At 44.7% G+C, this 72089-nt stretch overlaps 2 protein-coding genes across 3 annotated transcripts in view; both read left to right on the top strand.

The window, feature by feature from the left end:
• Positions 1-22327: 22327 nt before the first annotated feature.
• LOC139551907 (C-type mannose receptor 2-like) lies at positions 22328-29242 on the top strand. The gene is made up of 3 exons (XM_071363245.1): positions 22328-22658; positions 22789-23145; positions 28559-29242. Exons 1-3 carry the CDS (start codon positions 22328-22330, stop codon positions 28564-28566), a joined length of 696 nt encoding a protein of 231 aa, XP_071219346.1. The 3' UTR covers positions 28567-29242.
• Positions 29243-49682: 20440 nt separating this feature from the next.
• The window catches only part of LOC139552846 (C-type mannose receptor 2-like), a 28809-nt gene continuing 6402 nt past the window's right edge, over positions 49683-72089 (top strand). For both annotated transcript variants that reach the window (XM_071364932.1, XM_071364931.1), the window contains exons 1-5: positions 49683-49826; positions 55745-55783; positions 68500-68853; positions 69012-69377; positions 69554-69910. In XM_071364932.1, the coding sequence (XP_071221033.1) occupies positions 55747-55783; positions 68500-68853; positions 69012-69377; positions 69554-69910 (1114 nt within the window). In that variant the 5' untranslated portion in view covers positions 49683-49826; positions 55745-55746. The remainder of the gene's footprint in view (positions 49827-55744; positions 55784-68499; positions 68854-69011; positions 69378-69553; positions 69911-72089) is intronic.

Genomic DNA, 72089 nt, shown 5'->3' with positions numbered 1-72089 from the left:
TACAGACAACATCTTGCTGTCATCAGGGGCGAAAGTAGATATAATTTCTTCCCGATATGGGAACTCCTATATATGTGCATGCGCTAGATTCTGAAATACTATTTTTCACATGAATTTATTCATCATAAAAAATATGATTGTTGCCTTACAACCTGGAATTAAAATAGATTTTTGAACGGGTTTGTATCATTTGATTTAAACAACATGCCTACCATTTTGAAGATGCAAAATATTTTTTTTTGTAAAACAAACAAGAAATAACTATTCACCCCCCCAAAGTCAATACTTTGTAGAGCCACCTTTTGCAGCAATTACAGGTGGATTGAGGTCTGGGCTTTGACTAGGCCATTCCAAGACATTTAAATGTTTTCCCTTAAACCACTCAAGTGTTGCTTTAGCAGTATGCTTAGGGTCATTGTCCTGCTGCAAGGTTAACCTTCGTCCCAGTGTCAAATCTCTGAAACAGGTTTCCCTCAAGAATATCTCTGTATTTAGCGCCATCCATCATTCCTTCAATTCTGACCAGTTTCCCAGTCCCTGCCGATGAAAAACATCCCCACAGCATGATGCTGCCACCAACATGCTTCACTGTGGTGTGGATGGTGTTCTCGGGGTAATGAGAGGTGTTGGGTTTGCGCCAGACGTAGCGTTTTCCTTGATGGCCAAAAAGCTACATTTTAGTCTCATCTGACCAGAATACCTTCTTTCATATGTTCGGGGAGTCTCCCACATGCCTTTTGGCGAACACCAAATGTGTTTGCTTATTTTTTTCTTTAAGCAATGGCTTTTTTCTGGCCACTCTTCCGTAAAGCCCATCTCTGTGGAGTGTATGGCTTAAAGTGGTCCAATGGACAGATATTCCAATCTCCGCTGTGGAGCTTTGCAGCTCCTTCAGGGTTATCTTTGGTCTCTTTGTTGCCTCTCTGATTAATGCCCTCCATTCTGGTGGGCGACCCTCTCTTGACAAGTTTGTTGTGGTGCCATATTCTTTCCATTTTTTAATAATGGATTTATTGGTGCTCTGTGGGATGTTCTTTTATAGCCCAACCCTGATCTGTACTTCTCCACAACTTTGTCCCTGACCTGTTTGGAGAGCTCCTTGGTCTTCATGTTACCACTTGCTTAGTGGTGTTGCAGACTCTGGGGGCCTTTCAGAACAGGTGTATATATACTGAGATCATGTGACAGATCATGTGATACTTAGATTGCACACAGGTGGACTTTATTTAACTAATTATGTGACTTCTGAAGGTAATTGGTTGCACCAGATCTTATGTAGGGGCTTCATAGCAAAGCGGGTGAATTCATATGCACCCACCACATTTCTGTAATTTTTTTAATTTAAATTTTTTTGTACTTTATCCATTTTTCTTCACCAATTTGGACTATTTTGTGTAGGTCCATTAAATGAAATCCAAATAAAAAATTCAATTTAAATTACAGGTTGTAATGCAACAAAATAGGAAAAATGCCAAAGGAGTGAATCCTTTCACAAGGCACTGTACGCACAAAAAGCTTATTTCTCTTAAATGTTGTGCACACATTTGTTTACATCCCTGTTAGTGAGCATTTCTCCTTTGCCAAGATAATCCACCCACCTGACAGGTGTGGTATAGCAAGAAGCTGATTAAACAGCATCATCATTACACAGGTGCACCTTGTGCTGGGGACAATGAAAGGCCACTCTAAAATGTGCAGTTTTGTCACACAGCACAATGCCACAGATGTCTCAAGTTTTGAGGGAGCGGTGCATTTGGCATCCTGACTGAAAGAATGTCCACCAGAGCTGTTGCCAGAGAATTTAATGTTAATTTCTCTACCGTAAGCCACCTCCAACATCATTTTCGAGAATCTGGCAGTACTTGCAACCGGCCTCACAACCACAGACCACGTGTAACCATGCCAACCCAGGACCACCACATCCGGCTTCTTCACCTGCAGCATCATCTGAGACCAGCCACCTGGAAAACTGATGAAACTGCGCCCCTGCCCAGTCATGTGAAATCCATAGATTAGGGCCTAATGAATGCATTTCAATGGACTGATTACCTCATATGAACTGTAAACTCAGTAAAATCATTTAAATTGCTGCATGTTGCGTTTATATTTTTCTTCAGTATGTCTCGCTGTAAGAAAATACATTTGGTAAATTGCCAATACAGAAAATGAAACAACACTTTTTTGAATGGATATTTTCAAATAATCACCACCTCAATTGCGATAGGGGTTGTTGGCTTTCATTTGAATGATACCTTAACCCTCAAATCCATAAATGGCAAAAGACGTTTATGAGAGGCGCGCCGGGTTTGATTTCTAGCCACCGTGGTCTGAAAACGACAAGCTGACTGTAGCACGTTCTGTCCATCATAGGGAAATTAGCGTAATATAAATAAAATATTATTTGACATATGCGCTGAATACAACAGGTGTAAACTTTACCGTCAAATGCTTACTTACACTTAACAAACAATGCAGTTTTAAGAAAGTAGAGATATATAAACTAAAGTAAAAAAAGTTACAATAAAATAACAATAACGAAGCTATATACAGGGGGTACCGGTACAGAGTCAATATGAGGGGGTACAGGTTAGTCAAGGTAATTGAGGTAATATTTACATGTACAGTTGAAGTGGGAAGTTTACATACACCTTAGCGAAATATATTTAACCTCAGTTTTTCACAATTCCTGACATTTAATCAGAGTAAAAATTCCCTGTCTTAGGTCAGCTAGGATCACCACTTTATTTTAAGAATGTGAAATGTCAGAGAATGATGTATTTCAGCTTTTATTTCTTCCATCACATTCCCAGTGGGTCAGAAATTTACATACACTCAATTAGTATTTGGTAACATTGCCTTTAAATTGTTTAACTTGGGTCAAATGTTTTGGGTAGCCTTCCACAAGCTTCCCACAATAAGTTTCGGCCCATTCCTCCTGACCGAGCTGGTATAACTGAGTCAGGTTTGAAGGCTTCCTTGCCCGCACACGCTTTTTTTGTTTTGCCCACAAATTTTCTATAGGATTGAGGTCAGGGCTTTGTGATGGCCACTCCAATACCTTGACTTTGTTGCCATTTTACCACAACTTTGGAAGTATGCTTGGGGTCATTGTCCATTTGAAAGACCCATTTGCGACCAAGCTTTAACTTCCTGACTGATGTCTTGAGATGTTGCTTCAATATATCCACATAATTTTCCATCCTCATGATGCCATCTATTTTGTGAAGTGCACCAGCCCCTCCTGCAGCAAAGCACCCCCACAACATGATGCTACCACCCGCGTGCTTCATGGTTGGGATGGTGTTCTTCGACTTGCAAGCCTCCCCCTTTCTCTTTAAAACATAACGATGGTCATTATGGCCAAACAGTTCTATTTTTGGTTCATCAGACCAGAGGACATTTCTCCAAAAAGTGCAATCTTCATCCCCATGTGCAGTTGCAAACCGTAGTCTGGATTTTTTATGGAGCAGTGGCTTCTTCCTTGCTGAGCGGCCTTTCAGGTTATGTCAATATAGGACTCGTTTTACTGTGGATATAGATACTTTTGTACCTGTTTCCTCCAGCATCTTCACAAGGTCCTTTGCTGTTGTTCTGGGATTGATTTGCACTCTTCGCACCAAAGTATGTTCATCTCTAGGAGACAGAACGCATCTCCTTCCTGAGTGGTATGACGGCTGCGTGGTCCCATGGTGTTTATACTTGCGTACTATTGTTTGTATAGATGAACGTGGTACCTTCAGGCATTTGGAAATTGCTCCCAAGGATGAACTAGACTTGTGGAGGTCTACAATTTTTGTCTGAGGTCTTGGCTGATTTCTTTTGATTTTCCCATTATGCCAAGCAAAGAGGCACTGAGTTTGAAAGTAGGCCTTGGAATACATCCACAGTTTGTCCTCCAATTGACTCAAATGATGTCAATTAGCCTATCAGAAGCTTCTAAAGCCATGACATATTTTTCTGGAATTTTCCAAGCTGTTTAAAGGCACAGTTGGTATATGTAAACTTCTAACACACTGGAATTGTTATACAGTGAATTCTAAGTGAAATAATCTGTATACAATTGTTGGAAAAATTACTTGTGTCATGCACAAAGTAGATGTCCAAACCGACTTGCCAAAACTATAGTTTGTTAACAAGAAATTTGTGGAGTGGTTGAAAAACAAGTTTTAATGACTCCAACCTAAGTGTCTGTAAACTTCCGACTTCAACTGTAGGAAGGGGTGAAGTGACTACGCATAGATAATAAACAGCGAGTAGCAGCAGTGTAAAACAATGAGGGGGGGAGGGGGTGCAATGCAAATTCAGCAGTCTTATGGCTTAGGGGGTAGACTCTGTTATTAAGAAGCCTTTTGGACCTGTACTAGTCTATGACTAGGGTGGCTAAAATAGTTCAAAATATTTCTACATTTCCATTTAGGATGATAGTAAATGAAGCACAATCCCAGATGAAGTTCCTATGTGAGAATTACCAGAACAATCTGAGATTCTAAAAATATTTTCCTCCTACGCAGGTATGGAATCGCCCATAGGGATTGTGATTGGTATGGCGATCTATTTGAGAGTATGTGTGAGGTAGACCTAGAGAATGAGATTGTTGGAGACAGTACAGAGAGAGGTGAGAGAGCGAGAGAGAGAGAGAGAGAGAGGTGAGAGAGAGGTGAGAGAGAGAGAGAGAGAGAGAGAGAGAGAGAGAGAGAGAGAGAGAGAGAGAGAGAGAGAGAGAGAGAGAGAGAGAGAGAGAGAGAGAGGAGAGAGAGAGGGGAGAGAGAGAGAGAGAGAGAGAGAGAGAGAGAGAGAGAGAGAGAGAGAGAGAGAGAGAGAGAGGAGCGAGAGAGAGAGGTGAGAGAGAGAGGTGCGAGGAGAGAGAGAGAGAGAGAGAGAGAGAGAGAGAGAGAGAGAGAGAGAGAGAGAGAGAGAGAGCCATGCAGGGAGTGGGAGCAGACTCATGATAATGATTCAGCACTGGAGGGCAAGCCCTGCCCCCCACACACGCACGCACAGTATGCAGGGAGGAGATGAGAGGACCATCACTTTGGAGAAAGAGAGAGAGAGAGAGAGAGAGAGAGAGAGAGAGAGAGAGAGAGAGAGAGAGAGAGAGAGAGAGAGAGAGAGAGAGAGAGAGAGAGAGAGAGAGAGAGAGAGAGAGAGAGAGAGAGAGAGAGAGAGAGAGAGAGAGAGAGAGAGAGAGAGAGAGCCATGCAGGGAGTGGGAGCAGACTCATGATAATGATTCAGCACTGGAGGGCAAGCCCTGCCCCCCACACACGCACGCACAGTATGCAGGGAGGAGATGAGAGGACCATCACTTTGGAGAAAGAGAGAGAGAGAGAGAGAGAGAGAGAGAGAGAGAGAGAGAGAGAGAGAGAGAGAGAGAGAGAGAGAGAGAGAGAGAGAGAGAGAGAGAGAGAGAGAGAGAGAGAGAGAGAGAGAGAGAGAGAGAGAGAGAGAGAGAGAGAGAGAGAGAGAGAGAGAGAGGGTGGGTGGTGAGAAACAGCCTTGTCACAGCCTCAGAGTTACCATGCCATTGGAGAGACACATTCTAGAACACACAGAATCAGCACTCCAGTTCCATTCGGGTCACAGAGTTCTATGAATCTCCATATTAGGATGTGCGACACTCTTCCATTCCTTTGAAACACACATGCTATAAATTATTGAAAATAGTGACCGTATTACAGTATGTTATTGTTTTCTAGAAACAGTTCTGCACGAGGAGCTAAAGTTATCTAACAACACACGCAAATACATTCTGTTGTTTACCTGTAGCTTTTCCTAGAGTACGGCAGGTTTACATAGCCTCATATTCAAATATCATCTATAGCCCTGTTGAACACACATCAAACAAGCAGGCAGTGGAAATTATGCAAAGATAGGAGAGAGAGTGTGTTCTGTGTAACATCAAAAGGTGATTGTTGTGTCGTCGGGACTATCAAGGTTTTTTTTTCTTCAGCACGCGGTCAGTTGAAACGTGTTATCATCTGTATCTCAAGACCGCCATCAAATACCCTCCAGCTGCAACGGTCTGGACCTGCATTCACAAAGGGTATCAGAGTAGGAGTGCTATATCTAGGATCAGGCCCCCCCCCCCCCCCTTTCTCTCCATGTAATCTTATTCATTATAATCTGAAATGCAAAACTGATCAGCATTCCTACTCTGAGGCGATACGTCTACATATGGGCCTTAATGTTCCTGTTAACCCCATACCGTGTATGTGATTGGTTGACATGCGTTCTAATGTTCCTGTTAACCCCATACCGTGTATGTGATTGGTTGACATGCGTTCTAATGTTCCTGTTAACCCCATACCCGTGTATGTGATTGATTGTGTTGTAAGGGCTAAGGCATGTGTTCCCTCCATTCCAGAAGAGGCTGGTGGGGAGGACGACTCATAGGAAAGGCTGAAATGGAGTTAAGTGGTTACATGGAAACTTTGTGTGTTTGGTGTGTTTTGATGTCATTCCATTGACTCTGTTCCAGACATTACAATCAGCCCGTCCTCTGATTTACAGTTGCACTCCATTCCACTTCAAAGTCACAACCCAAGTGAAAGGGGTTGGGTCCAATATTGGATGTTTCATTCCGTTGTGTTTTTCCCACAAGGGTTCGTCAGACACAAATCAAAGGAATTACGTCTAATATCCGCTGTGATGTTTCATTCATTATTGATTCAGTTCACGACGACATGTTATTCATTCAGTTCATAATGACTTGTTATTGATTCAGTTCACGACGACATGTTATTGATTCAGTTCACGACGACATGTTATTGATTCAGTCCGTGACGACATGTTATTGATTCAGTTCATAATGACATGTTATTGATTCAGTTCACGACGACATGTTATTGATTCAGTTCATGATGACATGTTATTGATTCAGTTCACGATGACATGTTATTGATTCAGTTCATAATGACATGTTATTGATTCAGTTCACGATGACATGTTATTGATTCAGTTCACGACGACATGTTATTGATTCAGTTCACGATGACATGTTATTGATTCAGTCCGTGACGACATGTTATTGATTCAGTTCATAATGACATGTTATTGATTCAGTTCACGATGACATGTTATTGATTCAGTTCATAATGACATGTTATTGATTCAGTTCACGATGACATGTTATTGATTCAGTTCACGATGACATGTTATTGATTCAGTTCACGACGACATGTTATTGATTCAGTTCACGACGACATGTTATTGATTCAGTTCACGACGACATGTTATTGATTCAGTTCATAATGACATGTTATTGATTCAGTTCACGACGACATGTTATTGATTCAGTTCATGATGACATGTTATTGATTCAGTTCACGATGACATGTTATTGATTCAGTTCATAATGACATGTTATTGATTCAGTTCACGATGACATGTTATTGATTCAGTTCACGACGACATGTTATTGATTCAGTTCACGATGACATGTTATTGATTCAGTCCGTGACGACATGTTATTGATTCAGTTCATAATGACATGTTATTGATTCAGTTCACGATGACATGTTATTGATTCAGTTCATAATGACATGTTATTGATTCAGTTCACGATGACATGTTATTGATTCAGTTCACCATGACATGTTATTGATTCAGTTCACGACGACATGTTATTGATTCAGTTCATAATGACATGTTATTGATTCAGTTCACGATGACATGTTATTGATTCAGTTCACGACGACATGTTATTGATTCAGTTCACGATGACATGTTATTGATTCAGTCCGTGACGACATGTTATTGATTCAGTTCATAATGACATGTTATTGATTCAGTTCACGATGACATGTTATTGATTCAGTTCATAATGACATGTTATTGATTCAGTTCACGATGACATGTTATTGATTCAGTTCACGATGACATGTTATTGATTCAGTTCACGACGACATGTTATTGATTCAGTTCACGACGACATGTTATTGATTCAGTTCACGATGACTTGTTATTGATTCAATTCATAATGACATGTTATTGATTCAGTTCACGACGACATGTTTCAATAAAACAATGTTACGCTGTGATTATTATTATTTGAGAGTTTTTCCTAGCCACCGTGCTTCTAGCCACCTTACACCTGCATTGCTTGCTGTTTGGGGGTTTTAGGCTGGGTTTCTGTACAGCACTTAGAGATATCAGCTGATGTACGGAGGGCTTTATAAATACATTTGATTTGATTTACATACACGAGTGTTCAGAAGCAGCCTTCCCGTTGTCAGTCATCAGTTAGGAGTGGTTCCTACACAGCAAATTCTCCAGTGGTGTATCAACACTGACAGTGTTATATTTAACACTGGGCCAGTGTGTAACATGGGTCCACTCTTTTCAGTGTTAAAATAACACCTGTTCTTAGTGCTTGATCTGCACTGTTGGTTCAGGGCTTGCAAGTAAGCATTTCACGCTAAGGTCTACACTTGTTGTATTCGGCGCATGTGACTAATAAAGTTTGATTTGATTTGACGAGGTACTTTGTCAGTGTTAAGGAAATGAACACTTTCAGTGTTACGCAATAAGAGCTTATATGGTATTTTTAATACTAGGAGGTCTATACAGTTTGAGTCAATGGTATTATGCAATAACATCTCATGTAGCATTTTTAACTCTTATATTATAATAACCATCATGGTTTACAGGCCACATAAGGTCTTGAAGCAAGGTTGCAAAATTCCGGTTACTTTCTCCAAATTCCCAGATATCCCAGTTGAAGGATTCCAGATTTCCTGCTTATTCCCTCCCATTTCCAAGAATCTTCCAACCCGGACTTCTTGAAAACCCTGGGAATTATGGCATAGTTGCCAACATTTTGCAACCCTATCTGCAAGTCACCTTATACGGGCTTGCAAAGTGTAATTCCTATTGGAATCAAGCCTGCATTTAGAATGACTGCCAGGGCTGGGAACCTTGTGAGTACCTAATCCATTTCAACTGGAACAACCATTTCAGCTACTTTTGCAAAATAAAATCCAACTAACTGATTGATATAGTTTACAAAAAATGTATGTTATTTATCTTTGAATAGAATAAGATTAACAATTAAATCAACGTACATGCAAAAACACAGATATTTAAAACAATCCTAGAAGATCTACCTGCAGTAGATTTAATTTAACAATCACAGAGTTACAATAGAAACAATATAAATAGAAATGTGATACCCTGACCTTAGATATCTCTGTTTTTCTTTATTTTTTGGTTAGGTCAGGGTGTGACTAGGATGGATACGCTAGTTTTGTATGTCTAGGGGTTTTGTATGTCTAGGGGTTTTGTATGTGACAAGTTTAAAATCATGACTTAGTAACACTGGCCAGTTTGCTGTGTAGTAACACTAGCCAGTTTGCTGTGTAGTAACACTGGCCAGTTTGCTGTGTAGTAACACTGGCCAGTTTGCTGTGTAGTAACACTGGCCAGTTTGCTGTGGAATAACACTGGCCAGTTTGCTGTGTAGGCGACTGAGGGCTCAGTATACAAAGTGCCAGTAGCAGTTAGGATTCGCAACAATGCCTCACAACGTTACATTTCAATATGATAGCCCAGTGTTTGTTCCTCTTCTGTGGAAAACAGGCCTTCATTATAATACTGATTACAACCTGGAAAAATACACATACGCACGAGTGTGAACGCTCACACACACAGGAACTGCACTGCACTGTTGGTTAAGGGCTTGTCAGTAAGCATTTCACGGTAAAGTCTACACTTGTTGTATTCGGCGCATGTGGCAAATAAAGTTTGATTTGACACACACACACACACACACACACACACACACACACACACACACACACACACACACACACACACACACACACACACACACACACACACACACACACACACATACACCACACATACACACACACACACACACACACACACACACACACACACACACACACACACACACACACACACACACACACACACACACACCACACACGTGCTGTTTTAGGTGACTGAAAAACAGTATATTATCAGATAGACAAGTTGTTTCTATAAATACTCAGCTTATACCTCTCTCCACTTCCAATTGGTTTCTCCGTTTATTTTATCCCTGATATCTGTGCTCTCTAACACCCACACACCGAACACACAACTACACACACACACACACACACACACGCACGCACGCACGCACGCACGCACGCACGCACGCACGCACGCACGCACGCACGCACGCACGCACGCACACACACACACACACACACACACACACACACACACACACACACACACACACACACACACACACACACACACACACACACACACACACACACACACACACACACACACACCAGCAGCACGAATAACAAGCCAAGTATAACTTTTAAAAGGCTTTGACTGAAATTCTTTGTCCCAAATAGCATCCTATTCTCTATTCCCTGGTCTAAAATAGTGCACTATATAGGGAATAGGGTGCCATAGGGCTCTGGTCTAAAGTAGTGCACTATAAATAGGGAATAGGGTGCCATAGGGCTCTGGTCTAAAGTAGTGCACTATATATATAGGGAATAGGGTGCCATAGGGCTCTGGTCTAAAGTAGTGCACTATATAGGGAATAGGGTGCTACTTTTGGGATGCGTCTACTGTATATTCAGGTTTCTTTGTGTTATTACATAAAGCCAGAAATAACTTCTTTTTTTTTACAAGCATTTCGCTACACCTGCAAAAACATCTGCTAAATATGTGAATGTGACCAATACAATTTGATTTGATTTGATTTGACTTGACTTTTTATTTTATACAAACACAGAGATGAGCACAGAACACTGACACAGCCATCTTAATGCCCCTCTTTCAGGACTCTGTCTTTCAAAGATAATTCGTAAAAATCCAAATAACTTCACAGATCTTTATTGTAGAGGGTTTAAATACTGTTTCTCATGCTTGTTCAATGAACCAGAAACAATTATTGAACATGCACCTGTGGAACGGTCATTAAGACACTAACAGCTTACAGACGGTAGGCAATTAAGGTCACAGTTATGAAAACTTAGGACACTAAAGAGGCCTTTCTACTGACTCTGAAAAACACCAAAAGAAAGATCCCCAGGGTCCTTGCTCATCTGCGTGAACGTGCCTTAGACAAGCTGCAAGGAGGCATGAGGACTGCAGATGTGGCCAGGGCAATAAATTACAATGTCCACACTGTGAGAGGCCTAACACAGTGCTACAGGGAGACAAGACGGACAGCTGATCATCCTCGCAGTGGCAGACCACGTGTAACAACACCTGCACAGGATCGGTACATCCAAACATCACACCTGCGGGACAGTTACAGGATGGCAACAACAACTGCCTGAGTTACACCAGGAACGCACAATCCCTCCATCAGTGCTCAGACTGTCCGCAATAGGCTGAGAGAGGCTGGACTGAGGGCTTGTAGGCCTGTTGTAAGGCAGGTCCTCACCAGACATCACCGGCAACAACGACGCCTATGGGCACAAACCTACCGTTGCTGGACCAGACAGGACTGGCAAAAAGGGCTCTTCACAGACATGTCGCGGTTTTGTCTCACCAGGGGTGATGGTCGGATTCGCGTTTATCGTCGAAGGAATGAGCGTTACACCGAGGCCTGAACTCTGGAGCGGGATCGATTTGGAGGGTCTGTCGTGGTCTGGGGCGGTGTGTCACAGCGTCATTGGACTGAGCTTGTTGTCATTGCAGGCAATCTTTTGTAAGTCTAGGGGTTTTTGTAGGTCTAGATATTTGTATGTCTATGGTGGCCTGATATAGTTCCCAATCAGAGGCAGCTATTTATCGTTGTCTCTGATTGGTGATCATATTTAGGTAGACATTTCCCTTTGGTGTTCGTGGGTTCTTGTTCTATGTTTAGTTGCCTGTATGCACTACTCATATTAGCTTCACGGTTCGTTTTGTTATTTTGTTCGTTTGTTCATTCTTTAATAAATATAGAATGTACGCATACAACGCTGCGCCTTGGTCCGATTCATCGAACGAACGTGACAACAACCCATGTAAAGCGGATTAATGTGCTTCATTTTAAGAAGTTATTTGGCCAGATACAAATCTTATTAAAACATATAGGCTTATAGAGCTAGGCTATATGAGGTGTGAGACTAGGATTAGAAAAAGTCACTTAAAAAAGGATTTGTTTCTTGAAGCTGGGCATCATTCACAAGTGATAATATATCATTCACAGGTGATAGGCTAATATTGTCACCCATTAGACTATTCTTGATTTAATCTTTACATATACTAAATAATATTTGTGTGAATTTAGTTTTGACTGCACCATTATCATGCACCTGTATTGAAACATGTGTATTGATGTCAGAGTGATTAGAGGGACAATACAGAGTAAGAGGAAGAGCTGAGTAACCAGGTAGTTAGCAACTTTGGTAGGCTACTAATGACCATCAGCAGCATCAGAGCTTAGAGAAGCTTAATTACCGTGACTAAATGCCTTCATGACTCATGACCGCTGGCGTGGCGGTAATACGTTCACCACAACAGCCCAAGTCGAGCCGCAGAGTCACATTCACTAAGCTTGTTTGGTTGCTGGGGCTCATGGCCGTGTTTGCCTCTTCACTTCCTATACATTTTCATAGTCTGTCTCCCTCTGTGATTTCTCTGCGTTTTCTCTCTCTCTCTCTCTCTCTCTCTCTCTCTCTCTCTCTCTCTCTCTCTCTCTCTCTCTCTCTCTCTCTCTCTCTCTCTCTCTCTCTCTCTCTCTCTCTCTCTCTCTGTGTGCGTGTGTGGCTCAGTATAATCTCTCATTAGACACTGAGAGTGCTCCCTACTGGCACTACAACATCAGGGGACTGACCAGGCCCAACCCTGATTCGCTTCAGAGGCAGGCCAGCAATGGGATGCAGAATGGTAGTCTAATGATTAGATTAGATCAGAGAGTCTAACAGTCACATGTACAAGCTTGCAGATGTAGTTACAGGGTACTGTGGAATTCTTGAGCTCCAACAATGTAGAACACAGTGAAATAAAACAATACAAATCCCGTAACAATAGATAGTAGCTAGGAGGAGGGCATGGGGATCAGGTAGCTGGCTGGTTGTGGCTATTCAGCAGACTGATGGTCCGAGGGTAGAAGCTATTGGCCAGTCTACCAGTTGTTGCCATGATGCTCCTGTAGTTCCCGCGTCTGAGTGATGGAAATGTGGAAAGCAGGCTTATGTGGCTCGGGTCCCTGACGATCTTCTTGGCCTTCCTGCGACACCTGGTGTTGTAGCTGTCCTGGAGGGCAGGCGGTGTGCGTACCATGGTTCGGCTAAGCGTACCACCCTCTGTCGCACCTTGAGATCCGCGGCGGTGGAGTTGCCGTACCAAGCAGTGATGCCGCAGTATGTTATCGATGATGCTCCTGCAGAACACTGAGGTTGAAGAGTCGTTGTCATTCCTTTTCTCACCATGGTGTCCGCGTGGTTTGAACATTTAAACTTCTCGTATTTGTGTACACCGAGGGACTTGACAGTTTTGATCTGTCTCCACGGTGGCCACGTTGATGAGGGTGGGGGCGTGCCCATCCTGGTTCCTCCTGATGTCCACAATCGCTCCCTTTATTTTTCTGACATTGAGGGAGAGGTTGTTTACCTGGCACCACACCGTCAGAGTGCCTACCTGTCTCGTCGCTGTTGGTAATCAGGCCTACTACTGTCGTGTCGTCAGAGAACTTGGAGTTGGAACTGTGTGAGGCCACGCAGTCATGGGTATACAGAGAACACAGTAGGGGACTGGGGACGCACCCTTGTGGGGTCCCCGTGTTGAGAATGAGTGTGGAGGAGGTAATGTTGCCTACCTTCACCACCTGGGGCTGGCCTGTCAGGAAGTCAAGGACCCAGTTGCATATGGAGGGGTTCACTTCCAGGGCAGTGAGCTTTGTGGTGAGCTTAGAAGGCACTATGGTGAGCTGTAGTCGATGAACATTATCCTCACGTATGCATTCCTTTTGTCCAGGTGGGTGAAGGCAGTGTGCAGTGCAATGGCGATTGGGTCATCCGTGGATCTGTCAGGGCGGTAGGTGAATTGGAGAGGGTTGAGTGTGTCGGGAAGGGAGGAGGTAATGTGGTCTTTGACTAGCCTCTCATGGCCCTGGGTTGGTAGTCATTCAGTTCAGTTACTTCCCCCTTTCTTGGGCATTGGGATGATAGTGTGGATAGCAGCCTGAGCTAGAGAGAGATTGAGGGTTCTGAGGGCACGGCTAGGGATGCCCTCAGCCTTGCGAGGGTTAACACGTTTGAATGACTTACACACGCCCTCCGTGGAGACTGTAAGTACGTAGCCCAGGTTGTACTCAGGGGCTGCTCAGAGTTGTCGTTGTGCTCGAAGCTCGAGAAAAAGGTGTTCAGCACGTCCGGTACGGCAGCGTTGGTGTGGTGGCTTTCTTTTTGTAATCTGTGATCGTTAGGAGTTCCTGCCACATACGCCTCGTGTCCGACCCGCTGAATTGCTCCTCCACTTTGTCCCTATACTTGTGTTTCGTCATCTTGATTGATCTGAATAGGTTTTATTTGTAATGTTTAACCAAACTATTTTTCCTTGTCACCATGCCGTATTTATAAACAACATCTCTCTCATTCCGTTTACCCACAATGCAATCCACAGTTTTTGATTCCGTGAATTTTGAAAGACACTATCGGTATCTCTTGTCCACATTTGATACTTTTAAACTAGATACTATTTTACTACTTTTAAACTAGATACTATACTATTGTATATTAGGTCAACTGTGTTGTGTAATTGTAACCAGGTTATATTGGTTAAACTGACACCTCAGCTTGATGTATCACAATACATATCGCAGAATTGCTAGTTTTTCAGTCCTACAGCTGCTAAAGGTGATTCAAGAGGACATTCTCGTGTGTTTGTGAATAAATAGTACGTAAGATCAAAGACCTGGTAAGGAAGAAGAGGTACTGTAAAACACAACGAGTAACGTTTGCACTGAGTACAAGTGGCTCTGGGTGACAGCCTCAGCAAAATGACCAGAATCTATGGAAATATGATTGGAAACGTGACATCAACTCAAAGTCTATTTGGTGTGAAAGTTCAGCTTTGTGTCTGTCTCCCATTTGCCTGCCAGTCATTACAGGATCTTATATGGTTCTGTTAGCGTCACCATGTCCTAGCGGTGCCATAGTTAATTTGATTACTTGATATGAGTGTGTGTGTGTGTGTGTACACAGTGTATGTACAACAAGATAATAAACCTCGCATTCTTTTTTGCATGTTCCTCTGACACGAAACCTACATTAAACACAGTGACATCATGAAGATAAGGAGTAAGTGAAGGAGGAGGGGATTAGTGACATGTATAACACACCTGTCTCAGAGAAGACAGAGCCACTCAGAGGGAGAGGGACAGCTGACAACAACCACGACAAACAACATCCACAAAAGCAGGTAACTGAGTCATTCAACAACACCATCAACATCAGGTAACTGAGTCATTCAACAACACCATCAACATCAGGTAACTGAGTCATTCAACAACACCATCAACATCAGGTAACTGAGTCATTCAACAACACCATCAACATCAGGTAACTGAGTCATTCAACAACACCATCAACATCAGGTAACTGAGTCATTCAACAACACCATCAACATCAGGTACCTGAGTCATTCAACAACACCCACAACATCAGGTAACGGAGTCATTCAACAACACCATCAACATCAGGTAACTGAGTCATTCAACAACACCATCAACATCAGGTAACTGAGTCATTCAACAACACCATCAACATCAGGTAACTGAGTCATTCAACAACACCATCAACATCAGGTAACTGAGTCATTCAACAACACCATCAACATCAGGTAACTGAGTCATTCAACAACACCATCAACATCAGGTAACTGAGTCATTCAACAACACCCACAACATCAGGTAACTGAGTCATTCAACAACACCATCAACATCAGGTAACTGAGTCATTCAACAACACCATCAACATCAGGTAACTGAGTCATTCAACAACACCCACAACATCAGTTAACTGAGTCATTCAACAACACCATCAACATCAGGTAACTGAGTCATTCAACAACACCATCAACATCAGGTAACTGAGTCATTCAACAACACCATCAACATCAGGTAACTGAGTCATTCAACAACACCATCAACATCAGGTAACTGAGTCATTCAACAACACCCACAACATCAGGTAACTGAGTCATTCAACAACACCCACAACATCAGTTAACTGAGTCATTCAACAACACCATCAACATCAGGTAACAGAGTCATTCAACAACACCATCAACATCAGGTAACTGAGTCATTCAACAACACCATCAACATCAGTTAACTGAGTCATTCAACAACACCATCAACATCAGGTAACTGAGTCATTCAACAACACCATCAACATCAGGTAACTGAGTCATTCAACAACACCATCAACATCAGGTAACTGAGTCATTCAACAACACCATCAACATCAGGTAACTGAGTCATTCAACAACACCCACAACATCAGGTAATAGAGTCATTCAACAACACCATCAACAGCAGGTAACAGAGTCATTCAACAACACCATCAACAGCAGGTAACAGAGTCATTCAACAACACCATCAACATCAGGTAACAGAGTCATCTGTGTTTACTTCAACAGAGTGAGATTACATATCGTAGATATATATATATTATATATTATATTTATATATTTTTAAGAAATGTTTACTGTAAACGTGTATAACGCAATTATTCAGGAGAACAATTATGTTTTAAGTGCAACAGAAACACACAATGTAATTTTAAACGATGGTGAATTCCCCCTCAAATGGTTATTTCAGCTATGCATACTGAGTATCTTTGATCTCTCTAAATAGCAGATGTGGCCAACTTTTAGTTAATAGCAGTGTTGTGGATTGTGTGAATCCAATAGGTTTTCCTCTCCAATCTCCAGGGATGGACCAATCTCTGTTCCTCATCCTGTTGTTCTCAGGTTAGTGTTTATTTCCTTGTCTGATTCCATGTGTGTGTGTGTGTGTGTGTGTGTGTGTGTGTGTGTGTGTGTGTGTGTGTGTGTGTGTGTGTGTGTGTGTGTGTGTGTGTGTGTGTGTGTGTGTGTGTGTGTGTGTGTGTGTGTGTGTGTGTGTGTGTGTGTGTGTGTGTGTGTGTGTGTGCTGAACCGTAATTTGAGATGCGTGCAGAATTGACAGCAATATGATGTACATACCAGTGGGAGCCTTTCATATAAACTCAGTGGACAGTTTATCAGGTATACCAGTGGGAACCTTTCATATACACACAGTGGCCAGTTTATTAGGTATACCAGTGGGAGCCTTTCATATAAACTCAGTGGACAGTTTATTAGGTATACCAGTGGGAACCGTTCATATACACACAGTGGCCAGTTTATTAGGTATACCAGTGGGAGCCTTTCATATAAACTCAGTGGACAGTTTATTAGGTATACCAGTGGGAACCTTTCATTGGCCAGTTTGTTAGACATACCAGTGAGAGCCTTTCATATACACACAGTGGCCAGTTTATTAGGTATACCAGTGGGAGCCTTTCATATACACACAGTGGCCAGTTTATTAGGTATACCAGTGGGAGCCTTTCATATACACACAGTGGCCAGTTTATTAGGTATACCAGTGGGAGCCTTTCATATAAACTCAGTGGACAGTTTATTAGGTATACCAGTGGAAGCCTTTCATATACACACAGAGGCCAGTTTATTAGGTATACCAACGGGAGCCTTTCATACACACAGTGGCCAGTATATTAGGTATATCAGTGGAAGCCTTTCATATACACACAGTGGACAGTTTATTAGGTATACCAGTGGGAGCCATGCTGGTTTGTTCTCCACAAGGCTGTCCATCCTCCCCTCATAATGTTGGTTTGTTCTCCACAGGGCTGTCCATCCTCCCCTCATAATGTTGGTTTGTTCTCCACAGGGCTGTCCATCCTCCACTCATAATGTTGGTTTGTTCTCCACAGGGCTGTCCATCCTCCACTCCTAATGTTGGTTTGTTCTCCACAGGGCTGTCCATCCTCCCCTCATAATGTTGGTTTGTTCTCCACAGGGCTGTCCATCCTCCCCTCATAATGTTGGTTTGTTCTCCACAGGGCTGTCCATCCTCCGCTCATAATGTTGGTTTGTTCTCCACAGGGCTGTCCATCCTCCTCTCATAATGTTGGTTTGTTCTCCACAGGGCTGTCCATCCTCCCCTCATAATGTTGGTTTGTTCTCCACAGGGCTGTCCATCCTCCCCTCATAATGTTGGTTTGTTCTCCACAGGGCTGTCCATCCTCCCCTCATAATGTTGGTTTGTTCTCCACAGGGCTGTCCATCCTCCCCTCATAATGTTGGTTTGTTCTCCACAGGGCTGTCCATCCTCCCCTCATAATGTTGGTTTGTTCTCCACAGGGCTGTCCATCCTCCCCTCATAATGTTGGTTTGTTCTCCACAGGGCTGTCCATCCTCCCCTCATAATGTTGGTTTGTTCTCCACAGGGCTGTCCATCCTCCTCTCATAATGTTGGTTTGTTCTCCACAGGGCTGTCCATCCTCCTCTCATAATGTTGGTTTGTTCTCCACAGGGCTGTCTATCCTCCCCTCATAATGTTGGTTTGTTCTCCACAGGGCTGTCCATCCTCCCCTCATAATGTTGGTTTGTTCTCCACAGGGCTGTCCATCCTCCCCTCATAATGTTGGTTTGTTCTCCACAGGGCTGTCCATCCTCCCCTCATAATGTTGGTTTGTTCTCCACAGGGCTGTCCATCCTCCCCTCATAATGTTGGTTTGTTCTCCACAGGGCTGTCCATCCTCCCCTCATAATGTTGGTTTGTTCTCCACAGGGCTGTCCATCCTCCCCTCATAATGTTGGTTTGTTCTCCACAGGGCTGTCCGTCCTCCCCTCATAATGTTGGTTTGTTCTCCACAGGGCTGTCCATCCTCCCCTCATAATGTTGGTTTGTTCTCCACAGGGCTGTCCATCCTCCCCTCATAATGTTGGTTTGTTCTCCACAGGGCTGTCCATCCTCCCCTCATAATGTTGGTTTGTTCTCCACAGGGCTGTCCATCCTCCCCTCATAATGTTGGTTTGTTCTCCACAGGGCTGTCCATCCTCCCCTCATAATGTTGGTTTGTTCTCCACAGGGCTGTCCATCCTCCCCTCATAATGTTGGTTTGTTCTCCACAGGGCTGTCCATCCTCCTCTCATAATGTTGGTTTGTTCTCCACAGGGCTGTCCATCCTCCCCTCATAATGTTGGTTTGTTCTCCACAGGGCTGTCCATCCTCCCCTCATAATGTTGGTTTGTTCTCCACAGGGCTGTCCATCCTCCTCTCATAATGTTGGTTTGTTCTCCACAGGGCTGTCCATCCTCCTCTCATAATGTTGGTTTGTTCTCCACAGGGCTGTCCATCCTCTTCTCATAATGTTGGTTTGTTCTCCACAGGGCTGTCCATCCTCCCCTCATAATGTTGGTTTGTTCTCCACAGGGCTGTCCATCCTCCCCTCATAATGTTGGTTTGTTCTCCACAGGGCTGTCCATCCTCCCCTCATAATGTTGGTTTGTTCTCCACAGGGCTGTCCGTCCTCCCCTCATAATGTTGGTTTGTTCTCCACAGGGCTGTCCATCCTCCCCTCATAATGTTGGTTTGTTCTCCACAGGGCTGTCCATCCTCCCCTCATAATGTTGGTTTGTTCTCCACAGGGCTGTCCATCCTCCCCTCATCCTTCTCTCATCAGTTCCACTTCGTGAACTTGAAAAAGAACTGGATTGAATCTCAGAGTATCTGCAGACAGAACTACACTGACCTGGCCACCATAGATGATGACATGGCAGATATGAAGAAGCTCAATAACACAGTAGCAGCTGATTGGAGAGGATCAGCATGGATAGGGCTGTACATCATTAGCTGGAGGTGGTCTCTGGGAGACAGAGAGTTAGAGGGGGAGGGGTTTTGGGCCCCAGGACAGCCAAATAAAGAAAATACCAATGAGGTCTGTGTAATAATGTCGCAAGATGGGTTTTGGCGTGATGACCCATGTGACAAGGACTGGTACTTTGTCTGCTATGATGGTGAGTTCCCCTGTCCATTTACTTGTTCAGCTATGTTGTGTTACACCAAACAATGGTATTGAGTGAAGACATTCATATTTTATTTTAAGGACCCCATCAGTGGGCAATGCTGCTCCTATTTTACATAATTCCTGTTCTAGAGCGGAAATGCTCATTTCTTTTCCACATCTGAGAAATGAAGCAGGCTACTTATACATATTCACGAATTAGGGGTGGGAAGGAACGTCAAGGTGATTTCCACGTGGAGTGGAGAAACATCAACAAATAGTGCTGACAGCCGTCAGTGTAGTTAGCTAGCATGCTAACCTTACCTAGCATGCTAATTTTATCTGTAGTTGCAAAACAAATGTTTTACCTACGCTATATTAAAAAGATTAACAGCTGGCTAGGCTATGGCTGGACCTGGAGCTGGATTTGTCAGAAGTTGATTTTTTTATGGAAAACCACAGATGGAAACCAGTATCTTCCACCATCTATTGTTATCTCAAAAGATGGTGGAAGATACTGTCATTGTAGTTAGCTAGCATGCTAACCTTACCTAGCATGCTAATTTTATCTGTAGTTGCAAAACAAAAATTCGGCCACCAATCCGCCATAGAAATAGTCAAATGGATAACTATTAAAAGGTTTAGAGACATGTGGTGCAACCGTTGGTACATAGGCTGCAGTACAGCAAAGCCAAATCAGCCCCTGTTCATGGCTCTAAACAGAGGAAGTGAAATGATAGGCTACAATGACTTTGCTCATGATGCACATCGCAAATGACACGTAACAAAATGTAACAACACCCTGAACACCACCAATACATATATAACAACACCCTGAACACCACCAATACATATATAACAACACCCTGAACACCACCAATACATATATAACAACACCCTGAACACCACCAATACACATATAACAACACCCTGAACACCACCAATACATATATAACAACACCCTGAACACCACCAATACACATATAACAACACCCTGAACACCACCAATACATATATAACAACACCCTGAACACCACCAATACACATATAACAACACCCTGAACACCACCAATACACATATAACAACACCCTGAACACCACCAATACATATATAACAACACCCTGAACACCACCAATACACATATAACAACACCCTGAACACCACCAATACATATATAACAACACCCTGAACACCACCAATACATATATAACAACACCCTGAACACCACCAATACATATATAACAACACCCTGAACACCACCAATACATATATAACAACACCCTGAACACCACCAATACATATATAACAACACCCTGAACACCACCAATATATATATAACAACACCCTGAACACCACCAATACATATATAACAACACCCTGAACACCACCAATACATATATAACAACACCCTGAACACCACCAATACACATATAACAACACCCTGAACACCACCAATACACATATAACAACACCCTGAACACCACCAATATATATATAACAACACCCTGAACACCACCAATACACATATAACAACACCCTGAACACAACCAATATATATATAACAACACCCTGAACACCACCAATACATATATAACAACACCCTGAACACCACCAATACATATATAACAACACCCTGAACACCACCAATACATATATAACAACACCCTGAACACCACCAATACATATATAACAACACCCTGAACACCACCAATACATATATAACAACACCCTGAACACCACCAATACATATATAACAACACCCTGAACACCACCAATACATATATAACAACACCCTGAACACCACCAATACATATATAACAACACCCTGAACACCACCAATATATATATAACAACACCCTGAACACCACCAATACATATATAACAACACCCTGAACACCACCAATACATATATAACAACACCCTGAACACCACCAATACATATATAACAACACCCTGAACACCACCAATACATATATAACAACACCCTGAACACCACCAATACATATATAACAACACCCTGAACACCTTATAAGTACTTTTCCTTATAGAAACTTGTGGTTTCTAGCTGCACCAATCAATAAATCAATATTTTCCTATTTTGCAACATCATGGGCATCGTCTTACGGTTGAATTTTTGTTTTCTTTGTTTTAGCTGTTGTGGTACTTTGTTTATATGTTTTTCACAAACAGTTTATTTACAAACATTTGTCTGTAACTATATTGTTTATATGCCATATCTTTTTTTTTCTTTTTTAATAGACCGAAATACGACCAATAATTACATTCTCATTGAAAAATTTATGAATTGGAGTAATGCTGAGAGCTACTGTCAGAAAACATACCAGATAGACCTGGTCAGTGTGAGGAGCGTAACAGAGAAGAAGGCAATACTGAAGACGGTGGAAGAAAACATAAAGAAAACTGGAGAGACAATTACATATAGCGTGTGGATCGGCCTGCATAAATTTCCTGGAGTCTGGAGGAAGTCTGACCAGAGTGTTTCCCCCTTCCAGAACTGGAAGAAAGGAGAACCACAGCTTCACGGAGAGTTCTGTGGTGAAGTTAATTTCCCCTCTGGAGAGTGGAATAGTCAGGGTTGTACCACCGAACTTCCTTTTATCTGCTATGACGGTGAGACACTGACCAAAACAAGATCATTGAGTAGTGATGAAAAGTACTAAACATTGTATTTTAGAATCAAAGTGAACTTAATATATTAACAATCATCATGAGTCTCTGTGTCCCCCTCTTCTTCCTCCAGATGAACTGGTCCTGGTCTCAGAGAACAAGACGTGGTCAGAAGCCCTGTGGCACTGCAGAGACCTGGACATGGAGCTGGTGTCTGCCCACAACCAGAGCATCCAGCACTGGGTCCAACAGAGAGCCAAGAAGGCCTCCACCCCCTTCGTCTGGCTGGGCCTGAGGTACACCTGCACCCTGGACTTCTGGTTCTGGGTCAATGGAGAAGAGTCCTGCTACCACAACTGGGCCGGCGGGGAGGGCTACAACACCATTGAGGAGCAGTGTGGGAACACGGGGGCCATACAGAGAGACGGGGGTCAGTGGGTCGGCAAGTCTGAGACTGAGAGATTCAACTTCATCTGCAGCAACAGTACTGGTGAGATTTGATCTCTTTCTTTCGATGTGTTAAACCTCTCTCTCTACCTACCCCTCTCTACACCTCTACCCCTCTCTACACCTCTACCCCTCTCTAAACCTCTACCCCTCTCTACACCTCTACACCTCTACCGCTCTCTACACCTCTACCCCTCTCTACACCTCTACCCCTCTCTACACCTCTACCCTCTCTCTACCCCTTTACCTCTCTCTCTCTCTCTCTCTCTCTCTCTCTCTCTCTCTCTCTCTCTCTCTCTCTCTCTCTCTCTCTCTCTCTCTCTCTCTCTCTCTCTCTCTCTCTCTCTCTCTCTCTCTCTCTCTCTCTCTCTCTCTCTCTCTCTCTCTCTCTCTCTCTCTCTCTCTCTCTCTCTTCTCTCTCTCTCTCTCTCTCTCTCTCTCTCTCTCTCTCTCTCTCTCTCTCACTAAACATTACACTCACAAAAGTTTCAGAGGAATAGAGACATTTCAGATGTCATATTATGGCTATGTACAGTGTTATAACAATGTGCAAATAGTACAAAAGGGAAAATAAAAACATAAATATGGGTTGTATTTACAATGGTGTTTGTTCTTCATTGGTTGCCCTTTTCTTTTGGCAACAGGTCACAAATCTTGCTGATGTGATTGCACACTGTGGTATTTCACCCAGTAGACATGAGAGTTTAGTAAATGTAATTTGTTTTCAAATTCTTTGTTGGTCTGTGTAATCTGAGGGAAACGTGTCTCTGACGTGGTCATACATTTGGCAGGAAGTTAGGAAGTGCAGCTCAGTTTCCACTTCATTTTGTGGGCAGTGTGCACATAGCCTGTCTTCTCTTGAGAGCCAGGTCTGCCTTTCTCAATAGCAAGGCTATGCTCACTGAGTCTGTACATAATCAAAGCTTTCCTTTCCTTAATAATGGGTCAGTCATCGTGGTCAGGTATTCTGCCACCGTGTACTCTCTGTTTAGGGCCAAATAGCATTCTTGTTTGCTCTGTTTTTTGTTAAATTCTTTCCAATGTGTGTCACGTTCCTGACCTGTTTTCTGTTGTTTTGTATGTGTTTAGTCGGTCAGGGCGTGAGTTAGGGTGGGCATTCTATGTTATGTGTATCTATGTTAGGTTACCTGATATGGTTCTCAATTAGAGGCAGGTGTTTTACGTTTCCTCTGATTGAGAACCATATTAAGGTAGGTTGTTTCACATTGTTTGTTGTGGGTGGTTGTCTCCTGTGTCTGTGTTTGTCGCGCCACACGGGACTGTTTCGGTTTGTTTGTAGTCTGTACCTGTTCGTGCGTTCTTCGTTGTATGTAAGTTCTCATGTCCAGGTCTGTCAACATCGTTTATTTGTTTTGTAGTTTGTTGAAGTGTTTTCATGTTTCGACTTTACTTTATTAAACTTCTTTATGTCTTCACAACACGCTGCGCTTTGGTCCAATCCCTACTCCTCCTCTTCAAGCGAAGAGGAGGAGAACGATCGTTACAATGTGTCAAGTAATTATCTTTTTGTTTTCTCATCATTTCGTTGGGTCAAATTGTGTCCTGGGGCTCTGTGAGTTATTTTTGTGCTTGTGAACAGAGCCCAAAGACCATCGTGCTTAGGGGACTCTTACCATCTGTAGGTGATGGCTTTGTTTTACGTTGTACACATAATTCTACATGCAGAGTCTCAATTTGGTGGTTGTCCCATTTTGTGAATTCCTGGTTGGTGAGCAGACCCCAGACCTCACAACCATAAAGGGCAATGGGTTCTATAACTGATTCTAAAATTTTTAGCCAGATCCTAATTGGGATGTCGAAGTTTATGTTCCTTTTGATGACGTAGAAGGCCCTACTTGCCTCTCATATCGTTCACAGCTTTGTGGATGTTACCTGTGGTGATGATGTTCAGGCCGAGGTATGTATCGTTTTTTTGTGTGCTCTAGAGCAGCGGTGTCTAGATGGAATTTGTATTTGTGGGCCTTTTTTGGAATACTATTATTTTTGTCTTACTGAGATTTACTGTCAGGGCCCAGTTCTGTCAGGTCACAGGTCTGTCAGCTCACAGGTCTGTCAGGGCCCAGGTCTGTCAGGGCCCAGGTCTGTCAGGTCACAGGTCTGTCAGGTCACAGGTCTGTCAGGGCCCAGGTCTGTCAGGTCACAGGTCTGTCAGGTCACAGGTCTGTCAGGGCTCAGGTCTGTCAGGTCACAGGTCTGTCAGGGCCCAGGTCTGTCAGGGCCCAGGTCTGTCAGGTCACAGGTCTGTCAGGTCACAGGTCTGTCAGGGCCCAGGTCTGTCAGGTCACAGGTCTGTCAGGTCACAGGTCTGTCAGGTCACAGGTCTGTCAGGGCCCAGGTCTGTCAGGGCCCAGGTCTGTCAGGTCATAGGTCTGTCAGGTCACAGGTCTGTCAGGTCACAGGTCTTTCAGGGCCTAGGTCTGTCAGGTCACAGGTCTGTCAGGGCCCAGGTCTGTCAGGGCCCAGGTCTGTCAGGTCATAGGTCTGTCAGGTCACAGGTCTGTCAGGTCACAGGTCTTTTAGGGCCTAGGTCTGTCAGGTCACAGGTCTGTCAGAAGCTGTGCAGAAGATCTACAGTACCAGTCAGAAATTTGGACACACCTACTCATTCAAGGGTTTTTCTTTATTTTTACTACTTTCTACATTGTAGAATAATAGTGAAGACATCACAACTATGAAATAAAACATATGGAATTAAAAAAAAAATCTAGTAGTGCGACACAAACAACACAGAGTTACACATGGAATAAACAAACACACAGTCAATAATACAGTAGAACAAGTGTGTAAATGAGGTAGGATAAGGGAGGTAAGGCATTAAATAGGCAATAGTGGCGAAATAATTACAATATAGCAATTAAACACTGGAGTGATAGATGTGCAGAAGATGAGTGTGCAAGTAAAGATACTGATGTGTGAAGGGGCAAAATAAATAACAGTATGGGGATGAGGTAGTTGGATGGGCTATTTACAGATGGGCTGTGTACAGGTGCAGTGATCTGTGAGCTGCTCTGACATGTGGTGCTTAATTTGGGATAGGTGGGGTGCTAGCGCCCCATCTCGACAACATCCGGTGAAATAACATCCGGTGAAATACAAAAATCATACATCATTTAAAATCTTAACTTCTTGTTAATCCAGCCACTTTGTCAGATTTCAAAAAGGCTTCACGGCAAAAGCATATTATGCAATTAACTGAGGACAGCGCCCTGCGTACAAAAGCATTAAATACATTTTCCAAACCAGCACAGGCATCACAAAAGTCAGAAATAGAGATAAAAAAAATCACTTACCTTTGAAGATATTCCTCTGTTCGTAATCCCAAGGGTCCCAGGTACACAACAAATGGTTGTTTTGTTCGATAAAGTCCTTCTTGATATCCCAAAAAAGTCAGTTTAGTTGTCGCGTTTGATTCAGTAATCCCGTTCCACTCGTTCACTCGTTCAACATGCAGACAAAGGAATCCCAAAAGTTACCAATAAACTTCGTCCAAACAAGTCAAACAACATTTCTAATCAATCCTCAGGTACCCTAATATGTCAATAAATTATACAATTTAAGACGGAGAATAGTATGTTCAATAGCGGAGATAAATTACAAAGTGCGCGCCCTCATCCACGCACGCCATGAGAGCCACCTTGAAAAACTACAAATTTGAGCTAATTCTTCAAAAAACAAGCCTAAAACCCTTTCTAAAGAATGTTGACATCTAGTGGAAGCCCTAGGAACTGCAATCTGGGAGGATTAACTTTGAATATCCCATAGACAAGCATTTCAATGGGTGGTGACCTCAACAACAACAAAAAATTCCGGATGGATTCTACTCGGGTTTTCGCCTGCCATATCAGTTCTCTCTCACACACACACACACACACACACACACACACACACACACACACACACACACACACACACACACACACACACACACACACACACACACACACACACACACACACACACACATTATTTTAAGAGTTTTAGAAACTTCAGAGTGTTTTCCATCCAATACTACCGATTATATGCATATCCTAGCTTCTGGCCTGAGTAACAGAATTTACTTTGGGCACGTCAGTCATCCGAACTTCCGAATACTGCCCCCTAGCCTTAAGAAGCTAAAGTTAGTGAGGGAGAGGGAGATATGAGTCTCCAGTTTCATAGATGTTTGCAGTTCGTTCCAGTCATTGGCATCAGAGAACTGGAAGAAAAGGCATCCAAAGGAGGAATTGGCTTTGGAGGTGACCTGTGAAATATACCTGCTGGAGTGTGTGCTACGGGTGGGTTTTGCTATGGTGACCAGTGAGTTGAGATAAGGCGGGGCTTTACCTAGCAAAGACGTATAGATGACCTGGAGCCAGTGGGTTTGGCGACAAATATGAAGCAAGGGCCAGCCAACGAGAGCATACAGGTCGCAGTGATGGGTAGTATATGGGGCTTTGGTGACAAAACGGATGACACTGTGATAGACTGCATCCAATTTGTTGAGTAAAGTGTTGGAGGCTATTTTGTAAATGACATCGCGAAGTCATGGATCGGTAGGATAGTCAGTTTTACGAGGGTATGTTTGGCAGCATGAGTGAAGGATGCTTTGTTGCAAAATTGGAAGCTGATTCTAGATTTAATTTTGGATTGGAGATGCTTAATGTGAGTCTGTAAAGAAAGTTTACAATCTAACCAGACACCTAGGTATTTGTAGTTGTCCACATATTCTAAGTCAGAACCGTCCAGAGTAGTGAAGCTGGACGGGCGTGCAGGTGTGGGCAGCGATCGGTTGAAGAGCATACATTTAGTTTTACTTGGATTTAATAGCAGTTGGAGGCCACGGAAGGAGAGTTGTATGGCAATGAAGCTCGTCGAGGTTTGTTAGCACAGTGTCCAAAGAAGGGCCAGATGTATACATGGTGTCGTCTGCGTAGAGGTGGATCAAGGAATCACCAGCAGCAAAAGCAACATCATTGAGGAATACAGAGAAAAGAGTCGGCCCGAGAATTGAACCCTGTGGCACCCCCATAGAGACTGCCAGAGGTCCGGACTACAGGCCCTCCGATTTGACACACTGAACTCTGTCTGAGAAGTAGTTGGTGAACCAGGCGAGGCAATCATTTGAGAAACCAAGGAATCATGTTTCTCTATTGAGATAATTTCCTTTTAGAACTGCTGGACAAATGTAAAAGGTTCCTGTTTTAATTCATGTAATAAAGTGAGTAAAGTCTGCTCGATATCAAATTAGCAAACCCCCTGAGCCTCTTCCCTGTTTCACACCTGGTAGTTTGGTGGATGGTACATCCAGCTCTCTTTAACCTAGATAGCAACCATCTCCTCTATTCCATCTTTCTGTCTTTCTCCCTCTTGAAATGTATTTCCTGATATTCTCTCTCATGTGAAATGTTTTTCATGATATTCTCTTACAGTATTATATCCTTTGTTCTCTAATCCAGATTACTAGAACCAGACCCTGTTCTCTGGACCAGCTGAACTCTACAGCCCAACACATTGTTCCAGACCCTGTTCTGTAGACCAGCTGAACACTACAGTCCAACACATTGTTCCAGACCCTGTTCTGTAGACCAGCTGAACACTACAGTCCAACACATTGTTCCAGACCCTGTTCTGTAGACCATCTGAACACTACAGTCCAACACATTGTTCCAGACCCTGCTCTGTAGACCATCTGAACACTACAGCCCAGAATGTTCCAGATATATGTCACGTTCCTGACCTGTTTTCTGTTGTTTTTGTATGTGTATGATGGTCAGGGCGTGAGTTTTGGGTGGGCAGTCTATGTTTTCTGTTTCTATGTTGGTTTTGGGTTGCCTGGTATGGCTCTTAATTAGAGGCAGGTGTTTTGCGTTTTCCTCTAATTGAGAGTCATATTTAGGTAGGGTGTTCTCACTGTTTGTTTGTGGGTGATTGTCTCCTGTTTCGTCCATGTCTGTACCATACGGGACTGTTTGGCTGTTCGTTCGTTTTGATGTAGTCTGTTCCTGTCCGTGAGTTCTACGTTTAGTTATGTAAGTTCATGTTCAGGTTTCGTCTACGTCGTTTTCTTGTTTTGTAATTTTGTAAGTGTTTTGTTTTCGTGTTGCCGTCGTATTCAAATAAAGAGATGGCTTATTTCCCTACTGCTGCGTATTGGTCCACTGATCCTTCTCTCCTCTCCTCATCTGAGGAGGAGGAGGACAACAGCCCTTACAGAATCACCCACCAAACTAGGACCAAGCGGCAAGGGAAAGCTCAACAGAGCAACCAGGACTCCTGGACTTGGGAGGAGATCCTGGACGGTAAAGGACCCTGGGCTCAGCCAGGGGAATATCGCCGTCCCAAGGCGGAGTTGGAAGCAGCGAAGGCAGAGAGGCGCTGGTATGAGGAGGCAGCGCGGCGACGCGGTTGGGAGCCCGTGAGTCAGACCCAAAAATTTCTTGGGGGGGGGCACACGAGGAGTGTGGCAAAGCCGGGTAGGATACCTGAGCCAACTCCCCGTGCTTACCGTGGAGGTAGAAGGCGTCGTACTGGTAAGACACCGTGTTATGCGGTAAAGCGCACGGTGTCCCCAGTACGCGTGCTTAGCCCAGTGCGGGCTATTCCACCTTGCCGCACTGGGAGGGCTAAGTTGGGCATCGAGCTGGATGTCATGAAGCCGGCCCAACGCATCTGGCCACCAGTGCGTCTCCTCGGGCCGGCATACATGGCACCAGCCTTACGAATGGTGTCCCCGGTTTGCCAGTATAGCCCAGTGCGGGCTATTCCACCTCGCCGCACTGGCAGGGCTACGGGCACCATTCAACCTGGTAAGGTTGGGCAGGCTCGGTGCTCAAGAGCACGTGTCCTCCTTCACGGCCCGGTATACCCGGTGCCACCTCCATGTACCAGTCCTCCGGTGGCAGCCCCCCGTACCAGGCTGTCTCTCCGGGTTCTCTCTCCAGCTGTTTCCTCCTCTCCAGCGCAGCCAGTGCCTATACCACGCACCAGGCTGTCTCTCCGTCTCCTCCCTACAGAGCCGTCCAGCCAGGACCTGCCAGAGCCGTCCAGCCAGGACCTGCCAGAGCCGTCCAGCCAGGACCTGCCAGAGCCGTCCAGCCAGGACCTGCCAGAGCCGTCCAGCCAGGACCTGCCAGAGTCCCTCAGCCAGGACCTGCCAGAGTCCCTCAGCCAGGACCTGCCAGAGTCCCTCAGCCAGGACCTGCCAGAGTCCCTCAGCCAGGACCTGCCAGAGTCCCTCAGCCAGGACCTGCCAGAGTCCCTCAGCCAGGACCTGCCAGAGTCCCTCAGCCAGGACCTGCCAGAGTCCCTCAGCCAGGACCTGCCAGAGTCCCTCAGCCAGGACCTGCCAGAGTCCCTCAGCCAGGACCTGCCAGAGTCCCTCAGCCAGGATCTGCCAGAGTATCTCAGCCGGGACCTGCCGGCCCTTATCCCGGTGCTGCCCCTTGTCCCGGTGCTGCCCCTTATCCCGGTGCTGCCCCTTATCCCGGTGCTGCCCTTTATCCCGGTGCTGGTCTTTATCCCGGTGCTGCCCCTTATCCTGGTGCTGCCCCTTATCCCGGTGCTGCCCCTTATCCCGGTGCTGCCCCTTGTCCCGGTGCTGCCCCTTGTCCCGGTGCTGCCCCTTGTCCCGGTGCTGCCCCTTGTCCCGGTGCTGCCCCTTGTCCCGGTGCTGCCCCTTGTCCCGGTGCTGCCCCTTGTCCCGGTGCTGCCCCTTGTCCCGGTGCTGCCCCTTATCCCGGTGCTGCCCCTTATCCCGGTGCTGCCCCTTATCCCGGTGCTGCCCTTTATCCCGGTGCTGGTCTTTATCCCGGTGCTGGTCTTTATCCCGGTGCTGCCCCTTATCCCGGTGCTGCCCCTTGTCCCGGTGCTGCCCCTTGTCCCGGTGCTGCCCCTTGTCCCGGTGCTGCCCCTTGTCCCGGTGCTGCCCCTTGTCCCGGTGCTGCCCCTTGTCCCGGTGCTGCCCCTTGTCCCGGTGCTGCCCCTTGTCCCGGTGCTGCCCCTTGTCCCGGTGCTGCCCCTTCTCCCGGTGCTGGCCGTTCATTTAGGGGGTTTTAGTTGGAGGGTGGTCATTGGGAGGGGTATACAGAAGCGGGGAGTGACTATGGTGGTGTGGGGACAGCGTCCGGAGCCTGAGCCACCACCGTGGTCAACTGCCCACCCAAACCCTCCCCTGGACTTTGTGCTGGTGCGCCCGGCGTTCGCACCTTGAGGGGGGGGTTCTGTCACGTTCCTGACCTGTTTTCTGTTGTTTTTGTATGTGTATGATGGTCAGGGCGTGAGTTTTGGGTGGGCAGTCTATGTTTTCTGTTTCTATGTTGGTTTTGGGTTGCCTGGTATGGCTCTTAATTAGAGGCAGGTGTTTTGCGTTTTCCTCTAATTGAGAGTCATATTTAGGTAGGGTGTTCTCACTGTTTGTTTGTGGGTGATTGTCTCCTGTTTCGTCCATGTCTGTACCATACGGGACTGTTTGGCTGTTCGTTCGTTTTGATGTAGTCTGTTCCTGTCCGTGAGTTCTACGTTTAGTTATGTAAGTTCATGTTCAGGTTTCGTCTACGTCGTTTTCTTGTTTTGTAATTTTGTAAGTGTTTTGTTTTCGTGTTGCCGTCGTATTCAAATAAAGAGATGGCTTATTTCCCTACTGCTGCGTATTGGTCCACTGATCCTTCTCTCCTCTCCTCATCTGAGGAGGAGGAGGACAACAGCCCTTACAATATACTCAGATTTACATCATACAAGGTGACGGATACATATTATTTTAAATATATATTTGTATTTGTTTACAGTGAGCTCCAACAGTATTAGGACAGTGACAAATGTTTAGTTGTTTTGGCTCTATACTACTTTAGTACATATTGAGGTGAATTTGTCCCAATACTTTTGGTCCACTAAAATGGGGGGACTATGTTCAAAAAGTGTTGTCATTTCTAAACGGTTATCCAGATATGGATGAAAATACTGACTGTCTACACTTTAACCTCATAGTCATTGTATTATTTAAGATCCAAAGTGCTGGAGTACAGAGCCAGAAGAACACACATAGTCTCACTGTCCCGATACTGTTGGAGCTCACTGGAAATACAACATAGAGATACATAGAGCGCTCTAAATAAAACATAGAGCTAGATAGAGCTCACTGGAAATATAACATAGAGCTACATAGAGCTCACTGGAAAAGAATGTTGAGCTACATAGAGCTCACTGGATATTAAACATAGAGCTACATAGAGCTCACCGGAAATAAAACATAGAGCTACATAGAGCTCACCGGAAATAAATCATAGAGCTACATAGAGCTCTCTGGAAATACAACATAGAGTTACATAGAGCTCACTGGATATTAAACATAGAGCTACATAGAGCTCACTGGATATTAAACATAGAGCTACATAGAGCTCACTGGAAATAAAACATAGAGCTACATAGAGCTCACTGGATATTAAACATAGAGCTACATAGAGCTCACTGGATATTAAACATAGAGCTACATAGAGCTCACTGGAAATAAAACATAGAGCTACATAGAGCTCACTGGATATTAAACATAGAGCTACATAGAGCTCACTGGATAATTGTGACATGTGTTCAATATTTCTATATTATAACATGCTTTTTGATTATTATTATATTGTGCTGTTGTTTTATTACTGGTTGATATCATTTCATTTTAAAGGTTAACTCTTAGTTGTTCTCTACTCATGTTATAATTATTTTTGTTAGATTTTATACTTGGTGGTCAAGTCTTCAATCAGATATTTTATATAATACATGATGATGGATACAGGATTGTATTTTTTTTATTTTTTTTATTTTTTACATAAATAGTTTTATTTCAATATTATGATACCATACTATTATTGTTTTCACATTGACTTAATGTATTACTCATGAATGATGTTTTTTCATTTTACAGGTCGAAATTTTTGTTATTCTTGTTTTGTTATTTGTTATTTTATTAGGATCCTTATTAGCTGTTGCAAAAGTAGTAGCTACTCTTTCTTCATGAAACATGAAACAACATGGCATAATACAGAACATTAATATACAAGAACAGCTCAAGGACAGAACTATATCAATTTAAATAAGGCACACGTAGCCTACATATCAATACATACACACAAACTATCCAGGTCAAATAGAGGAGAGGCGTTGTGCCGTGAGGTGTTGCTTCATCTGTTTTTTTAAACCAGGTTTGCTGTTTATTTGAGCATTCTGAGATGGAAGGCAGTTCCATGCAATAATGGCTCTATATCATACTGTACACTTTCTTGAATTTGTTTTGGATTTGGGGACTGTGAAAGACCCCTGGTGGCATGTCTGGTGGGGTAGGTGTGTGTGTCAGAGCTGTGTGTAAGTTGACTGTGCAAAACAATTTGAATTTTTAACACATTAATGTTTCTTAATCTATGCATAGTCGATTTACCCCAACCAACATGTACAAACTAACCTGACTAATCTGTATCTCCGCACATTGACTCGGTACCGGTACCCCCTGTATATGGCCTCGTTATTATTATTGTGTTACTTTTCTGTATCTTTTACTTTAGTTAATTTAGAAAATATTTTCTTAACTGTATCTTGAACTGATATTTGATATTACATAAGGAGATGGATACTGTCACGGCATTCAGAGGAGCACGGCATTCAGAGGAGTTTGAGTTGTTTTAAGTTGTTTTAAATATATTGTACCAACAAGTCATTTTTCTATGATACTAGTGTAACATTTAAATGATTGTATCTGTTCTGGTGTTGGTGGTGGAGTATTCATTTAAAGGGGCAATCTGTGATCTGGAATTCCACTTTAGGATTTAAAATAATGTACCCATTGATTCTTGAAGATTATAACTTATAAATGCCTCATGATTTTAGTTCAACTGTCATTTCCCATCAAAACCCAAAATGTAAACTTGTTTCACTCCATTGTTTGTAAACAATGTAATTGTAAACAAACACTGTTCAGTCTCAAAAACATAGTTTAAACTATAATGTTGATATCATGGATGGTCATCCTGTATAGTCTCATAAACATATGTTTATCTATAATGTTGATATCATGGATGGTCATCCTGTATAGTCTCATAAACATATGTTTATCTATAATGTTGATATGATGGATGGCCAGTACTTGAATTCATTGCTCTGTCTATTAATTTGAGAGTGGTTACATTTCTCTAGCCCCATCCTTCAGTTTTTACCCAAAATAGTGGTGGGGTTTACGCTTTGTTATTGGTTGAACTGCAGATTGCCCTTTAACTTTTTGACTACGATACAGTCATCCTTTGTGCAGTAAAAAAAAATATATAAAGTTATGAAAATGACGCTAATTTGTTTCGTTTTTTTGTTTAATACTTATTTCAAGAAACAGAGGAAAGAATAGAAAGGATTTTGATACAGGATGTTAGACCTGACCTCAGATCATCAGTTAGTCAATAGGAACACTGTCTACTGTTGTATACATGATGTTAGACCTGACCTCAGATCATCAGTAAGTCAATAGGAACACTGTCTACTGTTATATACAGGATGTTATACCTGACCTCAGATCATCAGTAAGTCAATAGGAACACTGTCTACTGTTTTGTACATGATGTTAGACCTGACCTCAGATCATCAGTAAGTTAATAGGAACACTGTCTACTGTTTTGTACAGGGTGTTAGACCTGACCTCAGATCATCAGTAAGTCAATAGGAACACTGTGTACTGTTGTATACAGGATGTTAGACCTGACCTCAGATCATCAGTAAGTCAGTAAGAACACTGTCTAATATTGTTGTTGGACCTGGCTTCAGATCCTAGAAAAAGAATAACTCAGATCCACGTTTTACAATCAGTCCACTCTGATGGTAAATAAACTTTATTCAAAAATATATCAATCAATCCAATTAAATTCAGTCAACAAATTAATCATCAAAGCAACTCTTCGATTAATATGTACAATCAATCAATGAACAAATTAAGCAGGAAATCAATCTAATCACCAAATCCAATTAACAAATCATGGAATCAAATGACCAATTAACCAACCAATCAATTCATCCATCAATGTACGATGTATAAAATAACAGCATCCAAGCACAGTGTATATTTGCACATCTATAAAACACATATAGTAAAATGTTAACAAACAGAGCTTTGTGATCCGATACAAAATAGGAAGAACATTTAATCATCAGCAATTCGTATTCATCACCAATAATTGCAAAATAAAGTTTTAACTTAATTTGCAATTAAAGCATTTGAATCGTGTTATAGGCTTTGGTTTTTCCGTGTATGTTTTGAGGTTGGACTTTAGCAAGAATAGCATGTTAGCATGTAGGGCGCACCGAATGGTGTCACCTCGTTAGTCAGTACGTGTTACGCCTGTGCTGGCTTGTCCATCTCGTTAGTGGGAAGGTGTTTCACCTGTGCTGGCCAGGTTCTAGTCAAGAGTGTCTGGCCTAGTGCCCCAGTTGTCTTAAGAGATGTGGATGGTCAACACCTTTAGTTGTCTCTCCCTATTTGACTTCTAGAAAGACAACCTTTATCTGATCTTCCCTGTTTTCGTTTTGCTACATTTTTGGGTTTGCTTCCTGTCTTTAAGTTTGGTGTGGGTTTTTATTTTGTTTGCCTCTTCTTTGGCAAATTTAGTGGGGGCTCATGGTGGGTGTTGTTTAGGTTCCGGTTGTTGTTGCTAGTCAACTTTCAGTGGACACCCCCATAATGGAATCAAATTGGAGGGCCTGTTGTCCGGACCTCTGGCTGCCACAGGGTTCAATTCTCGGGCCGACTCTTTTCTCAGTATATATCAATGATGTCGCTTTTGCTGCTGGTGATTCTCTGATCCACCTCTACGCAGACGACACCATGTATACATCTGGCCCTTCTTTGGACACTGTGCTAACTAACCTCCAAACGAGCTTCAATAACATACAACACTCCTTCCGTGGCCTCCAACTGCAAGTAAAACTCATTGCATGCTCTTCAACCGATTGCTGCCCGCCCGTCCAGCACCACCACTCTGAAAGGTTCTGACTTAGAATACGTGGACAACTATAAATACCTTGGTGTCTGGTTAGACTGTAAACTCTCCTTCCAGACTCACACTAAGCATCTCCAATCCAAAATTAAATCTAGAATTGGCTTCCTATTCGCAACAAAGCCTCCTTCACTCATGCTGCCAAACATACCTTCGTAAAACTGACTATCCTACCGATCCTTGACTTACAAAATAGCCTCCAACACTCTACTTAGCAAACTGGATGTAGTCTATCACAGTGCCATCCATTTTGTCACCAAGCCCCATATACTACCCACCACTGCGACCTTATTATTATTGTTATCCACTCTAATGTAGAAGAATACTGTTGTGGTACAGTGCTGTTCCTTGATGTACAAAAGGGTCAAAGGTACACAAAAGGTATCTTTAGAGGTACAAACAGGAACTCACATGGTACTGGTCCTGTATCTGCCAGCTGCTGGCTAGAGCACCGGTCCCAACACCAGAGTACATTCACTCTATAACTGTATCTGAGTACATTCACTATATAACTGTATCTGAGTACATTCAATATGTAACTGTATCTGAGTACATTCACTATATAACTGTATCTGAGTACATTCACTATATTACTGTATCTGAGTACATTCACTATATAACTGTATCTGAGTACATTCAATATGTAACTGTATCTGAGTACATTCACTATATAACTGTATCTGAGTACATTCACTATATAACTGTATCAGAGTAAATTCACTATTTTACTGTATCTGAGTACATTCACTATATAACTGTATCTGAGTACATTCAATATGTAACTGTATCTGAGTACATTCACTATATAACTGTATCTGAGTACATTCAATATGTAACTGTATCTGAGTACATTCACTATATAACTGTATCTGAGTACATTCAATATGTAACTGTATCTGAGTACATTCACTATTTAACTGTATCTGAGTACATTCACTATATAACTGTATCTGAGTACATTCAATATGTAACTGTATCTGAGTACATTCACTATATAACTGTATCTGAGTACACTGTATCTGTCTGCTGCTGGCTAGATCACTATTACAAACACCAGAGTACATATAACGCAACATCTTATGTGACTAATCAATCGGTAGAGTTGTAAATGCGATATAAGCATCTGCCTCTAACCCTAGGAAGCTCTTTGCCACCTTCTCCTCCCTTCTGAATCCTCCTCCCCCTCCTCCCCCCTCCTCCCTCTCTGCGGATGACTTCGTCAACCATTTTGAAAAGAAGGTCGACGACATCCGATCCTCGTTTGCTAAGTCAAACGACACCGCTGGTTCTGCTCACACTGCCCTACCCTGTGCTTTGACCTATTTCTCCCCTCTCTCTCCAGATGAAATCTCGCGTCTTGTGACGGCCGGCCGCCCAACAACCTGCCCGCTTGACCCTATCCCCTCCTCTCTTCTCCAGACCATTTCCGGAGACCTTCTCCCTTACCTCACCTCGCTCATCAACTCATCCTTGACCGCTGGCTACGTCCCTTCTGTCTTCAAGAGAGCGAGAGTTGCACCCCTTCTGAAAAACCTACACTCGATCCCTCCGATGTCAACAACTACAGACCAGTATCCCTTCTTTCTTTTCTCTCCAAAACTCTTGAACGTGCCGTCCTTGGCCAGCTCTCCTGCTATCTCTCTCAGAATGACCTTCTTGATCCAAATCAGTCAGGTTTCAAGACTAGTCATTCAACTGAGACTGCTCTTCTCTGTGTCACGGAGGCGCTCCGCACTGCTAAAGCTAACTCTCTCTCCTCTGCTCTCATCCTTCTAGACCTATCGGCTGCCTTTGATACTGTGAACCATCAGATCCTCCTCTCCACCCTCTCCGAGTTGGGCATCTCCGGCGCGGCCCACGCTTGGATTGCGTCCTACCTGACAGGTCGCTCCTACCAGGTGGCGTGGCGAGAATCTGTCTCCGCACCATGTGCTCTCACCACTGGTGTCCCCCAGGGCTCTGTTCTAGGCCCTCTCCTATTCTCGCTAAACACCAAGTCACTTGGCTCTGTCATATCCTCACATGGTCTCTCCTATCAATGCTATGCAGACAACACACAATTAATCTTCTCCTTTCCCCCCTCTGATAACCAGGTGGCGAATCGCATCTCTGCATGTCTGGCAGACATATCAGTGTGGATGACGGATCACCACCTCAAGCTGAACCTCGGCAAGACGGAGCTGCTCTTCCTCCCGGGGAAGGACTGCCCGTTCCATGATCTCGCCATCACGGTTGACAACTCCATTGTGTCCTCCTCCCAGAGTGCTACGAACCTTGGCGTGATCCTGTCGTTCTCAACTAACATCAAGGCGGTGACCCGTTCCTGTAGGTTCATGCTCTACAACATTCGCAGAGTACGACCCTGCCTCACACAGGAAGCGGCGCAGGTCCTAATCCAGGCACTTGTCATCTCCCGTCTGGATTACTGCAACTCGCTGTTGGCTGGGCTCCCTGCCTGTGCCATTAAACCCCTACAACTCATCCAGAACGCCGCAGCCCGTCTGGTGTTCAACCTTCCCAAGTTCTCTCACGTCACCCCGCTCCTCCGCTCTCTCCACTGGCTTCCAGTTGAAGCTCGCATCCGCTACAAGACCATGGTGCTTGCCTACGGAGCTGTGAGGGGAACGGCACCTCCGTACCTTCAGGCTCTGATCAGGCCCTACACCCAAACAAGGGCACTGCGTTCATCCACCTCTGGCCTGCTCGCCTCCCTACCTCTGAGGAAGTACAGTTCCCGCTCAGCCCAGTCAAAACTGTTCGCTGCTCTGGCACCCCAATGGTGGAACAAACTCCCTCACGACGCCAGGTCAGCGGAGTCAATCACCACCTTCCGGAGACACCTGAAACCCCACCTCTTTAAGGAATACCTAGGATAGGATAAAGTAATCCTTCTAACCCCCCCCCCCCTTAAAAGAGTTAGATGCACTATTGTAAAGTGGTTGTTCCAATGGATATCATAAGGTGAATGCACCAATTTGTAAGTCGCTCTGGATAAGAGCGTCTGCTAAATGACTTAAATGTAAATGTAAATAAACACATTTATAAACTTGTCTTTTTCATTAGAAACAAGGGAATTTAACCGGGGAAAAAGTTATTTTTATGTCAACTACATCATCACTCCCAGCCTTTTATCCTCAACATGTCAACTAAATACTAAATGTATTTTTTAAATTTTCACATGGAAATCTGTCGCTAATAGGTTGGAAACCTAGCTATTGATAAGAAATATAGTCTTTTTTTTTTACATTGTGGTGCAGCTAGTAGTCCACAAGGATGACAACAGTGGCCTTCTTACATTCTTTGGGGAGAACCCTGTCAGGGATGATAGACATGTTACCCACTAGTAATTACCAGTTGGAGGATCGTTCAAGTGGAATTTCCCCCAGTCGTCAGTAGTAGAATCCCACTTCCCGCTTGGTATTGAACGCAGCATTAGATACAATCATTGCTGCATAAAAAAGGTCTCTTGAGCCCGATGCTGCTAAATTTCTGAAATTATGCAACTTATTTTCTCAGAGTTCTGGTTCTGCTGGTCCAAGTGCTGTGTCTCTGTCGGTAAGAAGTGACAGACCAGCTGCTGATCTGAAACCAGAGAAAGGCCCACTGACACAGATCATGTGACCTACAGCTGCCAGTGAGGCCTCAGTTTGGGCTGTATAGTGTATGAAATATATTAATTTGAGAAGGGGGAAGGGGGGGGGGGGGTCAGGGGAACCTTTAGATACCAGGCTACTTGCAATATAGACTAACAAGTCATTAGATTGGCTTTTATAACACATAGGTAAGGCAGTCGCCATCTACTAGACATTTATACATGCTTTTTATGAAACACAAGTCATCATGTACTATAGACCTATTACAATAAAACATTGAATGAATGCATGAATGCTAAATAATGCTAATTACCCTATTAAAGGTGAAGTTGTGGACTGTCTGTGTATTTTACTTGATTTATTCATGTTCAGGCTATTTGCTTTGCTTCTAAATCTCAGTGTCTCTTACGCCAGCGAGGCAACTAGGTTTTGAACTGTTGCAGACAGGAAGAGCCGCCCGCGTATCTGCCTTCTCATTGGCTAAAATAGTCGCATCTGTTCTCATCTTCTCCTGTCTGTCTTTCATATTTGAGGACATGTTTTTCCATTGTTAGAGCGGTCACTCAACTTGTCAATATAATGCACTGAACAAATGCAACATGTAAAGTGTTGGTCCAATATTTCATGAGCTGAAATTAAAGATCCCAGAAATGTTCCCAACGCACAAAAAGCTTATTTCACTCAAATGTTGTGTACGACTATGTTTACATCGTTGTCAGTGAGCATTTGTCCGTTGTCAAGATAATCCATCCACCTGACAGGTGTGGCATTTCAAGAAGCTGACTAAACAGCATGATCATTACACAGGTGCACCTTCTGCTGGGGACAATAAAAGGCCACTCTAAAATGTGCAGTTTTGTCACACAACACAGATGTCTTAAGTTTTAAGGGAGCGTGCAAATTGGCATGCTGACTGCAGGAATGTCCGCCAGAGCTGTTGCTAGAGAACTGAATGTTAATATTTCTTCTATAAGATTCTGGCAGTATATCCAACCGGCATCACAACCGCAGACCACATGCATGGCGTTGTGTGGGCGAGCGGTTTGCTGATGTCAACATTGTGAACAGAGAGCCCCATGGTGGCGGTGTGGTTGTGGTATGGGCAGGCATAAGCTATGGTCAACAACAACAGTTGCATTTTATCGATGGCAATTTCAATGCACAGAGATATCGTGAAGATATCTGTGACCAACAGATGCATATCTATATTCCCGGTCATGTGAAATCCATAGATTAGGGCCTAATTTATTTATTTAAATTATATGAACTGTTACTCAGTAAAATATTTGAAATTGTTGCATGCTTGTTCAGTATATGTTGGTTCAGCTATACTACATGATCAAACATCTCATTCCAAAATCATGAGCAAAAACATGGAGTTGGTCCCCCTTCGCTGCTCTAACAGCCTCCGCTCTTCTGAGAAGGTTTTCCAGTAGATGTTGGAACGTTGCTGAAGGGACTTGCTTCCATTCAGTCACAAGAGCATTAATGAGGTTGGGTACTGATGTTGGGCGATTAGGCCTGGCTCGCAGTCTGCGTTCCATTTCATCCCAAAGGTGTTCCATGGGGTTGAGGTCAGGGCTCTGTGCAGGCCATCAAGTTCTTCCACACCGATCTCCCCCCCAATATTTCTGTATGTGTGCGTCTGCTCTGCCATAGATCCCATTTCATGAACCTTTCGACGAACAGTTCTTGTGCTGACCTTGTTTCCAAAGGCAGCTTGGAACTCTGTAGTGAGTGTTGCAACTGAGGAAAGACAATTTTTACCAATTAGCGGCTGAGCCGTTGTTGCTCCTAGACGTTTCCACTTCACAATAACAATTTGACAAACTGACATGTTGGAAAGGTGACATCATTTGAAGGTGCCACGTTGAAAGTCACTAAGCACTTCAGTAAGGCCATTCTACTACCAACGTTAATTATAATCCACACGATAATTCACATTTCCTGATTCTGTATGATTATTTCCTGATGTAAGAAACTGGTCAAATTAAGATTCTACATCTGTATGACAGAGAGGGGGAGAGAGAGAGAGAGAGAGAGAGAGAGAGAGAGAGAGAGAGAGAGAGAGAGGTCATGATCAGATGAGCTCCTGCATTTTTCAGCATTTTCTTTAAAAAATATAGATTTAGAGTTAGTTAAACTTGGATTTTTTGTCAGGAACACATACAGGATGCTACCCTCTACAACATAACCCTAAATTCAAATCAAAACTCAAAACCTACAACCTGATTTTGGACGGAATTACGGAATCACCTGAAAGATTCACAACTACCAAGGATTATTACACAGCAAATTCTCTGGAAAACAACAGTAACCTGAAAACACCACCCAACCTGGAACTGAGTGAGTAATGTTTAGTCTGAAACTATATTCTATTGCCAAAAGCCAAGAAGAAAAATACATGACATTACTTTATAAGCATTGAATGAAACATAATTGCCAAGCTTGATACAGCTTCAACTAGCACTGACGTGTCAAGTGAGAGGTGTCAAAGACCATTAGCCCAACAATGGCAGGAGAGTCGAATAGTCTACCCCAACCAAATGGAGAGGCCTTAGAAGCTCCCTCCTGCTGTTCAGAGGTAATTAAAATACAGTACCCTGGGAGTGTAAAGAATGACAAGGCAAGAAAAGAGCACAAAATGAAGCTCCTTATGGAAAATCAAGAGACACTTTTTGCTGACTATTACAAAAATGGGAACATCAGCAACCTTATCTTCCACACAAACCATCCCCTGGCATGGCACAGTGCTATATTAGCACACTACCCCTCTGTTAAGAGAGGGGGGGTTAACGAGGGGTGGAAACTCAGGATACTTGACAACGAGGACTCTGAGTCAGCTAACATAAATCTATATAAGTCTGGAACAGTATTGGTACAGGGCAACCCCAAACAGTTTCAGCTGGACTTTAACCTAATCAAAGAATTAGCCCAGCAGGAGAAGCTCTCCCTTGATAAAGATACCCCCACCCCAAGCGGGTCAGACCAAAACTCTTCATCATATAACCCCACAGACGAGCAACCCTCAGCAGACAGTCAACCTCCCAGTACAGAGCACTTCTCCCTCATTGAAATGAAGGATAAATTCACCCAGCTGGAGGTAAGGCAGGTTGAGCTGGAACAGCAGGTGATTACACTCCAGTCAGCACAGACCCAGACAACAGTCCAGCACAACAACACCCCCTTAACCTCTTGAGAATACAGGGGGTAATATTTTCGCATTAGCATAATTTGCTCTACAGATTAAACTGCCTCTTATTCAATTATTGCTCTTACTATATGCATATGAATCATACCATTGGAAAGAAAACAATCCCTAGTTTCTAAATCCGTTTCAATTTTGTCTCTGAGTGATACAGAAGTCATTCAACAGCACTTTCCATGACCAAGAACATAAAATCAAGATGTTTATGCTGGCTTCAAAGCTCTGCCTATATATGGTCGTGCCTCCTATGACCCGAAACACAACTCACTGGCCTTCCTCTGGGTGTCTAGAGGACGTCAGAGGAAAAATTTCTTGTCTATCTGGGACTGACGTGAAATGAGAGCAAAATCTTTGGCATGACCGACAACTTCCGGTTCTTTGTTGCATGGAAATTGGAGCTACGTTTGTCTTCTGTTGTGCGGCCATTATTATCTCCGTGTCGAAGTTTGTTTGATACATGTGACCAGATCATCGTAATGTATGTTTTTTTAATATAGTTTAATCAGATTATTTGAATTTTTTAGGGAGTTTTTCGGTGTTCCGTTGTTAGATTTTAGTATCGTTTGAGAAATCCGTGCCACTCGACCGGTACCTGTGCTAAATGGAGTGGGAAAGGAACATTTCTGAACGGAACCAACGACTCATCTTGACAAAGGACACTTTGATCAACATTCTGATGAAAGATCAGCCATAGTAAGACCCAATTTACGATTTTATATCATATCTGTTGTGCATGTGAACTGGACGTGGGCGCCTAGCCGAATCTGCCTGGTAAAAATATCGTGTCCTCCGCTAACGTGGTTAGCTAATAGATTTACATATTCTGTCTTCCCTGTAAAACATTTTAAAAATCTGAAATGGTGGCTTTATTCACAAGACCTGTATCTTTCATCTGGTGTCTTGGACTTATGATTTAATGATATTTAGATGCTACAAGTTACTTGTGACGCTATGCTAGCTGTGCTAATCAGTGGGGTGAGTTGGGGGGTGCTACCGGATCAGGGTTGCTGACTCGTGAGAAGTTAACCAGACCAGGAGAGCTGGAGGTGGAGAGAGACACATCTGGACTCTGGACAGTTAAGAGACAACTTCAACTGAAGAAAGAGCAGAAGCAGGAGCAGGAGCAGAACAGAGCACTAGAGGAGAGGATCAGACTGCTGGAGGAGAGGGAGAGGGGGATGGAGGAGAGGATCAGACTGCTGGAGGAGAGGTTGAGGGGGATGGCATGTGACAGAGAACAACCCATTAGGGAGGTGGCCATCCCCACAGAGAAGCCAGCAGAACAGCCCACCTCATCACCCGACAAAAGTCTCGACACCACAGCAGAACAGTCCACACCAGACCCTGACCATAGAGTCAACATCACAGCAGAACAGACAAAAGAAAAACCCCAAGCCCAGCAGCTCTCACCCCCCCTGAGCACCCCCCCTGTCAGCCACCCTGATAGCCCTCCTGACAACCCCCCCACACCCACTGAGGACAAACACAAGACACAGATTTTTCTCCTTATGGACTCAAATGGGAAATTTATAGAAGAAAAAAAACTTTTTCCCAAACACAGTGTATCTAAACTCTGGTGTCCAAACACCCAGTGCGCCCTAGACCTTCTGTCTGAGGACAAACTAGGCTCACCTAGCCACATAATAATACACACAGGCACAAACGACCTGAGAGCACAGCAGGAAAGGGTGGCCACAGCACTGAAGGGAGTGATTGAAAAAGCTTCTTCTACTTTCCCCAATGCACAAGTGGTTATCTCCACCCTGCTACCACGAAAAGACTTCCACCCTGCTACAATACAGCGGGTAAACGCAAGCATCTCCCGTGACTGTGCCTCAAAACCAAATGTTTTCCTGGCCCACCACTCCACCCTGGACTTGAACAGCCTCTATGACCAGGTCCACCTCTACAAGGCAGCAGTGCCCACCTTTGCCCGGACTCTAAAGGACATCGCTCTCAAACGCAGCCCCAACACTTCACACAGGAGCAACAGATCAATAGACACCCCACCCAGACCAGCGAGACACCCTCCAAGACCTTCAGCACCCCACCCTGGACCTACACATAGAGGACCCACGCCAAGAGGACCTACATCCAGACCACAGCACCCCCAGACACACCCCCACCCCAACCAATCAACACCCCCCCACATCAACCATGCCCACACCCAATTTAGGCCCCCTCAGATCAGACCTATGCCACTCCTGCCCACCCCATGCACCCCACCCCAGCAGAGAGGGCATCAACATGGAAGTCACACATACGCCCAGGTAGTGAGCGGGCAAACAGGCCCAACCCCCACTCTTACACTCGCCCAAGCCAACGGCATGTACCAGATGCTCAGCAGGCTCTGCTCACACTTACTGGCCTGAGGCCAAACCACGACCAACAACATTGGACACTTTATGGAACAAAAAGCCTTCACTATATCATCCTGGAATATCCAAGGCCTGAGGTCATCTGCCTTTGGCCTAAAGAGCAGGAACCCGGACTTCACCAAAGAAATCGGTAATGCAGACATTGTCATCCTGCAAGAAACCTGGTACAGAGGAGACGGACCCACTGGTTGCCCTCTAGGTTACAGAGAGCTGGTAGTCCCATCCACCAAACTACCAGGTGTGAAACAGGGAAGGGACTCAGGGGGAATGCTAATTTGGTATAGAGCAGACCTAACTCACTCCATTAAATTAATCAAAACAGGAACATTTTACATTTGGCTAGAAATTCAAAAGGAAATTATCTTAACAGAGAAAAATGTCCTCCTGTGTGCTACCTATATCCCCCCACTAGAATCCCCATACTTTAATGAAGACAGCTTCTCCATCCTGAAGGAGGAAATCAATCATTTCCAGGCCCAGGGACATGTATTAGTCTGTGGCGACCTAAATGCCAGAACTGGACAAGAACCTGACACCCTCAGCACACAGGGGGACAAACACCTGCCTGCAGGTGACAGCATTCCCTCCCCCATATGCCCCCCTAGGCACAACTATGACAACATAACCAACAAAAACGGGTCACAACTCCTGCAGCTCTGTCGCACGCTGGGTATGTACATAGTCAATGGTAGGCTTCGAGGGGACTCCTATGGTAGGTTCACCTATAGCTCATCTCTTGGCAGTAGCACTGTAGACTACTTTATCACTGACCTCAACCCAGAGTCTCTCAGAGCGTTCACAGTCAGCCCACTGACACCCCTATCAGACCACAGCAAAATCACAGTCTACTTGAACAGAGCAATACTCAATCATGAGGCATCAAAGCCAAAGGAACTGAGTAACATTAAGAAATGCTATAGATGGAAGGAATGCAGTTTGGAAACCTACCAAAACACAATTAGACAACAGCAAATTCAATCCCTTTTAGACAACTTCCTGGGTAAAACGTTCCACTGCAATAGTGAAGGTGTAAACTTGGCAGTAGAAAATCTTAACAGTATATTTGACCTCTCAGCTTCCCTGTCAAATCTAAAAATCTCAAATAGAAAACCAAAGAAAATGAACAACAATGACAAATGGTTTGATGAAGAATGCAAAAATCTAAGAAATAAATTGAGAAACCTGTCCAACCAAAAACATAGAGACCCGGAAAACCTGAGTCTACGCCTTCACTATGGTGAATCACTAAAACAATACAGAAATACACTACGGAAAAAGAAGGAACAGCACGTCAGAAATCAGCTCAATGTAATTGAAGAATCCATAGACTCTAACCACTTCTGGGAAAATTGGAAAACACTAAACAAACAACAACACGAAGAATTATCTATCCAAAATGGAGATGTATGGGTAAACCACTTCTCCAATCTTTTTGGCTCTATAACAAAGAATAAAGAGCAAAAACATATACATGATCAAATACAAATCCTAGAATCAACTATTAAAGACTACCAGAACCCACTGGATTCTCCAATTACCTTGAACGAGTTACAGGACAAAATAAAAACCCTCCAACCCAAAAAGGCCTGTGGTGTTGATGGTATCCTTAATGAAATGATCAAATATACAGACAACAAATTCCAATTGGCTATACTAAAACTCTTTAACATCGTCCTTAGCTCTGGCATCTTCCCCAATATTTGGAACCAAGGACTGATCACCCCAATCCACAAAAGTGGAGAGAAATTTGACCCCAATAACTACCGTGGAATATGCGTCAACAGTAACCTTGGGAAAATACTCTGCATTATCATTAACAGCAGACTCGTACATTTCCTCAATGAAAACAATGTACTGAGCAAATGTCAAATTGGCTTTTTACCAAATTACCGTACAACAGACCATGTATTCACCCTACACACCCTAATTGACAACCAAACAAACCAAAACAAAGGCAAAGTCTTCTCATGCTTTGTTGACTTCAAAAAAGCCTTCGACTCAATTTGGCATGAGGGTCTGCTATACAAATTGATGGAAAGTGGTGTTGGGGGTAAAACATACGACATTATAAAATCCATGTACACAAACAACAAGTGTGCGGTTAAAATTGGCAAAAAACACACACATTTCTTCACACAGGGTCGTGGGGTGAGACAGGGATGCAGCTTAAGCCCCACCCTCTTCAACATATATATCAACGAATTGGCGCGGGCACTAGAACAGTCTGCAGCACCCGGCCTCACCCTACTAGACTCTGAAGTCAAATGTCTACTGTTTGCTGATGATCTGGTGCTTCTGTCACCAACCAAGGAGGGCCTACAGCAGCACCTAGATCTTCTGCACAGATTCTGTCAGACCTGGGCCCTGACAGTAAATCTCAGTAAGACCAAAATAATGGTGTTCCAAAAAAGGTCCAGTCGCCAGGACCACAAATTCCATCTAGACACTGTTACCCTAGAGCACACAAAAAACTATACATACCTCGGCCTAAACATCAGCGCCACAGGTAACTTCCACAAAGCTGTGAACGATCTGAGAGACAAGGCAAGAAGGGCATTCTATGCCATCAAAAGGAACATAAATTTCAACATACCAATTAGGATCTGGCTAAAAATACTTGAATCAGTCATAGAGCCCATTGCCCTTTATGGTTGTGAGGTCTGGGGTCCGCTCACCAACCAAGATTTCACAAAATGGGACAAACACCAAATTGAGACTCTGCATGCAGAATTCTGCAAAAATATCCTCCGTGTACAACGTAGAACACCAAATAATGCATGCAGAGCAGAATTAGGCCGATACCCACTAATTATCAAAATCCAGAAAAGAGCCGTTAAATTCTACAACCACCTAAAAGGAAGCGATTCCCAAACCTTCCATAACAAAGCCATCACCTACAGAGAGATGAACCTGGAGAAGAGTCCCCTAAGCAAGCTGGTCCTAGGGCTCTGTTCACAAACACAAACACACCCCACAGAGCCCCAGGACAACAGCACAATTAGACCCAACCAAATCATGAGAAAACAAAAAGATAATTACTTGACACATTGGAAAGAATTAACAAAAAAACAGAGCAAACTAGAATGCTATTTGGCCCTAAACAGAGAGTACACAGTGGCAGAATACCTGACCACTGTGACTGACCCAAACTTAAGGAAAGCTTTGACTATGTACAGACTCAGTGAGCATAGCCTTGCTATTGAGAAAGGCCGCCGTAGGCAGACATGGCTCTCAAGAGAAGACAGGCTATGTGCTCACTGCCCACAAAATGAGGTGGAAACTGAGCTGCACTTCCTAACCTCCTGCCCAATGTATGACCATATTAGAGAGACATATTTCCCACAGATTACACAGATCCACAAAGAATTTGAAAACAAATCCAATTTTGATAAACTCCCATATCTACTGGGAGAAATTCCACAGTGTGCCATCACAGCAGCAAGATTTGTGACCTGTTGCCACAAGAAAAGGGCAACCAGTGAAGAACAAACACCATTGTAAATACAACCCATATTTATGCTTATTTATTTTAACTTGTGTGCTTTAACCATTTGTACATTGTTACAACACTGTATATATATAATATAACATTTGTAATGTCTTTATTGTTTTGAAACTTCTGTATGTGTAATGTTTACTGTTCATTTGTATTGTTTATTTCACTTTTGTATAATATCTACCTCACTTGCTTTGGCAATGTTAACACATGTTTCCCATGCCAATAAAGCCCCTTGAATTGAATTGAATTGAATTGAGAGAGAGAGAGAGAGAGAGAGAGAGAGAGAGAGAGAGAGAGAGAGAGAGAGACAGAGAGAAAAAAAGAGAGAAAAAAAGAGAGAGACAGAGAGAGCGAGAGAGAGAGAGAGAGAGAGAGAGAGAGAGAGAGAGAGAGAGAGAGAGAGAGAGAGAAACAGAGAGAGAGAGAGAGAGAGAGAGAGAAACAGAGAGACAGAGACATAGAGAGAGAGACAGAGAGAACAACAGAGAGAGCAACAGAGAGAAAAAGAGAGAGAGACAGAGAGAGAGAGAAAGAGGGAGAGAGAGAGAGAGAGAGAGACAGAGACAGAGACATAGAGAGAGAGACAGAGAGAACAACAGAGAGAGAGAGAAAAAAAAGAGAGAGACAGAGAGAGAGAGAAAGAGGGAGAGAGAGAGAGAAAGAGGGAGAGAGAGAGCGAGAGAGAGAGAGAGATTGTGTATTGTGTTGGTATTTGCATGTGTGCTGAAGGTGTTTCTTCACATTTTGTTTTCTTTGACCAGTCTTTTTGTCTCTATGGAAATAAGACTGAACAACGAATAGAGATGCCATTCATTCCTCCATCATGACATCACTACAATATGAAGTTGGGTAGCAGGAGGTACAGGTGTTGAAATGCACCTGAATAACATCCACCTGTCCCAGAGGTGACATAACCACACACAGAGAGAGAGAGAGAGAGAGAGAGAGACAGGGAGAGAAAGAGGGAGAGAGAGAGCTGACAACAATATAATACAACAACAAAGACAACATCTACAACAACAGCAAACATCAGGTATAGTGATTTATCTAATATCTGCACGTACAGTGGGGAGAACAAGTATTTGATACACTGCCGATTTTGCAGGTTTTCCTACTTACAAAGCATGTAGAGGTCTGTAATTTTTATCATAGGTACACTTCAACTGTGAGAGACGGAATCTAAAACAAAAATCCAGAAAATCACATTGTATGATTTTTAAGTAATTAATTTGCATTTTATTGCATGACATAAGTATTTGATACATCAGAAAAGCAGAACTTAATATTTGGTACAGAAACCTTTGTTTGCAATTACAGAGATCATACGTTTCCTGTAGTTCTTGACCAGGTTTGCACACACTGCAGCAGGGATTTTGGCCCACTCCTCCATACAGACCTTTTCCAGATCCTTCAGGTTTCGGGTCTGTTGCTGGGCAATACGGACTTTCAGCTCCCTCCAAAGATTTTCTATTGGGTTCAGGTCTGGAGACTGGCTAGGCCACTCCAGGACCTTGAGATGCTTCTTACGGAGCCACTCCTTAGTTGCCCTGGCTGTGTGTTTCGGGTCGTTGTCATGCTGGAAGACCCAGCCACGACCCATCTTCAATGCTCTTACTGAGGGAAGGAGGTTGTTGGCCAAGATCTCGCGATACATGGCCCCATCCATCCTCCCCTCAATACGGTGCAGTCGTCCTGTCCCCTTTGCAGAAAAGCATCCCCAAAGAATGATGTTTCCACCTCCATGCTTCACGGTTGGGATGGTGATCTTGGGGTTGTACTCATCCTTCTTCTTCCTCCAAACACGGCGAGTGGAGTTTAGACCAAAAAGCTCTATTTTTGTCTCAACAGACCACATGACCTTCTCCCATTCCTCCTCTGGATCATCCAGATGGTCATTGGCAAACTTCAGACGGGCCTGGACATGCGCTGGCTTGAGCAGGGGGACCTTGCGTGCGCTGCAGGATTTTAATCCATGACGGCGTAGTGTGTTACTAATGGTTTTCTTTGAGACTGTGGTCCCAGCTCTCTTCAGGTCATTGACCAGGTCCTGCCGTGTAGTTCTGGCTGATCCCTCACCTTCCTCATGATCATTGATGCCCCACGAGGTGAGATCTTGCATGGAGCCCCAGACCGAGGGTGATTGACCATCATCTTGAACTTCTTCTATTTTCTTCTATTTTCTAATAATTGCGCCAACAGTTGTTGCCTTCTCACCAAGCTGCTTGCCTATTGTCCTGTAGCCCATCCCAGCCTTGTGCAGGTCTACAATTTAACCCTGATATCCTTACACAGCTCTCTGGTCTTGGCCATTGTGGAGAGGTTGGAGTCTGTTTGATTGAGGTTGTGGACAGGTGTATTTTATACAGGTAACGAGTTCAAACAGGTGCAGTTAATACAGGTAATGAGTGGAGAACAGGAGGGCTTCTTAAAGAAAAACTAACAGGTCTGTGAGAGCCGGAATTCTTACTGGTTGGTAGGTGATCAAATACTTATGTCATGCAATAAAATGCAAATTAATTACTTAAAAATCATACAATGTGATTTTCTGGATTTTTGTTTTAGATTCCGTCTCTCACAGTTGAAGTGTACCTATGATAAAAATTACAGACCTCTACATGCTTTGTAAGTAGGAAAACCTGCAATATCGGCAGTGTATCAAATACTTGTTCTCCCCACTGTATGCCTGTTGAAAGAATAAAGTACAACACATTTAGTGATTTAGTATTTTTATTTAGTAAAGACTTATTGTTCATGTTTGTAAATATATATTTTTGAACTCCAGAAAATACTAGACTGGATGTGCATTCTGTGCATGAAATAAGTTGTGTGATTTAAAAGGTGAAATGCTCCTTCAAACAGTGGATATAGACAGCCTATTTGCATATTAATACTGAAGCACTTTATGTTTGTGTTTTCAGCCATTACTTTTCAACACTTAATGCATCTGTAGCATGTCACCGTGTTGTTGGTAGAAGTTCTAGTTAACATCTGTAGCATGTCACCATGTTGTTGGTAGTAGTTCTAGTTAACATCTGTAGCATGTCACCATGTTGTTGGTAGAAGTTCTAGTTAAGATCTGTTGCATGTCACCATGTTGTTGATAGTAGTTCTAGTTAACATCTGTAGCATGTCACCATGTTGTTGGTAGAAGTTCTGGTTAACATCTGTAGCATGTCACCATGTTGTTGGTAGTAGTTCTAGTTAACATCTGTAGCATGTCACCATGTTGTTGGTAGTAGTTCTAGTTAACATCTATAGCATGTCACCATGTTGTTGGTAGTAGTTCTAGTTAACATCTGTAGCATGTCACCGTGTTGTTGGTAGTAGTTCTAGTTAACATCTGTAGCATGTCACCGTGTTGTTGGTAGTAGTTCTAGTTAACATCTGTAGCATGTCACCATGTTGTTGGTAGTAGTTCTAGTTAACATCTGTAGCATGTCACCATGTTGTTGGTAGTAGTTCTAGTTAACATCTGTAGCATGTCACCATGTTGTTGGTAGTAGTTCTAGTTAACATCTGTAGCATGTCACCGTGTTGTTGGTAGTAGTTCTAGTTAACATCTGTAGCATGTCACCATGTTGTTGGTAGTAGTTCTAGTTAACATCTGTAGCATGTCACCATGTTGGTAGTAGTTCTAGTTAACATCTGTAGTATGTCACCATTTTGTTGGTAGTAGTTCTAGTTACTGTAGCATGTCACCATGTTGTTGGTAGTAGTTCTAGTTAACATCTGTAGCATCTCACCATGTTGTTGGTAGAAGTTCTAGTTAACCTGTTTGGGCTGCAAGGGGCAGTATTGAGTAGCCAGATAAAAGGTGCCCATTTCAAACGGCCTCGTACTCAATTCTTTCTCGTACAATATGCATATTATTATTACTATTGGATAGAAAACACTCTCTAGTTTCTAAAACCGTTTTAATTATTTCTCTGAGTGAAACAGAACTCATTCTGCAGCACACTTCCTGACCAGGTAGTGGAAAGTCTGAAATCGAGGCTCTGTTCTTCTTCCTGCCTATAAATGGGCACGAGACCTATTAGTATACATGCACGTCATACACCTTCCCCTGGTTGTCAAGGGGCTGTGCGAGAAGAAATGAGGTGATTATCTTGGTCTGAGATGGAACACATCATCTTGGAATGACGTGTCCCCCATTTTTGGTACTCTGAAGAGCGCGAGGTGGACAGTGGGATTGCCTTTTGTTTAGCTGCCGTTATAGGCGACTACTATCTCCGGCTTTGATTTTATTTGATACATGTCACCATATCATCGTAAAGTATGTTTTTTCAATATAGTTTCATCAGATTATTGAAAATTTTTCGGGAGTTTTGGCGTGTTCCGTTCTCTTCCGTTTGTTGACATGGAGAGCGTCGTGCCACTAGGCTAGTGTGCTTGCTAAATGAAGAGGGAAAGTTGCCGTTCTAAATCCAAACAACGATTGTTCTGGACAAAGGACACCTTGTCCAACATTCTGATGGAAGATCAGCAAAAGTAAGAAACATTTTATGATGCTATTTCATATATCTGTCGTAGTCGTCAGCGCCCAAGTGTTTCTGGCTATTGTGGTAAGCTAATATAACGCTACATTTTGTTTTCGCTGTAAAACACTTAAGAAATCGGAAATATTGGCTGGAATCACAAGATGCCTGTCTTTCATTTGCTGTACACTATGTATTTTTCAGAAATGTTTTATGATGAGTAATTAGGTATTTGACGTTGGTGCCTGTAATTATTATGGCTGCTTTCGGTGCAATTTCTGATTGTAGCTGCAATGTAAACTATGATTTATACCTGAAATATGCACATTTTTCTAACAAAACATATGCTATACAATAAATTATCAGACTGTCATCTGATGAAGTTGTTTCTTGGTTAGTGGCTATTTATATCTTTATTTGGTCGAATTTGTGATAGCTACTGATGGAGTAAAAAACTGGTGGAGTAAAAAAAGTGGTGTCTTTTGCTAACGTGGTTAGCTAATAGATTTACATATTGTGTCATCCCTGTAAAACATTTAAAAAATCGGACATGTTGGCTGGATTCACAAGATGTGTACCTTTCATAGGCTGTATTGGACTTGTTAATGTGTGAAAGTTAAATATTAAAAAAATATATATTTTGAATTTCGCGCCCTGCACTTGAAGTGGCTGTTGTCATAAGTGTACCGACGTCGGGCTGCAGCCATAAGAAGTTAAACCTTTCACTGCTACCCATCCCGGATCCGGGAGCATCCTCATCAAAAAAGCTGACTATCATAGCCTAGCCTAACGCGACAGGGATATCATATAATATAATTTTCATGAAATCACAAGTCCAATACAGCAAATGAAAGATAAACATCTTGTGAATCCAGCCATCATTTCCGATTTTTAAAATGTTTTACAGCGAAAACACAATATGTATTTCTATTAGCTAACCACAATAACAAAAAACTCAACCGCATATTTTCAGCATTTTTCTACCGCATAGGTAGCTATCACAAAACCGACCAAATAGAGATAGAATTAGTCACTAACCAAAAAACAACTTCATCAGATTACAGTCTTATAACATGTTATACAATAAATGTATGTTTTGTTCGAAAATGTGCATATTTGAGGTATAAATCATAGTTTTACATTGCAGCAACCATAAAAAATATCACCAAAGCAGCCAGAATAATTACAGAGAGCAACGTGAAATACCTAAATACTCATCATAAAACATTTATGAAAAATACATGGTGTACAGAAAATGAAAGATAAACATCATGTGAATCCAGCCAATATTTCAGATTTTTTAAGTGTTGTACAGCGAAAACACAATATAGCATTATATTAGCTTACCACAATAGCCAAACACACAAATGCATTTATCAGCAGCAAAAGGTAGCGATCGCAAAAAAACAGCAAAAGATATAAAATTAATCACTAACCTTGACCAACTTCATCAGATCCTATAACATCAGGTTATACAATACACTTATGTTTTGTTCGAAAATGTACATATTTTGAGCTGCAAACCGTGGTTATACATTGTGAATATGTAGCATCGATTCACCAGAATCTCCGGAGATATTTTGGACAGTCACCTAATCTAATCAAAGACCTCATCATAAACTTTACTAAAAAATACGCGTTGGACAGCAAATGAAAGATAACCTAGTTCTTAATGCATTCGCCGTGTTAGATTTTTAAAAGGAAGGAAAATAGGACTAAACTTTTTCCACAGAAATACGAAATAACATCATAAATGGTTCCTACTTTTGCTGAGCTTCCATCAGAATCTTGTACAAGGAGTCCTTTGTCCAGAATAAATCGTTGTTTGGTTTTAGAATGTCCTCTTCTCCTGTCGAACTTAGCTAGCCAAGTGGCGCGAAGATGTCCATCTTCACCTAACGCAGAGAACGGAAAACTCCAAAACTCCCGATAAACGTTGAATAATCTGATAAAACTATATTGAAAAAACATACTTTACGACGATATTATCACATGTAGCAAAAAAAATCAAAGCCGGAGATATTAGCCGTCTATACCGAACGCTTTTCAGAAACCAATGCTGATGTCCTTCCCGCACCTTGGTAGACAAAGGAAATTGTGGTCACGTCATTCCAAGAGCTCTTGTTCGACCTCAGATCAAGCTAGACACCCCATTCCACCTCCCACTGACCGTTGACATCTAGTGGAAGGCGTATGAAGTGCATGTATATCCATAGATTTCAAGCAATTGACTAGGAAGGCCCTGGAACAGAGCCTCGATTTCAGATTTTTCACTTCCTGTCAGGAAGTTTGCTGCAAAATGAGTTCTGTTTTACTCACAGATATAATTCAAACGCTTTTAGAAACTTGAGAGTGTTTTCTATCCAATAGTAATAATAATATGCATATTGTACGATCTAGAATAGAGTACGAGGCAGTTTAATTTGGGCACGATTTTTTACAAAGTGGAAACATCTGTTTTCCCTCCAATCTCCAGGGATGGACCAAACTCTGTTCCTCCTCCTTGTTTTCTCAGGTAAGTGTTAATTTCTGTACGTGTGTGTTCATGTGCGTTTGTGGGTGTTTTTTATTTGCACTCTCATAATGTTGGTTTTCTCCACAGGGCTGTCCATCCTCCTCTCATAATGTTGGTTTGTTCTCCACAGGGCTGTCCATCCTCCTCTCATAATGTTGGTTTGTTCTCCACAGGGCTGTCCAACCTCCCCTCATAATGTTGGTTTGTTCTCCACAGGGCTGTCCATCCTCCCCTCATAATGTTGGTTTGTTCTCCACAGGGCTGTCCATCCTCCCCTCATAATGTTGGTTTGTTCTCCACAGGGCTGTCCATCCTCCTCTCATAATGTTGGTTTGTTCTCCACAGGGCTGTCCATCCTCCTCTCATAATGTTGGTTTGTTCTCCACAGGGCTGTCCATCCTCCTCTCATAATGTTGGTTTGTTCTCCACAGGGCTGTCCATCCTCCTCTCATAATGTTGGTTTGTTCTCCACAGGGCTGTCCATCCTCTCGTCATAATGTTGGTTTGTTCTCCACAGGGCTGTCCATCCTTCCCTCATAATGTTGGTTTGTTCTCCACAGGGCTGTCCATCCTCCTCTCATAATGTTGGTTGTCTCTCCACAGGGCTGTCCATCCTCCTCTCATAATGTTGGTTGTCTCTCCACAGGGCTGTCCGTCCTCCTCTCATAATGTTGGTTTGTTCTCCACAGGGCTGTCCATCCTCCCCTCATATTGTTGGTTTGTCCTGCAAAGGGCTGTCCATCCTCCTCTCATAATGTTGGTTTGTTCTCCACAGGGCTGTCCATCCTCCCCTCATAATGTTGGTTTGTTCTCCACAGGGCTGTCCATCCTCCCCTCATAATATTGGTTTGTTCTCCACAGGGCTGTCCATCCTCCTCTCATAATGTTGGTTGTTTCTCCACAGGGCTGTCCATCCTCCTCTCATAATGTTGGTTTGTTCTCCACAGGGCTGTCCATCCTCCTCTCATAATGTTGGTTTGTTCTCCACAGGGCTGTCCATCCTCCTCTCATAATGTTGGTTTGTTCTCCACAGGGCTGTCCATCCTCCTCTCATAATGTTGGTTTGTTCTCCACAGGGCTGTCCATCCTCTCGTCATAATGTTGGTTTGTTCTCCACAGGGCTGTCCATCCTTCCCTCATAATGTTGGTTTGTTCTCCACAGGGCTGTCCATCCTCCTCTCATAATGTTGGTTGTCTCTCCACAGGGCTGTCCATCCTCCTCTCATAATGTTGGTTGTCTCTCCACAGGGCTGTCCGTCCTCCTCTCATAATGTTGGTTTGTTCTCCACAGGGCTGTCCATCCTCCCCTCATATTGTTGGTTTGTCCTGCAAAGGGCTGTCCATCCTCCTCTCATAATGTTGGTTTGTTCTCCACAGGGCTGTCCATCCTCCCCTCATAATGTTGGTTTGTTCTCCACAGGGCTGTCCATCCTCCCCTCATATTGTTGGTTTGTCCTGCAAAGGGCTGTCCATCCTCCTCTCATAATGTTGGTTTGTTCTCCACAGGGCTGTCCATCCTCCTCTCATAATGTTGGTTTGTTCTCCACAGGGCTGTCCATCCTCCCCTCATAATGTTGGTTTGTTCTCCACGGGGCTGTCCATCCTCCCCTCATAATGTTGGTTTGTTCTCCACAGGGCTGTCCATCCTCCCCTCATAATGTTGGTTTGTTCTCCACAGGGCTGTCCATCCTCCCCTCATAATGTTGGTTTGTTCTCCACAGGGATGTCCATCCTCCCCTCATAATGTTGGTTTGTTCTCCACAGGGCTGTCCATCCTCCCCTCATAATGTTGGTTTGTTCTCCACAGGGCTGTCCATCCTCCCCTCATAATGTTGGTTTGTTCTCCACAGGGATGTCCATCCTCCCCTCATAATGTTGGTTTGTTCTCCACAGGGCTGTCCATCCTCCCCTCATAATGTTGGTTTGTTCTCCACAGGGCTGTCCATCCTCCTCTCATAATGTTGGTTTGTTCTCCACAGGGCTGTCCATCCTCCCCTCATAATGTTGGTTTGTTCTCCACAGGGCTGTCCATCCTCCCCTCATAATATTGGTTTGTTCTCCACAGGGCTGTCCATCCTCCCCTCATAATGTTGGTTGTTTCTCCACAGGGCTGTCCATCCTCCTCTCATAATGTTGGTTTGTTCTCCACAGGGCTGTCCATCCTCCTCTCATAATGTTGGTTTGTTCTCCACAGGGCTGTCCATCCTCCTCTCATAATGTTGGTTTGTTCTCCACAGGGCTGTCCATCCTCCTCTCATAATGTTGGTTTGTTCTCCACAGGGCTGTCCATCCTCTCGTCATAATGTTGGTTTGTTCTCCACAGGGCTGTCCATCCTTCCCTCATAATGTTGGTTTGTTCTCCACAGGGCTGTCCATCCTCCTCTCATAATGTTGGTTGTCTCTCCACAGGGCTGTCCATCCTCCTCTCATAATGTTGGTTGTCTCTCCACAGGGCTGTCCGTCCTCCTCTCATAATGTTGGTTTGTTCTCCACAGGGCTGTCCATCCTCCCCTCATATTGTTGGTTTGTCCTGCAAAGGGCTGTCCATCCTCCTCTCATAATGTTGGTTTGTTCTCCACAGGGCTGTCCATCCTCCCCTCATAATGTTGGTTTGTTCTCCACAGGGCTGTCCATCCTCCCCTCATATTGTTGGTTTGTCCTGCAAAGGGCTGTCCATCCTCCTCTCATAATGTTGGTTTGTTCTCCACAGGGCTGTCCATCCTCCTCTCATAATGTTGGTTTGTTCTCCACAGGGCTGTCCATCCTCCCCTCATAATGTTGGTTTGTTCTCCACAGGGCTGTCCATCCTCCTCTCATAATGTTGGTTTGTTCTCCACAGGGCTGTCCATCCTCTCGTCATAATGTTGGTTTGTTCTCCACAGGGCTGTCCATCCTTCCCTCATAATGTTGGTTTGTTCTCCACAGGGCTGTCCATCCTCCTCTCATAATGTTGGTTGTCTCTCCACAGGGCTGTCCATCCTCCTCTCATAATGTTGGTTGTCTCTCCACAGGGCTGTCCGTCCTCCTCTCATAATGTTGGTTTGTTCTCCACAGGGCTGTCCATCCTCCCCTCATATTGTTGGTTTGTCCTGCAAAGGGCTGTCCATCCTCCTCTCATAATGTTGGTTTGTTCTCCACAGGGCTGTCCATCCTCCCCTCATAATGTTGGTTTGTTCTCCACAGGGCTGTCCATCCTCCCCTCATAATATTGGTTTGTTCTCCACAGGGCTGTCCATCCTCCTCTCATAATGTTGGTTGTTTCTCCACAGGGCTGTCCATCCTCCTCTCATAATGTTGGTTTGTTCTCCACAGGGCTGTCCATCCTCCTCTCATAATGTTGGTTTGTTCTCCACAGGGCTGTCCATCCTCCTCTCATAATGTTGGTTTGTTCTCCACAGGGCTGTCCATCCTCCTCTCATAATGTTGGTTTGTTCTCCACAGGGCTGTCCATCCTCTCGTCATAATGTTGGTTTGTTCTCCACAGGGCTGTCCATCCTTCCCTCATAATGTTGGTTTGTTCTCCACAGGGCTGTCCATCCTCCTCTCATAATGTTGGTTGTCTCTCCACAGGGCTGTCCATCCTCCTCTCATAATGTTGGTTGTCTCTCCACAGGGCTGTCCGTCCTCCTCTCATAATGTTGGTTTGTTCTCCACAGGGCTGTCCATCCTCCCCTCATATTGTTGGTTTGTCCTGCAAAGGGCTGTCCATCCTCCTCTCATAATGTTGGTTTGTTCTCCACAGGGCTGTCCATCCTCCCCTCATAATGTTGGTTTGTTCTCCACAGGGCTGTCCATCCTCCCCTCATATTGTTGGTTTGTCCTGCAAAGGGCTGTCCATCCTCCTCTCATAATGTTGGTTTGTTCTCCACAGGGCTGTCCATCCTCCTCTCATAATGTTGGTTTGTTCTCCACAGGGCTGTCCATCCTCCCCTCATAATGTTGGTTTGTTCTCCACAGGGCTGTCCATCCTCGCCTCATAATGTTGGTTTGTTCTCCACAGGGCTGTCCATCCTCCCCTCATAATGTTGGTTTGTTCTCCACAGGGCTGTCCATCCTCCCCTCATAATGTTGGTTTGTTCTCCACAGGGATGTCCATCCTCCCCTCATAATGTTGGTTTGTTCTCCACAGGGCTGTCCATCCTCCCCTCATAATGTTGGTTTGTTCTCCACAGGGCTGTCCATCCTCCCCTCATAATGTTGGTTTGTTCTCCACAGGGCTGTCCATCCTTCCCTCATAATGTTGGTTTGTTCTCCACAGGGCTGTCCATCCTCCCCTCATAATGTTGGTTTGTTCTCCACAGGGCTGTCCATCCTCCCCTCATAATGTTGGTTTGTTCTCCACAGGGCTGTCCATCCTCCCCTCATCATGTTGGTTTGTTCTCCACAGGGCTGTCCATCCTCCCCTCATGATGTTGGTTTGTTCTCCATTTGGCTGTCCATCCTCTTCTCATAATGTTTGTTTGTTCTCCACAGGGCTGTCCATCCTCACCTCATAATGTTGGTTTGTTCTCCACAGGGCTGTCCGTCCTCCCCTCATAATGTTGGTTTGTTCTCCACATGGCTGTCCGTCCTCCTCTCATAATGTTGGTTTGTTCTCCACAGGGCTGTCCATCCTCTCCTCATAATGTTGGTTTGTTCTCCACAGGGCTGTCCATCCTCCCCTCATAATGTTGGTTTGTTCTCCACAGGGCTGTCCATCCTCCTGTCATAATGTTGGTTTGTTCTCCACAGGGCTGTCCATCCTCCTCTCATAATGTTGGTTTGTCATCCACAGGGCTGTCCATCCTCCTGTCATAATGTTGGTTTGTTCTCCACAGGGCTGTCCATCCTCCTCTCATAATGTTGGTTTGTTCTCCACAGGGCTGTCCATCCTCCTCTCATAATGTTGATATGTTCTCCACAGGGCTGTCCATCCTCCTCTCATAATGTTGGTTTGTTCTCCACAGGGCTGTCCATCCTCCCCTCATAATGTTGGTTTGTTCTCCACAGGGCTGTCCATCCTCCTCTCATAATGTTGATTTGTTCTCCACAGGGCTGTCCATCCTCCTCTCATAATGTTGGTTTGTTCTCCACAGGGCTGTCCATCCTCCCCTCATAATGTTGGTTTCTTCTCCACAGGGCTGTCCATCCTCCTCTCATAATGTTGGTTTGTTCTCCACAGGGCTGTCCATCCTCTCCTCATAATGTTGGTTTGTTCTCCACAGGGCTGTCCATCCTCCTCTCATAATGTTGGTTTGTTCTCCACAGGGCTGCCCATCCTCTCCTCATCACGTTGGTTTGTTTGTTCTCCACAGGGCTGTCCATCCTCCTCTCATAATGTTGGTTTGATCTCCACAGGGATGTCCATCCTTCCCTCATAATGTTGGTTTGTTCTACACAGGGATGTCCATCCTCCCCTCATAATGTTGGTTTGTTCTCCACAGGGCTGTCCATCCTCCCCTCATAATGTTGGTTCGTTCTCCACAGGGCTGTCCATCCTCCTCTCATAATGTTGGTTTGTTCTCCACAGGGCTGTCCATCCTCCCCTCATAATGTTGGTTAGTTCTCCACAGGGCTGTCCATCCTCCTCTCATAATGTTGGTTTGTTCTCCACAGGGCTGTCCATCCTCCCCTCATAATGTTGGTTTGTTCTCCACAGGGCTGTCCATCCTCCCCTCATAATGTTGGTTTGTTCTCCACAGGGCTGTCCATCCTCCTGTCATAATGTTGGTTTGTTCTCCACAGGGCTGTCCACCCTCCCCTCATAATGTTGGTTTGTTCTCCACAGGGCTGTCCATCCTCCTCTCATAATGTTGGTTTGTTCTCCACAGGGCTGTCCATCCTCCTCTCATAATGTTGGTTTGTTCTCCACAGGGCTGTCCATCCTCCCCTCATAATGTTGGTTAGTTCTCCACAGGGCTGTCCATCCTCCTGTCATAATGTTGGTTTGTTCTCCACAGGGCTGTCCATCCTCTCCTCATAATGTTGGTTTGTTCTCCACAGGGCTGTCCATCCTCCCCACATGATGTTGGTTTGTTCTCCATTTGGCTGTCCATCCTCCTCTCATAATGTTTGTTTGTTCTCCACAGGGCTGTCCATCCTCCCTTCATAATGTTGGTTTGTTCTCCACAGGGCTGTCCATCCTCCTGTCATAATGTTGGTTTGTTCTCCACAGGGCTGTCCATCCTCCTCTCATAATGTTGGTTTGTCATCCACAGGGCTGTCCATCCTCCTGTCATAATGTTGGTTTGTTCTCCACAGGGCTGTCCATCCTCCTCTCATAATGTTGATTTGTTCTCCACAGGGCTGTCCATCCTCCCCTCATAATGTTGGTTGGTTCTCCACAGGGCTGTCCATCCTCCTCTCATAATGTTGATTTGTTCTCCACAGGGCTGTCCATCCTCCTCTCATAATGTTGATTTGTTCTCCACAGGGCTGTCCATCCTCCTCTCATAATGTTGGTTTGTTCTCCACAGGGCTGTCCATCCTCCCCTCATAATGTTGGTTTCTTCTCCACATGGCTGTCCATCCTCCCCTCATAATGTTGGTTTGTTCTCCACAGGGCTGTCCATCCTCCTCTCATAATGTTGGTTGTTTCTCCACAGGGCTGTCCATCCTCCTCTCATAATGTTGGTTTGTTCTCCACAGGGCTGTCCATCCTCCTCTCATAATGTTGGTTTGTTCTCCACAGGGCTGTCCATCCTCCTCTCATAATGTTGGTTTGTCATCCACAGGGCTGTCCATCCTCCTGTCATAATGTTGGTTTGTTCTCCACAGGGCTGTCCATCCTCCTCTCATAATGTTGATTTGTTCTCCACAGGGCTGTCCATCCTTGTCACGCCCTGGCCTTAGTATTCTTTGTTTTCTTTATTATTTTAGTTAGGTCAGGGTGTGACATGGGGAATGTTTGTGTTTTATCGGGTTTGGGTGGTTATATGGTAAAGGGGGTGTTGGGTGTAGTGTATGGGTTTGTGTTGAATGTATGTGTCTAGCTGTGTCTATGTTGGTGTAGTTGTCTAGGAGAGTCTATGGTTGCCTGAATGGGTTCCCAATTAGAGACAGCTGATTTCTGTTGTCTCTGATTGGGAGCCATATTTAGGGTAGCCATAGGCTTTCGTTTGATGTGGGTAATTGTCTATGTCAGAACGTTTGTAGCCTGTTGTATGTGCACGACGTTTATTAGCTTCACGATCGTTTTTGTTTTGGTTAGTTTGAAAGTGTGTTTTGTTTCATTTTGCCTTCTTCAATAATAAAAGAAGATGGCTTATTTTCCAAATGCTGCGTTTTGGTCCGTCAATCCTCCACACGATCGTGACAGAATTACCCACCAATACAGGACCAAGCGGCATGTAAAGCGGCAACAGGACCCACCTACACAGGATTCTTGGACATGGGAGGAGATACTGGATGGTAAGGGGCCGTGGGCACAACCGGGAGAATATCGCCTTCCTCGTGAAGAGCTGGAGGCAGCTAAAGCCGAGAGGAGGCGATATGAGGAGGCAGCACGGAGGCAAGGCTGGAAGCCCGTGAGTACAACCCAAAAATTTCTTGGGGGGGGCCTTAAAGGGAGTGTGGCGAAGTCAGGTAGGAAACCTGCGCCTACTCCCTGTACTTACCGTGGAGAGCGAGAGTACGGGCAGACACCGTGTTACGCAGTAGAGCGCACGGTGTCTCCTGTACGCGTGCATAGCCCGGTTCGGTACATTCCAGCTCCACGTATCGGCCGGGCTAGACTGAGCGTTGAGCCTTATGTCATGAAGCCGGCCCAACGCATCTGGTCACCAGTGCGTCTCCTCGGGCCGGCGTACATGGCACCAGCCTTACGCATGGTGTCCCCGGTTCGCCTACATAGGCCGGTGCGGGTTATTCCACCTCCCCGCACTGGTCAGGCGACGGGGAGCATACAACCAGGTAAGGTTGGGCAGGCTCGGCGCTCAAGGGAGCCAGTACGCATGCACGGTCCGGTATTTCCGGCGCCACCTCCCCGCCCCTACCCAGTACCACCAGTGCCTCCTCCACGCACTAGCCCTATGGTGCGTGTCTCCAGCCCTTTACCACCAGTGCCTAAACCACGCAACAAGCCTCCTGTGTGTCCCCAGAGTCCTGTGCGTCCTGTTGCTGCTCCCCGCACTAGCCCTGAGATGCGTGTCCACAGTCCGGTACCACCAGTTCCGGCACCACGCACTAGGCCTAATGTGCGCTCCCAGGGTCCAGTATGCCCTGTTCCTTCTCCCCGCACTAGCCCTGAGATGCGTGTCCCCAGCCCGGTACCACCAGTTCCGGCACCACGCACCAGGCCTACAGTGCGCCTCAGCCGGCAAGAGTCTGCCGTCTGCACAGCGATGCCTGAACTGCCCGTCTGCCAAGCGCCATCTGAGCCATCCGTCTACCCAGCGCCATCTGAGCCATCCGTCTACCCAGCGCCATCTGAGCCATCCGTCTACCCAGCGCCATCTGAGCCATCCGTCTGCCCCGAGCCATTAGAGCCGCCCGTCTGTCCCGAGCCGTCAGAGCCGTTCGTCAGTCAGGAGCCGCTAGAGCCATTCGTCAGACAGGATCTGCCAGAGCCGCCAACCAGACAGGATCTGCCAGAGCCGCCAACCAGACAGGATCTGCCAGAGCCGCCAACCAGACAGGATCTGCCAGAGCCGCCAACCAGACAGGATCTGCCAGAGCCGCCAACCAGACAGGATCTGCCAGATCCGCCAGCCAGCCATGTGCAGCCAGATCCGTCAGCCAGCCATGTGCAGCCAGATCCGTCAGCCAGCCATGAGCAGCCAGATCCGTCAGCCAGCCATGAGCAGCCAGATCCGTCAGCCAGCCATGAGCAGCCAGATCCGTCAGCCAGCCATGAGCAGCCAGATCCGTCAGCCAGCCATGAGCAGCCAGATCCGTCAGCCAGCCATGAGCAGCCAGATCCGTCAGCCAGCCATGAGCAGCCAGATCCGTCAGCCAGCCATGAGCAGCCAGATCCGTCAGCCAGCCATGAGCAGCCAGATCCGTCAGCCAGCCATGAGCAGCCAGATCCGTCAGCCAGCCATGAGCAGCCAGATCCGTCAGCCAGCCATGGGCCGTCCCTCAGTCCGGAGCTGCCGTCCCTCAGTCCGGAGCTGCCGTCCCTCAGTCCGGAGCTGCCGTCCCTCAGTCCGGAGCTGCCGTCCCTCAGTCCGGAGCTGCCGTCCCTCAGTCCGGAGCTGCCGTCCCTCAGTCCGGAGCTGCCGTCCCTCAGTCCGGAGCTGCCCCTTATCCTGGTGCTCTCCCTTATCCTGGTGCTCTCCCTTATCCTGGTGCTGCCCCTTACCCTGGTACTGCCTCTTAGTCCGGAGCTGCCCCTTAGTCCGGAGCTGCCCCTTAGTCCGGAGCTGCCCCTTAGTCCGGAGCTGCCCCTTAGTCCGGAACTGCCCCTTTATTCAGTGGGGTTAATGTGGAGGGGGGTCATTTGGAGGAAGCTACGGAGGCGGTTAGTGACGGTGGTGGGGTGGGGACCACGACCAGTGCCGGAGCCGCCACCGTGGAAGGAAGCCCACCCAGACCCTCCCCTAGACTGTGTGCTGGTGCGCCCGGAGTTCGCACCTTAAGGGGGGGGGTTATGTCACGCCCTGGCCTTAGTATTCTTTGTTTTCTTTATTATTTTAGTTAGGTCAGGGTGTGACATGGGGAATGTTTGTGTTTTATCGGGTTTGGGTGGTTATATGGTAAAGGGGGTGTTGGGTGTAGTGTATGGGTTTGTGTTGATTGTATGTGTCTAGCTGTGTCTATGTTGGTGTAGTTGTCTAGGAGAGTCTATGGTTGCCTGAATGGGTTCCCAATTAGAGACAGCTGATTTCTGTTGTCTCTGATTGGGAGCCATATTTAGGGTAGCCATAGGCTTTCGTTTGATGTGGGTAATTGTCTATGTCAGAACGTTTGTAGCCTGTGTATGTGCACGACGTTTATTAGCTTCACGATCGTTTTTGTTTTGGTTAGTTTGAAAGTGTGTTTTGTTTCATTTTGCCTTCTTCAATAATAAAAGAAGATGGCTTATTTTCCAAATGCTGCGTTTTGGTCCGTCAATCCTCCACACGATAGTGACAATCCTCCCCTCATAATGTTGGTTTGTTATCCACAGGGCTGTCCATCCTCCTCTCATAATGTTGGTTTGTTCTCCACAGGGCTGCCCATCCTCCTCTCATAATGTTGGTTTGTTCTCCACAGGGCTGTCTATCCTCCTCTCATAATGTTGGTTTGTTCTCCACAGGGCTGTCCATCCTCCTCTCATAATGTTGGTTTGTTCTCCACAGGGCTGCCCATCCTCTCCTCATCATGTTGGTTTGTTTGTTCTCCACAGGGCTGTCCATCCTCTCCTCATCATGTTGGTTTGTTTGTTCTCCACAGGGCTGTCCATCCTCCTCTCATAATGTTGGTTTGTTATCCACAGGGCTGTCCATCCTCCTGTCATAATGTTGGTTTGTTCTCCACAGGGCTGTCCATCCTCCTCTTATAATGTAGGTTTGTTCTCCACAGGGCTGTCCATCCTCCTCTCATAATGTTGGTTGTTTCTCCACAGGGCTGTCCATCCTCCTCTCATAATGTTGGTTTGTTCTCCACAGGGCTGTCCATCCTCCTCTCATAATGTAGGTTTGTTCTCCACAGGGCTGTCCATCCTCCTCTCATAATGTTGGTTTGTTCTCCACAGGGCTGTCCATCCTCCCCTCATAATGTTGGTTTGTTCTCCACAGGGCTGTCCATCCTCCCCTCATATTGTTGGTTTGTTCTCCACAGGGCTGTCCATCCTCCTCTTATAATGTAGGTTTGTTCTCCACAGGGCTGTCCATCCTCCTCTCATAATGTTGGTTGTTTCTCCACAGGGCTGTCCATCCTCCTCTCATAATGTTGGTTTGTTCTCCACAGGGCTGTCCATCCTCCTCTCATAATGTAGGTTTGTTCTCCACAGGGCTGTCCATCCTCCTCTCATAATGTTGGTTTGTTCTCCACAGGGCTGTCCATCCTCCCCTCATAATGTTGGTTTGTTCTCCACAGGGCTGTCCATCCTCCCCTCATATTGTTGGTTTGTTCTCCACAGGGCTGTCCATCCTCCTCTTATAATGTAGGTTTGTTCTCCACAGGGCTGTCCATCCTCCTCTCATAATGTTGGTTGTTTCTCCACAGGGCTGTCCATCCTCCTCTCATAATGTTGGTTTGTTCTCCACAGGGCTGTCCATCCTCCTCTCATAATGTTGGTTTGTTCTCCACAGGGCTGTCCATCCTCCTCTCATAATGTTGGTTTGTTCTCCACAGGGCTGTCCATCCTCCCCTCATAATGTTGGTTTGTTCTCCACAGGGCTGTCCATCCTCCCCTCATATTGTTGGTTTGTTCTCCACAGGGCTGTCCATCCTCCTCTTATAATGTAGGTTTGTTCTCCACAGGGCTGTCCATCCTCCTCTCATAATGTTGGTTGTTTCTCCACAGGGCTGTCCATCCTCCTCTCATAATGTTGGTTTGTTCTCCACAGGGCTGTCCATCCTCCTCTCATAATGTTGGTTTGTTCTCCACAGGGCTGTCCATCCTCCTGTCATAATGTTGGTTTGTTCTCCACAGGGATGTCCATCCTCCCCTCATAATGTTGGTTTGTTCTCCACAGGGCTGTCCATCCTCCTCTCATAATGTAGGTTTGTTCTCCACAGGGCTGTCCATCCTCCACTCATAATGTTGGTTTGTTCTCCACAGGGCTGTCCATCCTCCACTCATAATGTTGGTTTGTTCACCACAGGGCTGTCCATCCTCTCCTCATAATGTTGGTTTGTTCACCACAGGGCTGTCCATCCTCTCCTCATAATGTTGGTTTGTTCACCACAGGGCTGTCCATCCTCTCCTCATAATGTTGGTTTGTTCTCCACAGGGCTGTCCATCCTCCCCTCACAATGTTGGTTTGTTCTCCACAGGGCTGTCCATCCTCCCCTCACAATGTTGGTTTGTTCTCCACAGGGCTGTCCATCCTCCCTCATAATGTTGGTTTGTTCTCCACAGGGCTGTCCATCCTCCCTCATAATGTTGGTTTGTTCTCCACAGGGCTGTCCATCCTCCCCTCATAATATTGGTTTGTTCTCCACAGGGCTGTCCATCCTCTCCTCATAATGTTGGTTTGTTCTCCACAGGGCTGTCCATCCTCCACTCATATTGTTGGTTTGTTCTCCACAGGGCTGTCCATCCTCCTCTCATAATGTTGGTTTGTTCTCCACAGGGCTGTCCATCCTCTCCTCATAATGTTGGTTTGTTCTCCACAGGGCTGTCTGTCCTCCCCTCATAATGTTGGTTTGTTCTCCACGGGGCTGTCCATCCTCCACTCATATTGTTGGTTTGTTCTCCACAGGGCTGTCCATCCTCCTCTCATAATGTTGGTTTGTTCTCCACAGGGCTGTCCATCCTCTCCTCATAATGTTGGTTTGTTCTCCACAGGGCTGTCCATCCTCCCCTCATAATGTTGGTTTGTTCTCCACAGGGCTGTCCATCCTCCTCTCATAATGTTGGTTTGTTCTCCACAGTGCTGTCCATCCTCTCCTCATAATGTTGGTTTGTTCTCCACAGGGCTGTCCATCCTCTCCTCATAATGTTGGTTTGTTCTCCACAGGGCTGTCCATCCTCCACTCATATTGTTGGTTTGTTCTCCACAGGGCTGTCCATCCTCCCATCATAATGTTGGTTTGTTCTCCACAGGGCTGTCCATCCTCCCCTCATAATGTTGGTTTGTTCTCCACAGGGCTGTCCATCCTCCCCTCATGCCTCCCTCATCAGTTCCACTTTGTGAACATGAAAAAGACCTGGACTGAAGCTCAGAATATCTGCAGACAGAACTACACTGACCTGGCCACCATAGATGAGGACATGGCAGATATGAAGAAAGTCAGTAAAACAGGATCAGCCTGGATAGGGCTGTATAACAACGTCTGGAGGTGGTCTCTGGGAGACAGAGAGTTAGAGGGGAACGGGTTTTGGGATGATCATCAACCAAATAATGATCCCAACAACAATGAGTCCTGTGTGTATATGTTGCTAAATGCGACTTGGCAAAATTTCGACTGTAGCATAACATTTTATTTTGTCTGCTCTGATGGTGAGTTCCCCTGACCGTTTCCTCATTATTCAACGATGTTGTCACATACCAAATCATTTTATTCAGATAAGAGATTCACATTTTATTCATAAAAAAAAATATTTACAAACATTCATCTGTATTTGTATTTTGTTATATCTTTTTTTTCTTCCAAATAGACAAAAATGCGACCAATAAGTACATTCTCATCACGGAATATAAGTCTTGGAGTGATGCTCACAGCTATTGTCAGCAATACCACACAGACCTGGCCAGTGTGAGGAACACAAAAGAGATGGACGCCATCAAGACTATCTTACCTGACGTCACTGGTATGTACAGAGTGTGGATTGGCTTGAAGAAATCTGTTGGAGTCTGGAGGTGGTCTGACCAGAGTGGCTCCTCTTTCAAGAGCTGGGAAACATTCAAGGCAAACATGGCATATGGGAGTTATCAGGACGGAGAGTTCTGTGGTGAAGTTACTTTCCCTGGAAAGTTGAATTATCAGGATTGTACCACCAACTCTAATTTTATCTGCTATGACGGTGAGCCGCTGACCAACACTTTAAATCCTCAATATAGACTTACGTTTAACATTTGGTAACGTTGTGATGAGAAGGACTGAACATAAATGTACAACGGTGTAGGTCTTAGAATCAAAGTGAACTTAATATACTTAACAAATAGCATGAGTCTCTGTGTCCCCCTCTTCTTCCTCCAGATGAACTGGTCCTGGTCTCAGAGAACAAGACGTGGTCAGAAGCCCTGTGGCACTGCAGAGACCTGGATATGGAGCTGGTGTCTGTCCACAACCAGAACATCCAGCACTGGGTCCAACAGAGAGCCAAGAAGGCCTCCACTCCCTTCGTCTGGCTGGGCCTGAGGTACACCTGCACCCTGGACTTCTGGTTCTGGGTCAATGGAGAAGAGTCCTGCTACCACAACTGGGCCGACGGGGAGGGCTACGACACCATCAAGGAGCAGTGTGGGAACACAGGGGCCATACAGAGAGACGGGGGTCAGTGGGTCGGCAAGTCTGAGACTGAGAGATTCAACTTCATCTGCAGCAACAGTACTGGTGAGATGTGATCTCTTTCTTTTGATGTGTTAAACCTCTCTACACCTCTACACCTCTCTACACCTCTACCCCTCTCTACACCTCTACCCCTCTCTACACCTCTACCCCTCTCTACACCTCTACCCCTCTCTACACCTCTACCCCTCTCTCTCTACCTACCCCTCTCTACACCTCTACCCCTCTCTCTCTACGTCTCTACATCTCTACCCCTCTCTACACCTCTACCCCTCTCTACACCTCTACCCCTCTCTACACCTCTACCCCTCTCTACATCTCTACCCCTCTCTACACATCTACACCTCTACCCCTCTCTACACCTCTACCCCTATCAACACCTCTACCCCTCTCTACACCTTTACCCCTCTCTCTCTACACATCTACCCCTCTCTACACCTCTACCCCTCTCTACACCTCTACCCCTCTCTCTCTACACCTCTACCCCTCTCTCTCTACACCTCTACCCCTCTCTACACCTCTACCCCTCTCTCTCTACACCTCTACCCCTATCTCTCTCCCTTCACCTCTCTGATGGTGAGGTTGTGAGTCAGGGGTCAGTGGGTTGGCAAGCCTGAGACCAAGAGATTCAACTTCCTCTGCAGCAACAGTGATGGTGAGATTTGATCTCTTTTGATGCTGTCTTGTTGAGTTATTATTAAAAGAAATGACATTTTACTTTGTCATTTTTCTAGCTCATACTCTGTCTCCTATCAAATCTATTTCCTGATTCTCTCTCTATGTGTCTCTGATATGGTCATACATTTGACAGGAGGTCAGGAAGTGCAGCTCTGTTTCCACCTCATTTTGTGGGCAGTAGCTTGTCTTCTCTTGAGACCAAAGTCTGCCTACGGCGGCCTTTCTCAATAGCAAGGCTATGCTCACTGAGTCTGTACATAATCAAAGCTTTCCTTAATTCTTAGGTCAGTCACAGTAATCAGGTATTCTGCCACTGTGTACTCTCTGTTTAGGGCCAAATATCATTCTAGTTTGCTCTGTTATTTGGTAAATTCTTTCCAATGTGTCAAGTAATTATATTGTAGTTTTCTCATGATTTGATTGGGTCTAATTGTGTCCTGGGGCTCCTTGGGGTCTTTTTGTGCTTGTGAACGGAACCAGTTTGCTTAGGGAACTCTTGTCTAGGTTAATTTCACTGTAAGTGATGGCTTTGTTTTACGTTGTACACTGAGGGTGTTATTGCATAATTCTACATACAGTCTCGATTTGGTGGTTGTCCCATTTTGTGAATTCTTGGTTGGTGAGGGGACCCCAGACCTCACAAGCATAAGGACAATGGGTTTTATAACTGATTCTAGTATTTGTAGCCAGATAGGGATGTCAAACTGTATGTTCCTTTTGATGACGTAGAAGGCCATTCTTGCCTCTCATATCATTCACAGCTTTGTGGATGTTACCTGTGGCGCAGATGTTTAGGCTGAGGTAGGTATAGTTTTTTGTGTGCTCTAGAGCAACGGTGTCTAGATGGAATTTGTATTTGTGGTCCTGACAACTGGACCTTTTTTGGAATACTATTATTTTTGTCTTACTGAGATTTACTGTCAGGTCACAGGTCTGTCAGGTCATAGGTCTGTCAGGTCACAGGTCTGTCAGGTCACAGGTCTGTCAGGTCACAGGTCTGTCAGGAGGTCACAGGTCTGTCAGGAGGTCACAGGTCTGTCAGGAGGTCACAGGTCTGTCAGGAGGTCACAGGTCTGTCAGGAGGTCACAGGTCTGTCAGGAGGTCACAGGTCTGTCAGGGCCCAGGTCTGTCAGGGCCCAGGTCTGTCAGGTCACAGGTATGTCAGGTCACAGGTATGTCAGGGCCCAGGTCTGTCAGGTCACAGGTCTGTCAGGTCACAGGTCTGTCAGGGCCTAGGTCTGTCAGGTCACAGGTCTGTCAGGTCACAGATCTGGCAGAATCTGTGCAGAAGATCTAGTGTACCAGTCAGAATTTTGGACACACCTACTCATTCAAGGATTTTTCTTTATTTTTACTACTTTCTACATTGTAGAAAAATAGTGAAGACATCACAACTATGAAATAAAACATATGGATTCATGTAGTAACCAAAAAAAGTGTTAAACAAATCAAAATAGACCCTTTGCCTTAATGATAGCTTTGCACACTCTTATGCTGAGCACTTGTTGGCTGTTTTTCCTTCACTCTGCAGTCAAATTTATCCCA

Source organism: Salvelinus alpinus, chromosome 24 (genome assembly GCF_045679555.1).
Source record: "Salvelinus alpinus chromosome 24, SLU_Salpinus.1, whole genome shotgun sequence".
NCBI lineage: Eukaryota > Metazoa > Chordata > Actinopteri > Salmoniformes > Salmonidae > Salvelinus > Salvelinus alpinus.
This window is presented reverse-complemented; position numbering and strand designations above follow the sequence as displayed.

What these genes read in the sequence shown, in the direction of transcription:
- LOC139551907 (XM_071363245.1), top strand. Translation starts at nt 22,328, where the DNA reads ATGAATTGGAGTAATGCTGAGAGCTACTGTCAGAAAACATACCAGATA. An exon ending in TCCTTTTATCTGCTATGACG is followed by an intron (nt 22,659 to 22,788) that starts GTGAGACACTGA and finishes TTCTTCCTCCAG; the next exon opens with ATGAACTGGTCCTGGTCTCA.